A 72,089-nucleotide genomic window follows, 5' to 3' on the forward strand; every position below is an offset into this window, starting at 1 on the left:
ATATTTTCAAAATGTAAACTTTCTACCTAAGCTTTTCCAATCTATAATATTTATAAATCATCTTTGAAAATATACTACACAATTCGTATCATCGAAACGTATTAGAATCACAATTTTTGAATCACATTCGCAATGCGAAACTAAACAGCACAGCTTGAAGAACTATTCGTCTCACGATGCGAATAAGTTTAAACGACGTCAAGTTGAAAAATCTCGATTCTCGAATCGTAAACATCGATTTTCGAACGAACACGGTTGCAACAAAGAAACCAAGACTGCTCGTCTGTCACGTGTCGGAAGCAAGACTCACTCGTTCCGAGAGACAGCTCGAAGATCGAGGCGGTGCGAGGCCGTGGATTTTTGCGCTCGAGCCGAGGCCGTTTTAATCTTCCTCGAGGTCGGCTACACCCACGCCCGTGTCATCGATATATCACACGCGAGGCGTGCTTGCAGGCCCGCGACGAATCTCGCCCGCGGCCGAAGATTCCGCGTTGTTCTCGATTCGAGGAGAAAACGGACTGCCCTTTTTTGGCCCGTTATAAAAGTGACGCAAGAAGAATGAGGGAAGGGGGGAGAGGGAGGGGGAAGGGAGGGAGGAGGGAGAGTCGATCTCTCGACAAAAGCAGGGCGCCGTTGGATCATCCGACCGGGGCCATAAAAAAAATCTTCACTGTTGGCCCTTATTATTATTGGTCCTCCGATGAATCCGTTTCGGAACGCGAGCCTGTGTTGCGCGACAGGTCAACACGTGTGGGCGGAAAAGTCGTAAAACAATATTTCGTATATTGAATTGCGGAATGATCCTTTCGAAAGAGAGAAATTATTCATTGGATTGAATTCGTATGGATTGATATATGTACGTATCGATGAAAGTTATCGATCGAGATTCATTAATTCAAATTAATTTAATTATCTTATTAAAAGTATATTTGTTAATCGTGATTGATTAATTGTATTATTTTATTTGTAAATTAGTAGTTGTTAATTACCTTTAAACAATATTTGTGAAATATTCAAATTTGGTTGCATTCAGAGTCTTCTGGAGACAAATGTGCAATTAATTGTAACTGTAAGTATCGAAAAAACAAAAATTAGATTTTTAAATCTATAAAAAATATAATATATTAATTGTATAATTCAAAGCTGCAGAAATTAATCTTTCAACTTTTTCAGAAAACATCCAAGATCATTCAAGAATCTAAAGACAGTCCCATCGTTGTTTCATAATTTCAAAAAGAAAAAGAAAAGAACTGTCCAATTTCTACAACTTGAAATTCACTCTCATCTCTCTGTATCATAAATATAATTCGAGGGAATGGAAATTAATCAGGTATTCGATTCAAACCTAAACATACAAACATACAAATATTCAAGATAGATTTCATCTCTGATATATGATCGTCCCGACAGATGAATATCGGAGATAAAGCAAGGTAGAAAGTGGAAAATCGAGGAGAGCATCTACGAAGACCTACGCCTATTCCGGATGCGATTGGATCGGGACGCCATTAATAACGACGCACTTACCGATCCCATGGCAGGTGGTAGACCGCATGAAAGTCACGACCTGACATTTGCCTGGGTTGCCCGCGCCCGACTGCGTCCCGAGAACCGATCGCGATGCAATTTTTCTACACGCCGGAGAAGCAAGAGAGCAATTTCAAGTGTAACAGCCGTCGCCACCACCGACACGCGGCGTGCCATAGCTTTCTCTCACTCTACTTTTCTCTTTCCCTTTGCTCCTTCCTTCCTTCTTCATTCCGACACCATCATTTCACTTTCGATCACGTATACAACTCTCCGCGATCTTTTCTGAATATCCCAACCAAACAAATACATGTTCTTCGATTAGATTTAGATTTATTTTTATATAATTGTTTCTTAAACTCTCGAATAAATGGCAAGTGTTAATATGATTATAACACATAATGTATAAAGTCAAGATGCTAATATATAACCATATATATCACTTGATAATTGCCATTTATTAGAGAGCACAAAGTTAAAAATTATTATAATGTACAATATAAGTTCAATAATGTAAAAATATAATTAGATAAATTGTTAAATAAAAAATATGTAATTTTAATTGTAAATTATATTCAATAAATTTTATTTCTTGACAAATAAAAGAGTTTTTTATTTAAAAAAACATATATTCCTAATCCTAAATTCCTACCAGTCCCTTAGATTTAAGTAAAATGTTAAAAAATGAATATTGAAAATATTAGAGATTCGAAAGGTAAGTATATGGTAAGTACAAGGTAAGTATAATTCTCATTTTGAACTACAATACACTATCAAAAAATCGAAAAACTGAAGAAATATTGCATTAGCAGAATATATTCCAATGAGACTAACAAAACTCATGAATAGTTTAGAAAGTAATTAAATATATCTAATTATATATCCTTTAAACAAATGATTCTTTACTATATAGATATTTTTTTCTAGAAAATGCCTGGATATATGGACTGACGCATTAAAAATTACACGATTCCATTTAAAAAAATAAAATAGACAATGATTAATTTTTTATTTGCAAACATACGAAAACACTGAGGGCACCAAAAGATAGCCCATTCCAAACCATTCAAGATTTATTTGAAACATTTTTCAATACACAGAATAATAAACGAGATATATAAGAAAAAAGATTTCGAAATTTCGGTGACCGAAGAAAAATTTTTGTCCAAAAATTCCACTTTGTATTAGGAGAACATGATGTGACAGGAGGTCGACCTCCTAAAAATTTTTAATTTTTGCTGTATCTCCTAAACTAATGGTTTTTCGCTATAAGTAGGATAATACTTTTTTATAGGAAATTTTACGCTCTATCGACTGGCGCCTTAAAAAATACATGTTATCAGTAAAAAAAATAAAGTTATGCTTAAAAAGCTCCTTATTGGTCAACCTACTAAAAAACTGAGAGGGTCATAATATAGTCCCTTCGAAACCATTCAATTTTTATTTGAAACATTTTTTAATATTCTGAATAATAAGCGAGATATTAAAAAAAAGGTATAAACGTCGAAATTTCGGTGACCGAAGAAAAATTTTTGTCCAAAAATTCCACTTTGTATTAGGAGAACATGATGTGACAGGAGGTCGACCTCCTAAAAATTTTTAATTTTTGCTGTATCTCCTAAACTAATGGTCTTTCGCTATAAGTAGGTTAATACTTTTTTATAGGAAATTTTACGCTCTATCGACTGGCGCCTTAAAAAATACATGTTATCAGTAAAAAAAATAAAGTTGTGCTTAAAAAGCTCCTTACTGGTCAACCTGCGAAAAAATTGAGAGGGTCATAATATAGCCCTTTCGAAACCATTCAACTTTTATTTGAAACATTTTTTAATATTCTGAATAATAAGCGAGATATTAAAAAAAAGGCATAAACGTCGAAATTTCGGTGACCGAAGAAAAATTTTTGTCCAAAAATTCCACTTTGTATTAGGAGAACATGATGTGACAGGAGGTCGAACTCCTAAAAATTTTTAATTTTTGCTGTATCTCCTAAACTAATGGTCTTTCGCTATAAGTAGGTTAATACTTTTTTATAGGAAATTTTACGCTCTATCGACTGGCGCCTTAAAAAATACATGTTATGAGTAAAAAAAATAAAGTTGTGCTTAAAAAGCTCCTTATTGGTCAACCTACTAAAAAACTGAGAGGGTCATAATATAGTCCTTTCGAAACCATTCAATTTTTGTTTGAAACATTTTTTAATATTCTGAATAATAAGCGAGATATTAAATAAAAGGTATAAACGTCGAAATTTCGGTGACCGAAGAAAAATTTTTGTCCAAAAATTCCACTTTGTATTAGGAGAACATGATGTGACAGGAGGTCGACCTCCTAAAAATTTTTAATTTTTGCTGTATCTCCTAAACTAATGGTTTTTCGCTATAATAGGTTAATACTTTTTTATAGGAAATTTTACGCTCTATCGACTGGCGCCTTAAAAAATACATGTTATCAGTAAAAAAAATAAAGTTGTGCTTAAAAAGCTGCTTATTGGTCAACCTGCGAAAAAATTGAGAGGGTCATAATATAGCCCTTTCGAAACCATTCAACTTTTATTTGAAACATTTTTTAATATTCTGAATAATAAGCGAGATATTAAATAAAAGGTATAAACGTCGAAATTTCGGTGACCGAAGAAAAATTTTTGTCCAAAAATTCCACTTTGTATTAGGAGAACATGATGTGACAGGAGGTCGACCTCCTAAAAATTTTTAATTTTTGCTGTATCTCCTAAACTAATGGTTCTTCGCTATAAGTAGGTTAATACTTTTTTATAGGAAATTTTACGCTCTATCGAATGGCGCCTTAAAAAATACATGTTATCAGTAAAAAAAATAAGGTTGTGCTTAAAAAGCTCTTTACTGGTCAATCTATTAAAAATATGAGATCACCGGTATATAGTCCTTTTTAAACCATTCAACTTTTATTTGAAACATTTTTTAATATTCTGAATAATAAGCGAGATATTAAAAAAAAGGTATAAACGTCGAAATTTCGGTGACCGAAGAAAAATTTTTGTCCAAAAATTCCACTTTGTATTAGGAGAACATGATGTGACAGGAGGTCGACCTCCTAAAAATTTTTAATTTTTGCTGTATCTCCTAAACTAATGGCTTTTCGCTATAAGTAGGTTAATACTTTTTTATAGGAAATTTTATGCTCTATCGACTGGCGCCTTAAAAAATACATGTTATCAGTAAAAAAAATAATGTTGTGCTTAAAAAGCTCCTTATTGGTCAACCTACTAAAAAATTGAGAGGGTCATAATATAGCCCTTTCGAAACCATTCAACTTTTATTTGAAACATTTTTTAATATTCTGAATAATAAGCGAGATATTAAAAAGAAGGTATAAACGTCGAAATTTCGGTGACCGAAGAAAAATTTTTGTCCAAAAATTCCACTTTGTATTAGGAGAACATGATGTGACAGGAGGTCGACCTCCTAAAAATTTTTAATTCTTGCTGTATCTCCTAAACTAATGGTTTTTCGCTATAAGTAGGTTAATACTTTTTTATAGGAAATTTTAGGCTCTATCGACTGGCGCCTTAAAAATACATGTTATCAGTAAAAAAAATAAAGTTGTGCTTAAAAAGCTCCTTATTGGTCAACCTATAAAAAATGAGAGGGTCAAATATAGCCCTTTCGAAACCATTCAACTTTTATTTGAAACTTTTTTAATATTCTGAATAATAACGAGATATTAAAAAAAAGTATTCGAAATTCCTGACCGAAGAAAAATTTTTGTCCAAAAATTCCACTTTGTATTAGGAGAACATGATGTGACAGGAGGTCGACCTCCTAAAAATTTTTAATTTTTGCTGTATCTCCTAAACTAATGGTTTTTCGCTATAAGTAGGTTAATACTTTTTTATAGGAAATTTTACGCTCTATCGACTGGCGCCTTAAAAAATACATGTTATCTGTAAAAAAAATAAAGTTGTGCTTAAAAAGCTCTTTATTGGTCAATCTGTTAAAAAATAGAGGCAGAATATAGCCCTTTTAAACCATTCAACTTTTATTGAAACTTTTTTAATATTCTGAATAATAAACGAGATATTAAAAAAAAGTATTCGAAATTCCTGAGCGAAGAAAAATTTTTGTCCAAAAATTCCACTTTGTATTAGGAGAACATGATGTGACAGGAGGTCGACCTCCTACAAATTTTTAATTTTTGCTATATCTCCTAAACTAATGGTTTTTCGCTATAAGTAGGTTAATACTTTTTATAGGAAATTTTACGCTCTATCGACTGGCGCCTTAAAAAATACATGTTATCGTAAAAAAAATAAAGTTGTGCTTAAAAAGCTCTTATTGGTCAATCTGTTAAAAAAGTAAGAGCGCAGGAATATAGCCCTTTTTAAACCATTCAACTTTTATCTGAAACTTTTTTAATATTCTGAATAATAAACGAGATATTAAAAAAAAGTATGTCGAAATTCTAGACGAAGAAAAATTTTTGTCCAAAAATTCCACTTTGTATTAGGAGAACATGATGTGACAGGAGGTCGACCTCCTAAAATTTTTAATTTTTGCTATATCTCCTAAACTAATGGTTTTTCGCTATAAGTAGGTTAATACTTTTTTATAGGAAATTTTACGCTCTATCGACTGGCGCCTTAAAAAATACATGTTATCAGTAAAAAAAATAAAGTTGTGCTTAAAAAGCTCTTTATTGGTCAATCTATTAAAAAAGTAAGAGGCAGAATATAGCCCTTTTAAACCATTCAACTTTTATTTGAAACTTTTTTAATATTCTGAATAATAACGAGATATTAAAAAAAAGTATTCGAAATTCCTGACCGAAGAAAAATTTTTGTCCAAAAATTCCACTTTGTATTAGGAGAACATGATGTGACAGGAGGTCGACCTCCTAAAATTTTTAATTTTTGCTTATCTCCTAAACTAATGGTTTTCGCTATAAGTAGGTTAATACTTTTTTATAGGAAATTTTACGCTCTATCGACTGGCGCCTTAAAAAATACATGTTATCAGTAAAAAAAATAAAGTTGTGCTTAAAAAGCTCTTTATTGGTCAATCTATTAAAAAATGAGAGGGCAGAATATAGCCCTTTTAAACCATTCAACTTTTATTTGAAACATTTTTTAATATTCTGAATAATAACGAGATATTAAAAAAAAGTATCTCGAAATTCGTGACCGAAGAAAAATTTTTGTCCAAAAATTCCACTTTGTATTAGGAGAACATGATGTGACAGGAGGTCGACCTCCTAAAATTTTTAATTTTTGCTGTATCTCCTAAACTAATGGTTTTCGCTATAAGTAGGTTAATACTTTTTTATAGGAAATTTTACGCTCTATCGACTGGCGCCTTAAAAAATACATGTTATCAGTAAAAAAAATAAAGTTGTGCTTAAAAAGCTCTTATTGGTCAACCTACTAAAAAATGAGAGGGCATAATATAGCCCTTTCGAAACCATTCAACTTTTATTTGAAACATTTTTTAATATTCTGAATAATAAGCGAGATATTAAAAAAAGATACGTCGAAATTCGTGACGAAGAAAAATTTTTGTCCAAAAATTCCACTTTGTATTAGGAGAACATGATGTGACAGGAGGTCGACCTCCTAAAATTTTTAATTTTTGCTGTATCTCCTAAACTAATGGTTTTTCGCTATAAGTAGGTTAATACTTTTTTATAGGAAATTTTACGCTCTATCGACTGGCGCCTTAAAAAATACATGTTATCAGTAAAAAAAATAAAGTTGTGCTTAAAAAGCTCCTTATTGGTCAATCTACTAAAAAATGAGAGGGCATAATATAGCCCTTTCAAACCATTCAACTTTTATTTGAAACTTTTTTAATATTCTGAATAATAAGCGAGATATTAAAAAAAAGTATATCGAAATTCCTGACCGAAGAAAAATTTTTGTCCAAAAATTCCACTTTGTATTAGGAGAACATGATGTGACAGGAGGTCGACCTCCTAAAATTTTTAATTTTTGCTGTATCTCCTAAACTAATGGTTTTTCGCTATAAGTAGGTTAATACTTTTTTATAGGAAATTTTACGCTCTATCGACTGGCGCCTTAAAAAATACATGTTATCAGTAAAAAAAATAAAGTTGTGCTTAAAAAGCTCCTTATTGGTCAACCTACTAAAAAATGAGAGGTCATAATATAGCCCTTTGAAACCATTCAACTTTTATTTGAAACATTTTTTAATATTCTGAATAATAAGCGAGATATTAAAAAAAAGTATACGTCGAAATTCGTGACCGAAGAAAAATTTTTGTCCAAAAATTCCACTTTGTATTAGGAGAACATGATGTGACAGGAGGTCGACCTCCTAAAAATTTTTAATTTTTGCTGTATCTCCTAAACTAATGGTTTTCGCTATAAGTAGGTTAATACTTTTTTATAGGAAATTTTACGCTCTATCGACTGGCGCCTTAAAAAATACATGTTATCAGTAAAAAAAATAAAGTTGTGCTTAAAAAGCTCTTATTGGTCAACCTATAAAAAATTGAGAGGGTCATAATATAGCCCTTTTGAAACCATTCAACTTTTATTTGAAACATTTTTTAATATTCTGAATAATAAGCGAGATATTAAAAAAAGTATAAGTCGAAATTCGGTGACCGAAGAAAAATTTTTGTCCAAAAATTCCACTTTGTATTAGGAGAACATGATGTGACAGGAGGTCGACCTCCTAAAAATTTTTAATTTTTGCTGTATCTCCTAAACTAATGGTTTTTCGCTATAAGTAGGTTAATACTTTTTATAGGAAATTTTACGCTCTATCGACTGGCGCCTTAAAAAATACATGTTATCAGTAAAAAAAATAAAGTTGTGCTTAAAAAGCTCTTATTGGTCAACCTACTAAAAAATGAGAGGGCAAATATAGCCCTTTGAAACCATTCAACTTTTATTGAAACATTTTTTAATATTCTGAATAATAAGCGAGATATTAAAAAAAGGTATACTCGAAATTTCGTGACCGAAGAAAAATTTTTGTCCAAAAATTCCACTTTGTATTAGGAGAACATGATGTGACAGGAGGTCGACCTCCTAAAAATTTTTAATTTTTGCTGTATCTCCTAAACTAATGGTTTTTCGCTATAAGTAGGTTAATACTTTTTTATAGGAAATTTTACGCTCTATCGACTGGCGCCTTAAAAAATACATGTTATCAGTAAAAAAAATAAAGTTGTGCTTAAAAAGCTCCTTATTGGTCAACCTGCTAAAAAATTGAGAGGGTCATAATATAGCCCTTTCGAAACCATTCAACTTTTATTGAAACATTTTTTAATATTCTGAATAATAAGCGAGATATTAAAAAAAAGTATAAACGTCGAAATTTCGGTGACCGAAGAAAAATTTTTGTCCAAAAATTCCACTTTGTATTAGGAGAACATGATGTGACAGGAGGTCGACCTCCTAAAAATTTTTAATTTTTGCTGTATCTCCTAAACTAATGGCTTTTCGCTATAAGTAGGTTAATACTTTTTTATAGGAAATTTTACGCTCTATCGACTGGCGCCTTAAAAAATACATGTTATCATGTAAAAAAATAAAGTTGTGCTTAAAAAGCTCCTTATTGGTCAACCTACTAAAAAATTGAGAGGGTCATAATATAGCCCTTTCGAAACCATTCAACTTTTATTTGAAACATTTTTTAATATTCTGAATAATAAGCGAGATATTAAAAAAAAGGTATAAACGTCGAAATTTCGGTGACCGAAGAAAAATTTTTGTCCAAAAATTCCACTTTGTATTAGGAGAACATGATGTGACAGGAGGTCGACCTCCTAAAAATTTTTAATTTTTGCTGTATCTCCTAAACTAATGGTTTTCGCTATAAGTAGGTTAATACTTTTTTATAGGAAATTTTACGCTCTATCGACTGGCGCCTTAAAAAATACATGTTATCAGTAAAAAAAATAAAGTTGTGCTTAAAAAGCTCCTTATTGGTCAACCTACTAAAAAATTGAGAGGTCATAATATAGCCCTTTCGAAACCATTCAACTTTTATTTGAAACATTTTTTAATATTCTGAATAATAAGCGAGATATTAAAAAAAAGGTATAAACGTCGAAATTTCGGTGACCGAAGAAAAATTTTTGTCCAAAAATTCCACTTTGTATTAGGAGAACATGATGTGACAGGAGGTCGACCTCCTAAAAATTTTTAATTTTTGCTGTATCTCCTAAACTAATGGTTTTTCGCTATAAGTAGGTTAATACTTTTTTATAGGAAATTTTACGCTCTATCGACTGGCGCCTTAAAAAATACATGTTATCAGTAAAAAAAATAAGTTGTGCTTAAAAAGCTCTTTACTGGTCAATCTATTAAAAATATGAGATCACCGGTATATAGTCCTTTTTAAACCATTCAACTTTTATTTGAAACATTTTTTAATATTCTGAATAATAAGCGAGATATTAAAAAAAAGGTATAAACGTCGAAATTTCGGTGACCGAAGAAAAATTTTTGTCCAAAAATTCCACTTTGTATTAGGAGAACATGATGTGACAGGAGGTCGACCTCCTAAAATTTTTAATTTTTGCTGTATCTCCTAAACTAATGGTTTTTCGCTATAAGTAGGTTAATACTTTTTTATAGGAAATTTTACGCTCTATCGACTGGCGCCTTAAAAAATACATGTTATCAGTAAAAAAAATAAAGTTGTGCTTAAAAAGCTCTTTAGTGGTCAATCTATTAAAAATATGAGATCACCGGTATATAGTCCTTTTTAAACCATTCAACTTTTATTTGAAACATTTTTTCATATTCTGAATAATAAGCGAGATATATAAGAAAAAATATTTCGAAATTCCTTGAGCGATAGAAAAATTTTTGTCCAAAAATTCCACTTTGTATTAGGAGAACATGATACAATAGGAGGTCGATCGAAAAATTTTTCCAAGAAATGACGTCAAATTCTGGGAATTTCCAAATTTCTTGGAAGTCACGTCCAATTCTTAGAAATTTCCAAATTTTCGAACGAACGAAACTTTTGTCCAAAAATTCAACTTTGTATTAGGAGAACATGATACGACAGGAGGTCGATTGAAAAATTTTTCCGAGAAATGACGTCAAATTCTTGGAATCTGTAAAATTCTTGGAAGTGACGTCAAATTCTGAGAATTTTAGAAATTCCATGAATTAAGGTCGAATTCTTGGAAATGTTTTGATGTGTTGGAACAAACGAAACTTTTAGCCGGGAATTCGACTTTCTATTAGGAGAGCATAGTTTTGAAGGAGTTTTTTCACTGCTATCATTCATTTACCGTTCTCGTACTTACTTTTTTATCGTTTTTTTTAGTTTTTCCATTTTTTAAGAGTTTTAAGTCCTTTTTTTTTTACAATTTATATATATTTTGATACTTACTTTTTTCAAGCTTATTTTTTATCGTGAAGATTTTTCGTACGTTTTTTTAACATTTTTTTTATTTTTTATTTTTCAAGCATTGTAATTCTATTATTTAGATTATCTCGATTATTTTTAGTAATTTTTGATATATATTTTTTGATGTCCGAATTATATAGTCATCCAGTTTTTTGATTTTTATATTTGGAGTTTATTAGAGTATAATTTAAATTTGAGTTTTATAGATTTTTCTTATATTTACCTTTTCCATGCGTACTTTTTACTGCTACCATTTTTTTTCTTGATTGAAAATATTTAGAATCAATTAATTATAGTTTAGTAAACTATTACGTAATTTTTATCTGATGAGAATTTGAAAAAAGAAATTTAAAAAAATGTAAATTTCGGAATGTAGCAAGCGATTTCGTATCTTTTAATGATATGGAAAGTGATAAGGATATGGAAAGAAATATACTTCAAATATTTTGTTAAACATATAATTTATTGAACAATATATTACAAAGTTTCGTGTACATGATATTACAATCTCTATAAATATATTTATAAAAAAATACTATATACAATTGTGATTTCCCTATTTAAAATCTAAATATATGATATTGTCCACTTGAGCTGTGAGAAGATAGTAGAGGTATCTTGATCATCGATGTATCTTGATCCCGATAGTCTTCCTTGCGATGATTTTCGAAAGTCTTGGAATCATTGTACCATTTCACAGGGTCGTGAAGTGTCTTTTCTTTATCGAACTGGCATTCTTCTTACTCCCCCTCTTTCTCCTGAAGATCGGCCGACCGGTCTCGTTCACCTGAGAACACAGAAAAAGAAAAGGATGAATACCCAAGTCATTCATTTCTCCCGCGGCTGCAAAGAACAATTGTTTCGTTTCACAGGCCCGATCGACGTTGGGCGTAAACGGCGATGGCTCTCCAAGTGCTCGAATATCTATAACGTTACACCGTATCGAACGCAAGTATCGTTAGGTCACTCGTTCGATCCTCCTCCACCTGTAGGCGAAGTACCATTCCACAGCGTACCATGAGTTACGCAAGGGAACGAATATTACGTTGTCTTCCTCTTTTACTTAATAAAAAACCCCGACAGAATAAACTCTTATAAAACATTTTATCCAAAATCTTATTATCAATAAATTTAAAATATTCACTCGAATAGATAATATTATATTTAATATTATAAGATGTTTTAAAAATATTCTAAGAACTTCTTTTCGTATGTTAAACGAAGAAATTGAATCGTCACATAAATTAAATAACAATTAACCTAGTAAATTTATCTTTTCTCAATTTCCATCGATATTACAAAGGTAAAATTCGTGACTAACGTGTGTACCACTTTCCCATCCCCGAAAAGAAACATCAAAGATCGATCGAGGACCTGTTTCGACCAATAATTTACGATCGTAAAACCATAGATATATAGATCGATCTTTCTTCTTCCTTTAACAAACGTTCCATCGATATATATCTTGCGATCCATATATATATATTAATCGTTTTATCGTCCACAATGTAGGACCGCGTTGGCATCGTGGCATTAAAACCAACGATGAAACGAATCGAGACACCGTTGGCCGATTTTTCTTCCGGGAGTGGTAAGAGTGGATCGAACGTAGCGATAACGCCCGATCACGCGCTTAATAATGATAACGCGATCCGACGCGGCGTATCGAATTAATTACCACGTGCCCGAGCGCGAGCGATTTTCTGGTGCACGCCCATCGGGCGCGGGAACGGCGAAACCTGAAATTATTTTTCGGGGCGTGCACACGACGTTACAGTTAATTAACATGCGGTATAATGCGAACGGAAATAATTAACGCCGCGGGGAGATCGTGTACCCGAGATACATCGCGCGAACAGCGTGCACGTAAATCGAATCGAATCGATTTACGTGCGCGCCGCGTATCCCCGCGAGGAGATGATATCGACTCGTGTCGAACGCTAAATGTCACTCGATAGAATCTCTTTGGCCGGTCGAGAAGATGAGATGAGAAAAAAAAAGGGAGGAGAACGAAGATTACAATATTGGGTGGGGAAAGGAAAAGATGAATGAAAGAGTAATTATTTCGAATATTTTGAATATATTTACAAGTAAAAATTATTCGATAGAAGATTTAATCGTAATTGTGTGAAATCTCTCTCACAGTCTTTTATTAATTCTGTTCTCAAAAATGAAATTCGAAAGTGTATGGAATAGATACATGTAACTAGGTTACAACAGAGCTTAAGATCATTTCGATATTATACGTAATCGTAATTTAAACGCAAGCGATGGTCTCCTCGTATTGTTTGCACGTGATTGCTACAGACGATGGACGATAATTAACATATTCATAGCGAGGGGTAATGCGAACAGGATAAACAAACGAGAGAATAAAAGCAGAAAAGCCCATTATATAAGGCACGGTATCGCGGAGATCGGCAAATAAGTCCATTACTTATTAAGCGTTAACAGGTTTCCAGAGAGGGAATCAAGGTAAGAACACGACCGGCTATCAACGGGATCGTCGTTCACCTATGCGGCTCGCAATGATACGTATACGATTGCATAAGAGGCTACGAGAAAGGATCAACGAGGAGGGGGTGAGACAAAACATTCGATGATTCAACCTTGTCATAACGTAAACAGACAACTTTCCAAAATGAAATCGAACACGTATACTTCTTCAAACCCTTTCAATCACATAAAATAGATTTGATACAATTTTATAGACGATACAATTGATAATTGGTATATTATTATGTAAAATTTCTAACCTCCTCTAAAAAAAAAAAAAAAAAAAAAAGAAAATAGAAGAAATAAATTTATAATTGCAAACCATCTACTTTCTTACTCAAACATCGAAGCCAGCAAGCAACAAACACGTAAGACTGAATATTTAATCGATTAATTTCCCCTTTGCTTTCGTTCGAAAATAGTTTGTGAATCACGAGTGGCGTGGAGCGGAAATTCGGCGGGTTGGCGCGTGAAAATTGAACGGTTCGCCGCGCGCGTCGATCGGGCGAGCGATAATCGAGCCGAGTCGAGGAGAGCCTCGCCGATATGCGGGTCCATCCCTCTCTCCAGAGACGCGTAAAGGTCAGCCTCGGCGTAAAGGCCTCCGTAAGACGTTCCACATTACCGTGCCCGTTGCCATTTCTGGCAAATAGATCCGCGGTTCTTCTTCTTCGTCCGCTCCTCGGCCTCCCGCGAGTCGACCACCTCGGACGACGATCGAGAAACTCGACGGGCGAGCGGAGGCCACGGGGAGTGGAGGAGATTGGGTTTGCGTTCTCCTGATCGATTGATACGGTTTGATTGATTCCACGGAGGATTCGAGGGGAAATTTGTAGAGTGGATAATTTGTTTTGTGAAGTCGATGCAGTGTTGGCAATGTATACTATCGTAAGTATCGGTGTACTATTATACGAACGACGTATGGGGAGAAGTAGAAATTAAATACGGGAAACTCGTATTCGGTTGTATTACGAAAGTAATTGAAATGGTAAGATAAGAGATGTAAGAATCGATACAATGTTTCGATACTCTGCTAAGAGTATATAAAGACTTTCACATCATTTTTCGATATAATGTACAATAATAATTGTATCCTCTTCTAAATTGATCTTTAAACATACATATAAAAAGAGAACTCTTTCATCTTTCTCAAACCATCGATAAAAATAATTCCCAAAACACAAAATTATCACGAAATTCCTAAAGATTTCATTCCAGAAAAATAAAATTGGAATAATAATTTGATTAAATTTTGGAGATTTGAACTCACTTGGATAAATTCAAGGCCAAACGTGTGCAGGATGGTCTCGATTCACGTATAGGCATTCCACGGGATGACGCGGTTAATGACAGCCAGCCCAGTCCGAGTTACACGCCGTAATGTGTCTATTTCTCAAGTCCTCCATGATGAGGCTGCCGCGTACGGCCTTCCGGCACTCGAGAGCCTCGTGTCGTCCGCTCGCGCGACGATTCGCACGATCGAGAAACGTGTCGATAGATCGCGGGTACACACGATGCTGCGAGGCCTTAGCTGATTGACACGCTTCCGTTAGACACCGGCTGTCCCGCTTAATGGGCCATGCTCGTTGAAATCGTGCCCGAGATAGCATCGTTATGCTGCTCGAGCTGTCGGGGATTCGTCAGCTGGACTAATGCGATAAGTCGGTATCGAGGGACGAATATGTGTACAGGGGAATTTTATCTGAAAATAAATTTTAACGTTTAGCATTATTTTTAACGATGCTCTTCTATTCCAGAATATTTTAATTATAATAAATTTTATTTTCAATAACGAGTATGCTTCCATTGAAATATTCGTTAATGATAGAATTATTCTGATGATAATATTGTATTTGTTATGGAAGAAGATGTATAATGATCTCTTATTAATTTTCTGAAAACACGTAGCAATATAACAAATCAAAATGATCCAATTTCAATTATATTCTTTCTTACTTTTATAAAATATATTTTCAAAAAAGATATATACAGATATATATAATTAAAAATAGATAAACAAGACTTTTTTATTTAATAAAATTATTCTAAAGATGAATCAACATGTATATATAAATTGAAAGAATTATTGTTTAAAAAACACTTTCTAAAAATTAACATCTTTTACGATCTTTTATGATACATCTCTTGCGAAATTTGATATAGCGGCATTAACAAATAATTCGAAATCAGGGCCATCGCGATGCACCTCTTAGCCTCTTCCTACACCCCGAGTCGATGCACCTGCGTTCAGGTGCATCGGTAACGCGGTGAAAGGCCGAGGATGGCATTGCTTCCCGACAACCGTGTCCAGTACACTTATTCGCCACGAATACCGTGGACCAGCCAACTCCGTCTTCTTCTCTCCCGTCTTTGAAAATAAATCCACAAATAATCGCGACGAGTTTCACACACGGTGACGAGGTTTGACCGCAGCCAATGCATACTCATCGGCAATAAAGAGACGCGGTGCCATTGTTCGGGAAGCTTGAAAAAAAAAGAAGAAGAAGAAGAAGAAGAAAAAAGAACGCTTGGTAAATTGCTGTCGGTTTCACGCGTTCACGGCATTCCAACCCGGCGCGAGTTTTCATCGATGGACACATGGAGCCCCTAATGGAGACGTACAAATGATTATTGGTGTTATTTCTTCGAGTGAAAACTCGTGAAACGAGAAAGAATCCCGTGTGCGAGACGCGAGCTTGCGTAACTTGTAACGGTGTCTCCCCGGTGGAGAAGATCGAGAGATTTCTTGCATCGAAATTTATCATTGACTCTAGTTTATCGATCTTCTTGCAGATTCGTTGTAGAAGAGAACGTTTTTACGGAGTATTTGTTCAACCGAGAGAAAGCATGTTCCCTCGAATGAATAAATATAAAGGATAATGAAACGTAGAATATTGTAAAATGCCGTGAATACTGAGGAATATTGTGAATAAAAGTAATGTAAATTATATAAGATAATAAAGAGTTTTATAGAGGAGAGAAGGACTTGAATATCTATTGAAAGATAGTAATTTAAAGATATTCCAAAATTAAATGATCTATTACAATCCATGAATAGCATATTTAATAAGAAAGAAGAATTCTCATAAACGTAAAAAAAAAATAATTCTTTATATCAAATTAATAAAATCTACTAAGAATTTTTACAAAGAAGAGCAAAATAAAAAATGAAACAATACAAGTATAAAATAAAAGTATTCCAATATAATTCATTAAATACTATTAAATTAAGAAAAAAATTCCTTCTACTTATATTCAAAAAACTTTCAATATCAAATGAGAACTGAAAATTCACTCAAACTAAAAATTCCAAGTGAAAGCTATCAAAAAACGATCCGCCATATTGGCAATCATAATAATAACAAATTCCTTGCACGTAAAAAGTATTAAAAATTAATTTACTTCGTCATAATCGATCGATATCGAAGTCATCAAAAAGAAAGTTCCTTCCAATTACGTCTAAAAAAACTCTCAACGTGAAATGGAAATCCGATAAAAACCCATTCCTCTCGAATCAAAAATTCCAAGTGAGAATAATCGAAAAACGGTCCGCCATATTGGCAATTACAAATTCCTTGCAACAACTCGCACGTAAAAAGTATTAAAAATTAATTTACTTCGTCATAATCGATCGATATCAAAGTCATCAAAAAGAAAGTTCCTTCCAATTACGTCTAAAAAAACTCTCAACGTGAAATGGAAATTCGATAAAAACGCATTCCTCTCGAATCAAAAATTCCAAGTGAGAATAATCGAAAAACGATCCGCCATATTGGCGGGCACGGGATACCGAGTTTCCCGCGAAAACTCACGAGACTGTTGGACGTCGTTTGGCCCGACTCCCACGCGTGCACGTGCTCACGCACGATCGTGCGTGCAACGGATGAGTGCGTATGGTAATGACAGGCCAGGAAACGCCGGCCAGGCGCCAGCGTGCTGCCTCGGGCCACGACTACCTGCAATCTCCTCGAAATATCGGGGTGACTACCTTGAGAAACAGCCAAGGCCGTTGCAAACAGAATCAATTTCTTTCTAATTGCGATGCGGAGAACCGGTGATCTTGATGTACGCTATCGCGAGACGTTCCGCGTGTCTGTGTATTACGTGCTCGCGTTACGTGATAATTGGCGTTAGGTTCTGGTTCTCCCCGCTTGTGTTCGAAACCCGGTGCAAAACTCGTTCGTCGCCCGAGGTACAATGTTATAGATGAATTGTAGCGATCTGAAACGTTACGATGTTATCGTATGCCATGGGATTGAAAGATGTATGAGCCTGTTCAGCCTGTTTTTAAGATTGTGCAAAGATTACCTTGCGGAATTATTAGCTTTTAAGGCCATTTTTTTTCCCTTTCTGTTTAATAGATATGATAGATTGGTTTTATTCACCTTCAATCCCCGCTTATATTATACTTAATTTATTACGGTGATTTTGTCGCAATTATATTTATCGCTCAGCTATGAAATTGCGTGCGAAATATAGACTTTTTTTTCCTTTCATTGGATAATTTATACGTTTTTAATATAATTATCGAACGAGTCTAGCTATTAAACTCACAATCGGAGGAAATATATACATTAAACAAGTTGGTTAAGAAAAGTTGGATAATATTTATAAAAGATATTCTTTTTCAATTATTTTTTACACTTCTCGTATCGTTCCAATCATAAGTAATCCGACAAATTTATATTATTGCAACTTTTGTTTTTGCAACATCAAGTAAAAAAAAGTCCGATCGTTTGGAAAGAAAAATTTTTTTATCCCGAACATACCGTAAAAGAAGAAATTCTCTTCTAAAATTAATAGGTTTACGTCAGAAATCGAACGGGCCCCATCGATCAACGAATCCACGAAAGAGAGATCGGAAAATGGGGTGAATACCCAAGGGTGATCGACGTTAGGCAACTGTAACTGGAACTTGGAACTGTCGCGAGCGGTAATTTGAGCAATTACAAACAATGTTAGTCAACGGTGAAAGCGAAGCGGGTCGAGCGGACGTATCTTTCTCGCGGAAAACGGTTTCAGGGGAACGAAATAAATGTGCGAGCTTCGCGTGTTTTCGTGCAGAGAGAGAGAACCGCGGCAACCTTTAATCGTTTTCGCCCGAAACAGGCAGAGCACGCGTGGAACCCCAACAAATCTGCTTTTAATCGACCATTGGACTCGAGTGCAAGGCGTGCACTCCGTGTGTCGCAACCCGACAAGCGGCCACCGCGATTTGTCGCGATGTAATCTCGCGCTTCTACCTCGATTCTCGCAATTCTTTTAGAAAACGTTCGGTTGGCCAACGATCAAAACGGCTCTCGTGCATCGATCACTGGAACGGATGGGCGTTTCACGGAAATTTAACGGTGTCAAGTGGACGCTTTTGGATCGGTAAAAGTCGGATATACGATCGGAGAAAACGAGGGATTATTTTTTACCATTTATGTCGATGCTGAGTTTCAGATCCATTGGGAATTGAACGAGAAATTTTTGAAGAAGAAACGGTTTACGAGACAGTGATTAACACGTTCGCGCTTAAGAATTGCAAGGAAGAGAACGCGTGTGATTTCGAATAAAATATTTTCTCTCTTTCCTTTCTTTGTTTTTATCAATCTTCGATTCTTGATCCAATTAATCGAAAAAATTATTCGAAATTACACTAAGATTCCACTTTGTATCTTATATTTAACTAAATTGCAAAAGATTCGTCGCATAACTAATAGTTTTTTAAATTTCAATCGAATTATTCATATAAATTATCGAGAAGGATATACAAGCGACGGCAGGTATAGAAGACAAGGAGCGCGAACTCGACTCGAAAATCTTGCTACTTCTTACGTGTATAAACAGATAAATGGATTTCTACTTTTGTCGTCGAAATTCCAAACGTCCCAGGCCAAGCCCAATGCTCGATCCAACAAATCACCGTCCTAATAACCCACCTAATAATTCATCCAATTTCCTAAAAGCGACACGGCAACAAATCAATGTTCACAAGTAGACCACGACAAATACAAAGAAAAGGAGCGTGGACAGCAGCCGAGGCAGCAGCCAGAGGCGATCTACGATCACTCGCGCGGATCCAATGGAATCAATTATGTAGGAACAAGAACGAGAGGCGGCTTAACGAACACCGATAGACGAATAATCGAAGAATCAGACACCGAATTAGCGTTGTTTTTTCTTCTTTTTTCAATGTTCGCCGGACCCTGGTTTCACCAGTTTCAGCGCCGACTTCACCCACCGAGGAAGTGAACACCCACGCCCCACACGGCCCAGACGCGTTTCACGCTTCGCTAGTGGGATCGTTCTTTCGCCTCACAATGTAAGAGATCGATATCTGGCCGGCTATCGACAGTGTATCGCGTTTCACGGTTGCACGAGCCCGTTTTCTTTCTTTTTCTTACGCTCTGTCCACCTCGTCAGCGAGCACTTGCCTCCAGAAACGCGTTCACACCTACGGAAGAAGAAAAGTTGATTTTGGAATATCGGTTATTTTGCTGGATCTGGCGACGGTTTCTTAAAAAGTGACGTTCTTTCGTGGGAATATGAAATTAAAAGGAAAGGGATAATTTTGTAAAATTTTTGGAATTCAAACTTTCGAATATATAAGTCGTATTTTGAGGATTTTGAGATTATTACATTGAGAAATTATATTTGTTTTGATAAAGAAAAAAAGTAAAGGAAAGGTAGAGGATAAATATACAGGAAAGCAATAGCTTCAACTTCGCAAACTATATACGGTGCCTCAGGGCTTGCGATAATGCTAACTTCGCAAGTTTACCGTAAAATCGTGAATCATTAATGCTAATGGATCGCTATCGTAGGATAACATTAAACAGATTCCGCGACTGATGCCTATGGCATCGTATTATTGTTACTTATTGTTGCGTTTAATACAACTTTAAGACGGTATTAATAAACCTAACTACTGTAGATGCCTATGAGATATCAGTTGAGAATTAAAATCCAAACATTTCTAAAAAGGAATATCATTTTAAATTAACCCAATTGTCCAATTCATTGACTTACGAAACAAATAATTTCTCGAGCTGATGATAAAATAATTCCGTAAAAAAAAAAAAAAAATAAATAAAAACGAAAGGAACTGATCGTAAGAATACGATCAAGAAATCGAACGTGCTATTTTTAGTTTCCAATCCTGGTGGCAACTTCATCGATATCCAGATAGGAGGCGTTCAAGTATCTCGAGGAAATCTCGCGAAATTTAACGCGGATTGAGTGCACTATAAAGTGTCACGCTGGAAAATGTTTTACGATGATGCAAGTTTATCGTGTCGGTGGAAAATCGAGGTCGAGTTTGCATGGACGAGCGTGCCGTGTGCCTCGGTCGTTTATGCAGCCAGCATATTTACGCCTCTCTTTGCCCGTAACAGAATGCATTGTTAGGTCATCGTAAATGCTGGCGTGTGACGCGCGCCTCTTATTTGACCCTTTTCGGTGCATCCAGGTTTCACCTCGATGCTTTCCACGCGTGCTCGAGCATTCCTGGCGACAATAACAAAATATTCCAATCCAATCCTTGAAGTAGCTTTTTAAAATTACTCTTTTCAAATTTAATTGAGAATTCAACGAGGTCCAAATGTATTATAGATTTTTAAATTCGTTAATTATTATTTGACGAAGGAGAAGAATTCGTATTACATTGAGTAAACAGTAAAGCTACAACATCTTACGTTAAATCGTTGAATACATTTCAGAAGGTGTGTTTTCGAGGATACAAGATTTAAATATCGACCAGCGAGAACGGAGTTGTATCACGTCGGTATATATTGTAAATTGAACTGGCTATCAGTTGAAAAAGAAATTATGAAGCGTAGGTGGTGATCAATGAAACAGTTGTTGAATTACACAATGTTCGTTTACACTTTGAACAAGACCATTAAGTTCTCGTGCTCGCCAAAGAAACTTCCATTTACTCGTTTTACTGAAATGCCATGTACACTGTGGACACTCCCGTGTTACACGTAGGTATAATATTTTCTACGATAGAATGAAACAATCTTTATTAGTTGACAAATTTCTTTCTTGTTATATTACACGATTCTTTTATTTGCAACGCGTATCGATGAAAGGGCAGCCCTCTTTGTTAATTAAAAAACGTCGTGCGATGAGTCGAATTTCGTTACTCAATTCCCATAGCCCGTTACCGATATTGAGGGTTGCATTTACCGATGCCATGGTATATATGAGATAAGTGGAACGACAAAGAGAGCGCATTGTGCGAAGAGGGTCGCGTCGAGGCACGATAGAAAATGTCTTCCTAGAGAGAAAAGAGAGTAAGGGAAGGGCAAGGTGGGCAATAAAATCGAGTTATTATCCTATTATCGCCAGCGTTGGCGAAAGCACGGCGCGCTCGCGTGGGCCGCCGTGTAGACTCATTGTCGTGCCATGTGCACCGCGTAGCCCGGCATCGTTCCAGGATCGATAACCCGGCGTAAAATCAGAGGATCAGAGACGGCGTGTTCCTTCGTGCTCGCGTTAATTCTATCGTTCGTTAGAAAGTAAACAACGGTCGAGTCGTGGGATGAATCTTTGGTCGAGAGGGTTTTCCGTGCTAACAGTTTATGTACTGTTTATAAAGTAATTGGACGATCATCTCTTGCCCGTATGACCAACGATGGCTCTCTGATAGCTCGCAAGTTACGTGGAACGAGGTGTGCATGCGATTTTGTTTACGATAGTAGTGGTCGTGATTTCGACTTGTGGATATTTCGAACGTGGAATTTCGCGCTGGCGAGATTGTAGTAACGTGATCGAATAAGAAGTCTTTTGAATACTTTTACATTTCAAAAATTAAATGACTCGAACAACACACATCTATTCCGATTAAAAATAATTATCTTCGCAGCGATTTGTTTCGTAATTCGTGAACATGTCAATGAGTTGGAGAATTAAAATTTCAAACATTCTAGAAATCACCCACATACAGCCAGCATAGCCAATCGTGTATCAATTACACGCGTACCGACTAACCTCGAAAGAATCGAGAAAATCCACACCGCCTTTCACGAAACGTTCCGTTCTCGCCTTTCCCCGATAACAACAGATCTATCGATCAATCCTCCCGCCGATCCACATACCGATAATTCGGACATTCTATTGCGATTCATTACGCGCTTATCGTATAGAGAAGGGCGTATTCGCCACGAATACCGTGGACCAGCCAACTCTCCGTCTTCTTCTCTCCCGTCTTTGAAAATAAATCACAAATAATCGCGACGAGTTTCACACACGGTGACGAGGTTTGACCGCCCCGCCCCCCACCGGAAGAGAGATATTCGCCACGAATACCGTGGACCAGCCAACTCCGTCTTCTTCTCTCCCGTCTTTGAAAATAAATCCACAAATAATCGCGACGAGTTTCACACACGGTGACGAGGTTTGACCGCAGCCAATGCATACTCATCGGCAATAAAGAGACGCGGTGCCATTGTTCGGGAAGCTTGAAAAAAAAAGAAGAAGAAGAAGAAGAAGAAAAAAGAACGCTTGGTAAATTGCTGTCGGTTTCACGCGTTCACGGCATTCCAACCCGGCGCGAGTTTTCATCGATGGACACATGGAGCCCCTAATGGAGACGTACAAATGATTATTGGTGTTATTTCTTCGAGTGAAAACTCGTGAAACGAGAAAGAATCCCGTGTGCGAGACGCGAGCTTGCGTAACTTGTAACGGTGTCTCCCCGGTGGAGAAGATCGAGAGATTTCTTGCATCGAAATTTATCATTGACTCTAGTTTATCGATCTTCTTGCAGATTCGTTGTAGAAGAGAACGTTTTTACGGAGTATTTGTTCAACCGAGAGAAAGCATGTTCCCTCGAATGAATAAATATAAAGGATAATGAAACGTAGAATATTGTAAAATGCCGTGAATACTGAGGAATATTGTGAATAAAAGTAATGTAAATTATATAAGATAATAAAGAGTTTTATAGAGGAGAGAAGGACTTGAATATCTATTGAAAGATAGTAATTTAAAGATATTCCAAAATTAAATGATCTATTACAATCCATGAATAGCATATTTAATAAGAAAGAAGAATTCTCATAAACGTAAAAAAAAAATAATTCTTTATATCAAATTAATAAAATCTACTAAGAATTTTTACAAAGAAGAGCAAAATAAAAAATGAAACAATACAAGTATAAAATAAAAGTATTCCAATATAATTCATTAAATACTATTAAATTAAGAAAAAAATTCCTTCTACTTATATTCAAAAAACTTTCAATATCAAATGAGAACTGAAAATTCACTCAAACTAAAAATTCCAAGTGAAAGCTATCAAAAAACGATCCGCCATATTGGCAATCATAATAATAACAAATTCCTTGCACGTAAAAAGTATTAAAAATTAATTTACTTCGTCATAATCGATCGATATCGAAGTCATCAAAAAGAAAGTTCCTTCCAATTACGTCTAAAAAAACTCTCAACGTGAAATGGAAATCCGATAAAAACCCATTCCTCTCGAATCAAAAATTCCAAGTGAGAATAATCGAAAAACGGTCCGCCATATTGGCAATTACAAATTCCTTGCAACAACTCGCACGTAAAAAGTATTAAAAATTAATTTACTTCGTCATAATCGATCGATATCAAAGTCATCAAAAAGAAAGTTCCTTCCAATTACGTCTAAAAAAACTCTCAACGTGAAATGGAAATTCGATAAAAACGCATTCCTCTCGAATCAAAAATTCCAAGTGAGAATAATCGAAAAACGATCCGCCATATTGGCGGGCACGGGATACCGAGTTTCCCGCGAAAACTCACGAGACTGTTGGACGTCGTTTGGCCCGACTCCCACGCGTGCACGTGCTCACGCACGATCGTGCGTGCAACGGATGAGTGCGTATGGTAATGACAGGCCAGGAAACGCCGGCCAGGCGCCAGCGTGCTGCCTCGGGCCACGACTACCTGCAATCTCCTCGAAATATCGGGGTGACTACCTTGAGAAACAGCCAAGGCCGTTGCAAACAGAATCAATTTCTTTCTAATTGCGATGCGGAGAACCGGTGATCTTGATGTACGCTATCGCGAGACGTTCCGCGTGTCTGTGTATTACGTGCTCGCGTTACGTGATAATTGGCGTTAGGTTCTGGTTCTCCCCGCTTGTGTTCGAAACCCGGTGCAAAACTCGTTCGTCGCCCGAGGTACAATGTTATAGATGAATTGTAGCGATCTGAAACGTTACGATGTTATCGTATGCCATGGGATTGAAAGATGTATGAGCCTGTTCAGCCTGTTTTTAAGATTGTGCAAAGATTACCTTGCGGAATTATTAGCTTTTAAGGCCATTTTTTTTCCCTTTCTGTTTAATAGATATGATAGATTGGTTTTATTCACCTTCAATCCCCGCTTATATTATACTTAATTTATTACGGTGATTTTGTCGCAATTATATTTATCGCTCAGCTATGAAATTGCGTGCGAAATATAGACTTTTTTTTCCTTTTCATTGGATAATTTATACGTTTTTAATATAATTATCGAACGAGTCTAGCTATTAAACTCACAATCGGAGGAAATATATACATTAAACAAGTTGGTTAAGAAAAGTTGGATAATATTTATAAAAGATATTCTTTTTCAATTATTTTTTACACTTCTCGTATCGTTCCAATCATAAGTAATCCGACAAATTTATATTATTGCAACTTTTGTTTTTGCAACATCAAGTAAAAAAAAGTCCGATCGTTTGGAAAGAAAAATTTTTTTATCCCGAACATACCGTAAAAGAAGAAATTCTCTTCTAAAATTAATAGGTTTACGTCAGAAATCGAACGGGCCCCATCGATCAACGAATCCACGAAAGAGAGATCGGAAAATGGGGTGAATACCCAAGGGTGATCGACGTTAGGCAACTGTAACTGGAACTTGGAACTGTCGCGAGCGGTAATTTGAGCAATTACAAACAATGTTAGTCAACGGTGAAAGCGAAGCGGGTCGAGCGGACGTATCTTTCTCGCGGAAAACGGTTTCAGGGGAACGAAATAAATGTGCGAGCTTCGCGTGTTTTCGTGCAGAGAGAGAGAACCGCGGCAACCTTTAATCGTTTTCGCCCGAAACAGGCAGAGCACGCGTGGAACCCCAACAAATCTGCTTTTAATCGACCATTGGACTCGAGTGCAAGGCGTGCACTCCGTGTGTCGCAACCCGACAAGCGGCCACCGCGATTTGTCGCGATGTAATCTCGCGCTTCTACCTCGATTCTCGCAATTCTTTTAGAAAACGTTCGGTTGGCCAACGATCAAAACGGCTCTCGTGCATCGATCACTGGAACGGATGGGCGTTTCACGGAAATTTAACGGTGTCAAGTGGACGCTTTTGGATCGGTAAAAGTCGGATATACGATCGGAGAAAACGAGGGATTATTTTTTACCATTTATGTCGATGCTGAGTTTCAGATCCATTGGGAATTGAACGAGAAATTTTTGAAGAAGAAACGGTTTACGAGACAGTGATTAACACGTTCGCGCTTAAGAATTGCAAGGAAGAGAACGCGTGTGATTTCGAATAAAATATTTTCTCTCTTTCCTTTCTTTGTTTTTATCAATCTTCGATTCTTGATCCAATTAATCGAAAAAATTATTCGAAATTACACTAAGATTCCACTTTGTATCTTATATTTAACTAAATTGCAAAAGATTCGTCGCATAACTAATAGTTTTTTAAATTTCAATCGAATTATATCATATAAATTATCGAGAAGGATATACAAGCGACGGCAGGTATAGAAGACAAGGAGCGCGAACTCGACTCGAAAATCTTGCTACTTCTTACGTGTATAAACAGATAAATGGATTTCTACTTTTGTCGTCGAAATTCCAAACGTCCCAGGCCAAGCCCAATGCTCGATCCAACAAATCACCGTCCTAATAACCCACCTAATAATTCATCCAATTTCCTAAAAGCGACACGGCAACAAATCAATGTTCACAAGTAGACCACGACAAATACAAAGAAAAGGAGCGTGGACAGCAGCCGAGGCAGCAGCCAGAGGCGATCTACGATCACTCGCGCGGATCCAATGGAATCAATTATGTAGGAACAAGAACGAGAGGCGGCTTAACGAACACCGATAGACGAATAATCGAAGAATCAGACACCGAATTAGCGTTGTTTTTTCTTCTTTTTTCAATGTTCGCCGGACCCTGGTTTCACCAGTTTCAGCGCCGACTTCACCCACCGAGGAAGTGAACACCCACGCCCCACACGGCCCAGACGCGTTTCACGCTTCGCTAGTGGGATCGTTCTTTCGCCTCACAATGTAAGAGATCGATATCTGGCCGGCTATCGACAGTGTATCGCGTTTCACGGTTGCACGAGCCCGTTTTCTTTCTTTTTCTTACGCTCTGTCCACCTCGTCAGCGAGCACTTGCCTCCAGAAACGCGTTCACACCTACGGAAGAAGAAAAGTTGATTTTGGAATATCGGTTATTTTGCTGGATCTGGCGACGGTTTCTTAAAAAGTGACGTTCTTTCGTGGGAATATGAAATTAAAAGGAAAGGGATAATTTTGTAAAATTTTTGGAATTCAAACTTTCGAATATATAAGTCGTATTTTGAGGATTTTGAGATTATTACATTGAGAAATTATATTTGTTTTGATAAAGAAAAAAAGTAAAGGAAAGGTAGAGGATAAATATACAGGAAAGCAATAGCTTCAACTTCGCAAACTATATACGGTGCCTCAGGGCTTGCGATAATGCTAACTTCGCAAGTTTACCGTAAAATCGTGAATCATTAATGCTAATGGATCGCTATCGTAGGATAACATTAAACAGATTCCGCGACTGATGCCTATGGCATCGTATTATTGTTACTTATTGTTGCGTTTAATACAACTTTAAGACGGTATTAATAAACCTAACTACTGTAGATGCCTATGAGATATCAGTTGAGAATTAAAATCCAAACATTTCTAAAAAGGAATATCATTTTAAATTAACCCAATTGTCCAATTCATTGACTTACGAAACAAATAATTTCTCGAGCTGATGATAAAATAATTCCGTAAAAAAAAAAAAAAAATAAATAAAAACGAAAGGAACTTGATCGTAAGAATACGATCAAGAAATCGAACGTGCTATTTTTAGTTTCCAATCCTGGTGGCAACTTCATCGATATCCAGATAGGAGGCGTTCAAGTATCTCGAGGAAATCTCGCGAAATTTAACGCGGATTGAGTGCACTATAAAGTGTCACGCTGGAAAATGTTTTACGATGATGCAAGTTTATCGTGTCGGTGGAAAATCGAGGTCGAGTTTGCATGGACGAGCGTGCCGTGTGCCTCGGTCGTTTATGCAGCCAGCATATTTACGCCTCTCTTTGCCCGTAACAGAATGCATTGTTAGGTCATCGTAAATGCTGGCGTGTGACGCGCGCCTCTTATTTGACCCTTTTCGGTGCATCCAGGTTTCACCTCGATGCTTTCCACGCGTGCTCGAGCATTCCTGGCGACAATAACAAAATATTCCAATCCAATCCTTGAAGTAGCTTTTAAAATTACTCTTTTCAAATTTAATTGAGAATTCAACGAGGTCCAAATGTATTATAGATTTTTAAATTCGTTAATTATTATTTGACGAAGGAGAAGAATTCGTATTACATTGAGTAAACAGTAAGCTACAACATCTTACGTTAAATCGTTGAATACAATTTCAGAAGGTGTAGTTTTCGAGGATACAAGATTTAAATATCGACCAGCGAGAAACGGAGTTGTATCACGTCGGTATATATTGTAAATTGAACTGGCTATCAGTTGAAAAAGAAATTATGAAGCGTAGGTGGTGATCAATGAAACAGTTGTTGAATTTACACAATGTTCGTTTACAACTTTGAACAAGACCATTAAGTTTCTCGTGCTCGCCAAAGAAACTTCCATTTACTCGTTTTACTGAAATGCCATGTACACTGTGGACACTCCCGTTACACGTAGGTATAATATTTTCTACGATAAGATGAAACAATCTTTATTAGTTGACAAATTTCTTTCTTGTTATATTACACGATTCTTTTATTTGCAACGCGTATCGATGAAAAGGGCAGCCCTCTTTGTTAATTAAAAACGTCGTGCGATGAGTCGAATTTCGTTACTCCAATTCCCATAGCCCCGTTACCCGATATTGAGGGTTGCATTTACCGATGCCATGGTATATTATGAGATAAGTGGAACGACAAGAGAGCGCATTGTGCGAAGAGGGTCGCGTCGAGGCACGATAGAAAATGTCTTCCTAGAGAGAAAAGAGAGTAAGGGAAGGGCAAAGGTGGGCAATAAAATCGAGTTATTATCCTTATTATCGGCAGCGTTGCGAAAGCACGGTCGCGCTCGCGTGGGCCGCCGTGTAGACTCATTGTCGTGCCATGTGCACCCGCGTAGCCCGGCATCGTTCCAGGATCGATAACCCGGCGTAAAATCAGAGGATCAGAGACGGCGTGTTCCTTCGTGCTCGCGTTAATTCTATCGTTCGTTAGAAAGTAAACAACGAGTCGAGTCGTGAGATGAATCTTTGGTCGAGAGGTTTTCCGTGCTAACAGTTTATGTACTGTTTATAAAGTAATTGGACGATCATCTCTGCCCGTATGACGCAACGATGGCTCTCTGATAGCTCGCAAGTTACGTGGAACGAGGTGTGCATGCGATTTTGTTTACGATAGTAGTGGTCGTGATTTCGACTTGTGGATATTTCGAACGTGGAATTTCGCGCTGGCGAGATTGTAGTAACGTGATCGAATAAGAAGTCTTTGAATACTTTTACAATTTCAAAAAATTAAATGACTCGAACAACACACATCTATTCCGATTAAAAATAATTATCTTCGCAGCGATTTGTTTCGTAATTCGTGAACATGTCAATGAGTTGGAGAATTAAAATTTCAAACATTCTAGAAATCACCCACATACAGCCAGCATAGCCAATCGTGTATCAATTACACGCGTACCGACTAACCTCGAAAGAATCGAGGAAAATCCACACCGCCTATTCACGAAACGTTCCGTTCTCGCCTTTCCCCGATAACAACAGATCTATCGATCAATCCTCCCGCCGATCCACATACCGATAATTCGGACATTCTATTGCGATTCATTACGCGCTTATCGTATAGAGAAGGCGGAAAAGGAGAGCTTGGTGGAAAATGAGCCGTGGGCACAAGTCGACCGCCAGTCGAACGATCATTATCGGCCTAACCGCGTGCGGTAACACAAAGTGAATTCCAATAAACTGGCCGGCATTTTTCCGCATCCCACGTGGAGTAGTACGCCGAGTTCACGCATCGAAGTCGAGCCCCCCTACTACTCGTTTGGACGGCCGTAGTGCGTACCCCTCCGCGACTTGGAAATATCTCGGGGTATTCGTGCGTCGCCTCTCCTTGCACTCCTGATCCCGAACGTGCACGTGGCTGGAATTGCTCGAATTGCCGCGACTCCCGCTGCCCGATCTTATTTATTCCACCATCTGGAGTACGTTTGCAGAATTCGAGAGGATCGTCCCTCGAATACGGAAGGCGACTCTCGACCGACCCACGACAAACGGCATTTGTTTATGAGAATCGTGAAGTGGGGGAGGGGGTTCCCTCTCCCCGAGTGGTCAGTGTAGATTTTGAGCAGAGTTTATTTCGAGGAATGGTTCGTTAGGTACCTCGAGCAGGTACCACGGCGATGTTGGTTCTTGAATTATTGGATAGTGTGCTTGTTCTTTCTTGAATGTTAAGGGATATGGCCAGGTATCGGCCATCCCCCTCGGGTCTATTCGGTATTTTAGGATTAATGTGGGAATGATCTACGTGTCATTTCAGTTTTTCACGGGATTAACGGGAAACTACAAGTACAAATATAATAAATGGCGTAATATTAGGGCGAGGAAAGGAAATATTTTTATGTGATTAGAAATCTACTAGAAAAACAAATATTTGTAATCTGAATTCTGATCATGAATTCTATATATATAATGATTTCGACAGATTATTATTCAATAAATCCTTATATTTGTATCTAAAATTTTTCACTCTTGATCCATCAATGATTAATAATAATAAAATTCTAACCAAAAAACAAATGAATGTGAAATATGTAAAACGAGAGGTATAATATTAAAACTATCAGTATTTTTAAAAAAATACCTAGATATTATCATTTTCTTTTGTTTAGACATAGATAGTTTTGACGTTGTATCTCTCTCAGATAAAACTGCATCGAGAATCGACGAAGCGAATACTTACGCGAATCCTCGAAATCCGTCAAACTCGTTCAAAACCTCGAGCCGTTCCCTCGAAACGGAGCTACGTCCGTAGAATTTCAGCGGAACCGTCGAAGGCGGAAGACGAGCCGCTCGTCCCTGAGAATTCCAGGACAAGTGGCACAGCTTCGTGGACTCCGCACGACGTGCGCAAGGTGAAGCAAAGTGTGGTCGTTTCTCGTATCTGTCCCCTCCTCCCCCCTCCACCACCCTTTCGCTGCCACAGGTTGTTGTTCGAACCGGAGCTCGCCGGGCCGAGCTGAACCGTGTGGCCATTCAGCCGAAGCAGGTTAATATCTCGACATTGTGGACACAAGTAATGGGGGCCTTTGCGCTTCGGGACAAGCGGATGGAAGCGCGCCGAGATATTTCCCTATCACGACCTTTCCTCATTTTTTTCCACCTCCCGTTCTTTCTCTCTTCGCTATTTACCTCGTCCTCGCTGATTTACCACTTGTATTTGAAAGTTTATAGCCCGGTACGCATTAGTGGACGTACTTTAACAGAGCCGGATTTGGCTATCGGCGTTTGTGTTTGCCATATTTTTTGCTACTTATTGGTTTAACGATGGGAAACCCGCGTTAGGATCATCGTGACTGCAGGAATAACGGTGGATCACGGGGCTAGATGGGTGTATCTAACACCTTTCTTCGTTTATTACTACGCTCTTGTGTTGGAATCTAATGTTCGAATAAGAGGTAACAATCTCGGTGGTGCCATCTAGGTTTTGCTTTTCTGCTCCACGGGCAATCTCGGCCCATCTCTCGGCCGCGTAATTGACGTTCCGCTTTGATGCGTTTCGATAAAAGATGACGGTGAAATTTACTAATGCCGAATTTCGGTACGTCGATGCCAAAGGAGATGTCTAATCGATCGATTAATGTAGCACTTTTCTTCTGTTTCTTCGACGATAATTTTATTTTTTCTCATCTTTTTTTTTTAAATTTTTCATTATTTTACAAGCGAGAACAATGACTACATTCATCCTAATCAAAGCGGTTGAACGGGTCAGAGCAAATTCGTGCCGATATATTTATCGACGTCAGCTCTAAATCCATTAATTCGATTCCGCATTATGCAAATTCAGCGGCGCGAGCCTCAACGTCCTCAACAGGCGCACGTGGGCGAGACACACGGAGCCCGCTACTTGTAGCGTTCGTTCCAGCTGTTGCTTGGATTCGTTCAAACAAATTTGAGATTGCACTGTCCCGGAGGTTCCGCCAAGAAACCTCGCGTAGGCAGTGGAAGTTCTGACGACTCGACAAGGAACAAGGTATTTCGATTTTTTCGACAATGGAATTTCCTGAATTAGTTAATAGACAATTTCTCCTCGAGTCTTGGAATTTTAATCGAGACATTATTGATCCTTTTAACATTCATACGCGGTTCATTCATTCACTTTTTTCATTCATCTTTCAATTTTGAGGATGATTTAACGCATAAAAGTTGGAAAAAATCTTTACGAAGATTAGAAGTCCGTGGGTGTGATCCCCGGAACAGGGGTCTACATACCCTTTGCCAAGGCGCTGTCTTGATTCTTTCGTATCATCGCGTTCTTTTCGCGATTATATAACAGTGTAATCCATGTTATTTACACAATGTCGATAAACAAATTTCTATAAATATCGAAAGAGATTGTTTGACTATCTCTCGAAAGAAGACGTTGAGAAAAAATGGTTGAGAAACACTGTATACAATTCTGTCAAATTGTTTTATTCTCCTCCCGTTATTTACCTTGGAAACGACGATTTTGACCACTATCCACGTCGAATCAAATTAAAACGGCTGATCTCCCCGCGGCTGTAAACATCAAGAGCCGTGCACGTTACACGAATATAAACACCGTTCGTTTCGCACGTGTGGATGAAACGCGGGTCGCGTTCGCGCCATTAGAATTCGTTTTGTCCGCGAAATCGCGGCGAACGCATCGCGCGCTTTCTCCTCGAATAAACGCGAGGAGCCTCGAGGCAGGCAACCCGTTCGGCGAACGTGATTCACCTGCGCGCGGGTGTGACTAATTAGAGTCAGCGGCGAGCCAGACAATCGGCAACCAGCTCGGTCGTGCTTTCTCGGGCTTAATCGCTCGAAAATGGTCCGGGTCAAACGTGTGTGCGTTTACGTAACGCGTGCGCGCTTCGCCCGGCATGCGATGAACTTTCGTGTAATGAAAGTCAAATGAAAGTTCCCTGTAATAACGGCGATTCTTTCCAATCGATCCAATCCTCGGCCGCTCAAATTCTCATGCTCGCCTTGTCGAAACGTTTCACGACGCGTACACGCTCTTAATTTTAATTTCAAAATTTTCTGCTCTATATGAAAGATACCGAAACCTTGAATGTAATTTAATCCCATCCTTACAATCGAAAGTGAAATAATTTTCTTAAGCCTTGGACTAAGTAAGAGTAATTTTTAATATTCTTGATAACTCGTTAAACCTCCGTCTTCTAACAGCGCGTAAAAATACATATCGTACAATTTCGAAACCAAGCCTCGACTTTCTTACCGCAACCTACAAAATAACGTCAATAATCAACGACGAATCGACAACTTCCGACACGAGAAAATACCTTGCTTCTTACCGTAAGAAGCTTTCCATGTAACAAGCTCGTCGACCTCACGAAAATCCCCCGCTTTCCGAGTAAAAGCAGGACGCGTTAGAGTACGAGATGGACCCGCGTGTCCCGATCTTCGGGTCCTCTCGCGCGTGGGAACGAGGCGAGCGAAGCGCGGAAGCGTGATGCCGGCCACGGCAGGAGGGAGACTCGCGTTTTCGTACGTATGATAAATGATCTCATCACCGGCATTTAGAACGCGGCATCGAAAAAAAAAGGAAGAGAGAAAAAGAAACGTCTCGACCTGACCGGTGAAGAAGGGCAGGAAGGGAAGGAAGAAGGGCTCGTTTAGAGCCGAGGGCGAGAGGGCACGGATCGCGTGAAAATATTGCTCGGCAGGGCAGAGGCTGGAACAAATTTAACACGGCGACGCGGAAGTATCATTAACGCCCCGTGAATAGCTTTGATTTCTAATTATAGTGTATAATTATTGGCCAGGGAAATTGTGTGTAACGTATCGAAGGTGTAGTGGGTTATGAGTCAATCATCGGGTTTCAGGCCCGGTTCTTTTGAATTCGTCGTGGGGATCGATAAGCTGGGGAAGAAGTTAATGAAGCGGTTGATAAATGGGAGCCGGGTGAAATCTGTCGTAATCTGTTGCTTTCATTTTGGAGGAATTAATTAATATTGTACTCTTTGATTTGTCGGATCATGGATAATTGAAACAATTTTTGAATTTTTCTTTTTAATACCAGTATTTTATATCAGAACATCAAGTACGGCACGATTTTCAATTGAAGTTAAACAGGGTTTAGATTATTAATTGATAAATAATTTATTCATCCAAAATAAATAAAATAGACAATATTATTATTATTCCTCCTATGCAATAATCGAAACGAGATTTGATTAAAAGAAAAAGTTAATATGTTTAAAGATTACACCACGCAATACCATGAGGGCAAGATAAATTAACACAGATTACTACTTGTCGATGAACCGCTAATAACCCTCGCAGCAATCCCAGCATCCCCTTCGCGTACTCCGCGCTCTCCTCCGCCATCGTTCTGAAACAGAACAAATAAATGAATAGAGAGGGGAGTAGTAGTATACTGATTGGCCCCCAGAAGATTACATTCGACGTTATTACCACGAAATCGACGGAAGAGTTTCTCTCTCTCCCTCCTCCTCTTTCGCAACGAAGAGGAGAAGGAGGAGGAGAATAAAATCAAATGGAACAGAACGCGAAAACTAACCTAACCCAGCTCCATCCACGTCTACCCTCTCCCCATAATGGAGGAAGGATCGTCCCTTGGAAGTGAAAAAGACCGAATATAGATTATCGCGAGGATACTATGGATACGCGCACGCTCTATAACCGTAATAACCAGTTAAACGTTTTCGCGACGACGGGTCGGCCTAGAGAGTGGTCTGCAACGCAGTCCCTTCTTCTTGGAGGGGGCAGAAAAGAGGGTCCGAGACGTGGGACGTCGAAAACTAATATCGAAGCCGGGAGGGCCCCGCAATTGCGGTCGCGAGGAACGGCCCTGGCTACCGTGGGCCGCGTCTTCACCGGGGAACTTTGGTCCACACGCTTGTCCTTGAACGTCCACCGCCCGTTCGGGATCAGGTTTCAATAATTTCGCGGCGGCTAGGACTAATTTTGAATGCCATTAGTTAGCACACGCCGCCTGGGATGATCCAGCCGCCGGAACGGATTGTTATTTCATTCGTTCGTTTCAGTTCCTCCCCTCCCTTCCTTTCTCTCTCTCTCTTTGTTCGTGATCGTTGCGCCCGCACGTCGCTCCAATACACCGCTACCGTGTTATGGAAGCCGAACGCCAACGCATCCAGGCCCTTTCCTTTTTCCGTGCAAAAGCATCTCTCTCTTTCGCGCATCATCCCCTCGCCTTCCTCGCCTCGTGGCGCCACTTGTGATTGAATCGGCTACGCGGCGATATGCGGCGCAGGGATTCGGCCTGCGTGGATCGTGTCGGCGTGCTCGTCTGCGAATTCCGCGGGATCGTTTCTGTCGAGCATTTCCCAGCGCGGATCGGTACGCGCGGTATTGGGTCACTGGGCGCGCGGATGGATCGAGATCCCCTTTGTTCCCGTCTCAGTCGAGCGTTATCGGCTCGGGTCGTCTCGCTTCGACGCCTGTGCGGCTCTTCCGTCTGTGGGCGACGTGTAACAGAGCCCCCTGATCTTTTCTTCGAGCCTTGACGCGCCTCCGTCCGAGAGAGATATATTCGCGATCCCTCGAGTATGTGTCGCTTTAAATTATGCGCGACCATCGATCGAGTTTATTGATCGTATCTCGAGACGAGTTGATTCTTCAGAAGAATTAAAATGTTAAAATTCTTCAACCGACAAATAGATATTCTTGTGTTATTCAAAATGGCCGACTTGAGTAACATATCAAGTTTTGTTATTAACATCTTTCCTTACTTCGTTGCAAAAGTAATAAATATCTTTCGACAATTTTTGTACGAGCAACCGGATTTCGTATATCCCAGGGATAATCGATCTTTGATTGATTATTCAGCGTATCAAGTTTACACGATGAGAATTGATAGAATTCCGGAAGGAGCATAGAGAAAAGGAAGTCACGGAAAAAAGCGGGGAAAGAATAGGATCGAAGGCGGATGGATCGGTCGTCGGCCATTAGATGGTATTCTCGTATCGGCAGCATAGTCTCTCCCTGCTATTGCCCGTACACGGCTACATAGTCGCTCACGTAGTTGGCTTTGATGTGCCGCTTGTGCATTGTAGATGCATTATAATGCATACCCCACTAAGAAATCCGGGGCCTATGTTGGTATTATGGCCGAGCGCCTCCTCTCCCGTGGCTGCAGCTTCGATAATCGAACGCGCCTTGCCCCGTCCCTCGGCCAGGATTATATGAATAGAAAGGCGGCGTGATACGTGATGGGCGTGTGCAATTGAAAATCATATTACGTAAAGGAGCGGGGCCCGGTGAAAATTTGCAGTTTCTTTTTCAACCAGCAGCGCCACGACCTCCCACCCTGCCTGTCGCATCCCTGCTCTCGAGAGTTCCAACACCGTTCCCTCTTTCACCTTTCGCCCGGTTGTCCCGAAGCCAGCGGTCGCGCGGACAATCGCGGCTTCACGTGTCGCGCGCGCGGAATTACGATGGACAGACTGTTGATCGGACGATAATCCTGAAATAAACGCGACTTACATTGGCCGCGCGATCGTTGACCGGAATAACGATCGAGGATGATCAACAGCGCTCGCAGAGCGGCAAGTTTTGTGTTATCGCGTGCCGCGGTATTGGTCCAGCTATTGCTTTATGAATAATTCCTTCCTTCCACGCGAAACTGTGGAATATTACTCTTATTAGCCAATATATTAAGTTAATTGTAAGATTGTTCGAGTCCAAAGTATTGAGAACCCCTTCGCCATCTTCGTTACAATAAGAGAATCAAATTATACTCGATAACACTTCGAGATATTCTTTATAAGAAGATACATCGGGAATCAGCAAAACTATTTACGTTTATCGTTTTCCATCTAAAATTTTACCAATTAAAAATTAACCGACTCGAAATCAACTCCAACTTATTTTCCATGATTATTTCACGACGTCCATCCGACTTCCGGCGGCACGTTCTCGCCATGTTTCGACCGGCTTCCTCGACAGAAGCTGCCTCTCTGGCTGGCCTATAATTTGCGCGGTCGTGCCCGGGGGATCTGCTCCGAGTCGTCCTCGCGGAATGATATTCCGTTCGCCCGGGGGATCACGGGGGAGGGAGAAAGGAGCCCCCTCGATGCCCGGTAGCAGCCACCGGGCGCGGCGCCACCGTCGCACGCAATTACAACGCTCCCGGCCGTTTTTAATCTTGAACGTCCCGGGCAAAAAACGTAATAACTTTTTTGCCACCACGATTACGAGGGGCCCTCTCTTGGACCGGATGAGCTGTTGGCGCAAAATTGGAGACTCCGCCCCCGCGTGGAGATCGTTCGGTCCCTGGATAACGACCAGCCTGTATGCAAATCGTCCTGGCGCAGTAACGATTTTCGCGGAACGTTATATTATATCAGCTTCGCCCCGTGGTATATTATCGTGTGTGTGTATAGACGCGCCACAGAGAAAAACATCAACGCATCAGTGACATCGCCGGAGGGGGGAGAATCGCAGATGCAGAAGAGCTTCTGACAACTTTTTAATGGAACCCCTTCCCGTCGTTTGCCCCTTTGATCGTGCGGTCGAAACGTATTTGCACTGTGTTATTTGGAGAGGGAGATTAGAAAAACTCCTCCTCGGGATTATTCTCTTCTCGCGAAATATCTCACCGCTCGTGATGGATATTTACCCTCCCCGCGGGAATATTTCATCGTCCTATCCTGGTCATATTCGAACGAGACACGCAATACACATCGCCTATTCTCCCCCGCAGTCCCACGGGGGATGGGGGGACGAGATGGAGACAAGGTGTGAGAGTACGGGTGTGAGTCGGCGAAGGTGGAGGCGTCATTGTCGCGGCTCGTTTCACCGTTGCGTCACAGGCGTACGCGACGCGGCCTAGGAGCATGGTAGAAAGCGTACGAATCGAATGGCCAAGCGATCATTTGTCAAGCGAGAACGTCCGCGTGCTGGGAGCCGCAGACGACTACCGCTATCGCGTCTAAACGCGGATTATCGAAGAAGAAGAAGAAGAAGAAGGGGGAGGAGGAGGAAAGGGAGAGGGAGAGGATGGAGGAGAAGAAGAAGAAGAAGAGGAGGAGGAGGAGAAGGAAGAAGGAGAAGAAAAAGACGAAACCTCGCACCTATCGTATCTCGCCTGGGAGAGTGATATTTCTATCGTGGATGTTGGAGGTAGGAACGTGTTAACAATCCGTGCCTCGCCAACCGGCGCGGCGGCGATTGATGACCGTAGAAAAGAGGATTTATTAATCCTGACTATTATCACTGTTTCCCGGCCCGGGGACAAACGACGACTCTATCGATGTTTCGATACTCATTATGTCGATTATACCGACCTATCTTTATTTATCGGACCATATTGACGGAAGCGTCAAGTCATTTGTTGGTACGATGCATGTATCCTCGAAAAGATTCCATTTTCCTCCAATCGAGAAAATTAAACGTGTAATGGAATAACGCGGAAAGAAAAGAAGAAGGTCAGAGAAGATGGAATAATTTCTTATATAGTCTCTTTTTATTTCGAACCTACTTTTCGCGAAAATTATTACATTTATGAATAATAAAAAAATTAGAATGAAATTATTCGGTCCGAATCAGTTGGAATATAAATCTAATGTAAAAGTAAGATAATATTAAAGTAATCAAGTCCAAGTAAGTGACATGGCCGTTTTGAATACCCTAATGCATTCCAGGTGCATAATGTTCCTAGTTCAATTAGGTCACCTGATGCTCCCCCGAGAAATTTTATTCATTTCTGATGGATTCCTTGCGATTTGATGGACCTGATTGCGTCTAATGTACACAACCATTGCCCCGGATGCACTACATATACCGAGTTGAATTAATGAGTTCATCATAAGAGTAAGTTAATCTGGTTTATACGCTATGAAAGCTACAGTAAATTACATTTCGAACCTTAATCTTATCATTGAATATAAAACTCCACATCTTGTGTAATTAATAAATCTTCAAACTTATCAATATTAATCATATAATATAAAAGAGAATGGTATCGATAGATCTGATTTCTCAAAAATTTTAAACATCCTTCGATTTCATTTTACAACAACATAAAACTTTAGAATCATAGATATTCATAACATAAACGATATCAAATATAAAAATCGAATATGTAACAAAGATATTTTAATTCATATATCTCCGAAACAAATTTATACTTGATAATATCGAATTCTTTTTACGTCTCTGAGACTTCACAACATCGTTCATTCAACAAAAGTAAGACAAATTACGAATTAAAGTAAAACCATCACAATATATATAAAAATCAAATAACAGCTGTCTAATAAATTTTAATCTCGTTACACGCAATCTTGGAACGTCTCATGACTGCAAGCCAGGGGTGTAGCTGCATTCTATCAGCACCCTCTCTCATCTTAATTGATCATCACGTCAGAAAGTTCGACATCGCGTTTATCAGCGAACATCGACTCGCCGTTCCCCGTTCAATATTATGTATCAGATACACACAACGATCTTCCATTCCTCCCTCCCTCTCCTTCAGAACACGCTACTTTTTCCTATGACGATCACGAAACTGTGGATCTGTGTTGCGCAATTATCGAGGCGAGGATCCCCCCAAGTTGCTTTCATCGATCCCCGTGGATCCACGTGGAGAGAAGAAGATGTCGATGCGTGGATTGCTTTATTAAATTTTGCGCAACGCAAACGATTTTCCAACAGCGACGGAGCATACGAGCTATAAATCAACCGGTACAATGACATCGGCACGGCGATCCTCTCCGACGATTCTCTCTTTTTCTATTTCTCGTGGACCGTGGCTCGCGGGCAAATCCGCGTGTCATTTACTTACGTAAATGCACTGTAACTTGGCCAGCAGGTGATTACAATCAGGCAGCTAGGTACAAAGCTTCCGATCGGCATTAATTCGCGCCTATTCTGCCGCTCGAGACAGATGTTTGTCACTCTTCGATTAAAAGGGGTGAGAATCGTATATCCAATCGATGGATATACGATTCTGATTGATATGATTATGATTCCATGATATCATTTTGGATTAGAAATTGTTTCAGTGTGCCAGTTTATTATATGAGACAATATTGGAACGAAAGAATATAAAAATATATACGATGAAATATTCTTCTCCTAAATGTTAACTTCTTAAAAAGTTAGTTTCCACGTGACTCGTATACTATCACGATTCTTATTTGTTAAAAGCAGATAGTTTTTAGATTTTGTACGTGATATATACGAAGAAGATAATAAAAATAAACAGGGATATATTTACGAAAGAAAACGGTGCTTAAAAAGTGATACGATTAATTAATGCGCGATACTCGCACGGAGGATAGTTAACGATAGTTAAATAATTAAATTGGACTTCATATAAATCCATGATACTAGCAATATTTTCTGAATGTATAAATTATCGTTTGAATGTACACCATCTATTCACTATCGATTCCAATATTCACCATATTCATTCGAGTTGATCAGTTACAGATTGGTCGGTATAAACTTCCTTTTCGGTCATGAATAAAGGTGGCTCAAAGTGTACAAGATTTATCCATCTTCCATGAAACTAGCGATATTCAATTTGCGTACGTAAGTAATCAACTCGTCTCTATTCCGCGGTTGTGACGTTAATCTTTCGTACAATGGTCGTTCGTTACACGTATTCTACTTCCTCCCCACTATTTTTCCTATTCGAGATTCAACGGGTTTGCGCACCGTTGGGTCTGGTGAAGATGCAACGATTGCTCAAGGATTACTCCTCCAACTGGTGGATTGGATCGACCGCTCACTATTTAGCTAATTTACATTTATAAAGTGAGATTTTTCCGTATACCTGGAAAGCCGCCATTAATCAAGCCAACGTGCGTACCACGTTACGCGTAATCCTGTTTTCAAGTTTTTCCAAGATACGTTGGAAAATATCATTCTGCTGGGAAACCGATCATAAATATCGATGCCGATTTCTCAATCGGAAAATAACGTCGATGAAAAAAAAAAAAATGCATCATCAAATAAATTGTAAAGGGAAAATATCCAATCGAACCAAGAATTCTCGCCAAATTTTAAACAAATTCACAATTCATTTTATCAAATTTAATCTCATCGAAATATATCTCGAACCAAAGCTTTACAACTTTTATATTTAATTGATAAATTAATGGAATAATAATGCTGAAGATCTTTATAAAATCTTCCTCTTTTCTATCTCTCTTTCGAGATGGAAATTAATCTTTGAAACTTCTTAGATTCGCCTCCATCAAAACCGAAAGAAGCCTCGTCGAAAATCACTTTCGAAAAGTCTCACGACCTCCTTTAAAAAAAAAAGAAAATGTACACGCCACGATAAATCACAGCAGAGATCGAGTTTCCGGGGCGCTCGATAAAATTCAGCTCGCCCATCATTATAAATCCCGACAGCCACTTTATCCCAATCGTTCGTACCCGTGGGGCACACTGGAAACGTCCATCAGGAAACGTCGAAAGCCAGCTCTTCTGCGGGGGTGGATACCCCGCGGCCCCTCCACCCTCTCCCTCCTCTCTCTCTCTCACACCCCAACCAGAGAGAGGTTCCACCTTTTTTTTTTTCTCCCTTTTCTCGAGCGCGAGTCGTGGATATCGCGGTAGAATGATTGATAATCGATCGTGCCGAACTTGCCGGCGTCTCGCTTATCCAACGAAGATGAATTCGTTCTGCGCCCAGTCCTAATTGTGCGCAGTCAGTGGTCCGCACAGTGGTGCCGCACGAGGTTCCAGAAAATCCATCCTACGCCTACGCCGCGAGAGAGAGAGGGAGAGAGGACAGGCTTTAAAGATAAGAAGAGGGCGAGGAAGAAAGGAGGAAATAGAAAGTGCGCTAACTAACCTCGAGCTGACCCTCTATCGATATCTTCTCGCCCGACCCCTCTCGTAATCGCGTCCCTCCTTCCTGTTTCGGCGTAATGGATCCGTTGAGCGCGGATCTCCTCTTGTTTGCAATGGCGTCGAACGATTTTTTTGCAGGCGAGGAGGAGGAACGATGCCGAGCGGCGGTATAAAACACATCGGGGTTAATGCACCGCTATAAATATATAATGGCGAAGCGGCTAGCGGCGCGAAATTAATTACGCAACGTATTTACGCCGATGCGATGCCGTTAGGCGTGATCGAGCATCCCGTGCCGCGAAAATGAGGCGGGGACCGGGGCGGTGATGAATTATTGGCCAAATAATCCTCGATAAAGAGACTCTTATCCCTGCACCCCCGTTAATTCGATTCACTTTGCACTTCGTCGACGGGATTTTATAGGTGAAAAATATGGTTTGAGTATTGGTAAGTATCACTTTCGAGTGATACTTTTCTTCGATAAAATGAATTAATAATTTGAAGAATTGAAATGTTAAGATAATCTCGTTCCGCTAATTTAATTCCTTGTTGAGCGTTTTATAAATGCAAGAAAGTTTCGAGGAATTTGTCGAGCAATGCAAAGGAATTAAATGATGGAGAAGGAAGAAAGCTTCTTGTAAATTGAAACTAAAATTGAAAATGAAAGTCGAATCGTTTGAATATTCATCAGTCATTGATCGGTACAAGTGTTTTCGATTCCTCTCCCTTCTGGATATTCCATTGTGAATAACTCTTATATTCGCCCGTATATTCCAACGTGTATGAATATAAATGAAATCAATAGTGTATCTAACACAATTTTCCTTTCGTTAAGAACGAATTTTTACCGATGGAAGACTATCTAGTCGAGACTGGTGCGTACATATCCGAGAGAAGTTTACGGGTCGTGAAGCAATCAGACATTTATTGTACACTTTCTAACGTATTCTACGTGTCGGTGCCTAATTAAGGAAGGAGAGGCACTCGTAAGAGTTCGATCGTAAATAATTCCACTAAAAATTTCTCCTTAACCCAAGTCGACCTCCGCTACGCACGTCGACTCGAGAACCGTCTTTGCTGAACTTGCCGGGTCGATGATAAATATAAAAATGGCGGGATGACAAGTAATTCGCCATTAACGGTACAAGCCACGACAATTCGTGAGCTCGAAGCTGCCGACACAAGTGCCTCTTTCCCTCGATATTGTAACGAGACGATCCGTTTCGTGCTCTGCGAGATGATCGATAGACGAGCCGGTGCTCGTAACATGATCGATAGACGCGACGATTGTCTCTAACGATCCGCCTCAACGATCGTGAACTCGTTGCAACTCGATGTTTACTCGAGAAGAACCTGAAAGAAACGATTTTTGCAATCGATTAGGGGGAAGGGCCAATTAAGAGGATCCTTTAAGAATCGTGTTAACCTCCGATCGATATATTTCTCTTGCGATTTTCATTTACGCTGATTTCGAAAAAATTAATAGATTAATTCGTGACCTCTATTCGAGTTAGATGTAATAATTTTATCGTTTCATTCGTGATTCGGATATCTTCGATTCTAGAAGCTGAAACAAATGTAAACATAAATTAATATAATGTAAAATTGTCGGTTTATTTATTAAATTGCAAACAAGCTTGGCCAACTTTTATTAACTTTGTTCCTGAATCGAAAAAAAATTCCACAAGAATATTAACACCCTATATAATATCGCGCCTATCCAATAATAAATTTTCCAAATTACATAACAACTTGAACCCTGTATCAACATGTCACTTACTAACAAGTTTTCTTTCTGGACTTCCATTCTGAACGTGTGCATCCTCTTCTCGAGGCACGGAGAATCACATTCGTCGAGTAGACGAGCAGCAGCTTCGAAATGAGGCGCCATAAAGGCGATCCTATAAATGCGTTTCCACCATGTAAACCCTGGAGTTTGGATGCTGTCGAGAGGACGGGCACCTGCGGACTTCTTCCTTTTAATGTCCCCACCGACAGCACAATGTGAAACCTACTCGCGACAACTTTATTAGAGAGAGTCGCGGCTACATCGTCGCGTTTCAGATTATAACGCGTATACCACTCGTAACTGTTACAGGGATACACACTATTCCCCTGTCTTTTCTCTTGTTAAAGGTCTTCCAAGGTGTATCGAGATCGAAGAACGAACCGCAAGGTTCGTTACAAATCGTCGGTGGAATGGAAAGGAATTGTGGAAAAGTAAGTCCAATAATAATATCTCGTTTTGCCAATTTTTTCCACGGATGAATTCAATACGAATAATATAAATAATAATAAAAGAAAAATTGAATACTTTTTATACGCAAACGTTTCGAACGATTCCATCAATTATATTTCAACAATCGTATCTCGATACAAATCTCTCTCCCAATTATTCTCATTACAAGAAAAACAACAACAACAACTGACAAGTACCACGAAACCAATTCCACACTTGTCTAGGAAAATGAATAAATCCTGTTGCTCATCCTTTGATATACCACTTTCATCGACGCACAGCTTTCAAGTCAATCAGAACGACCTGTACCCAACGCCATTTATTCGCAATCCGGAATCGATATGCCGATATAATTGAGTTGAACACCTATATATATATATATACACACATATACCGGAGACAGGAGCCGAGATCCTCATCGACAGATGATTTGTTTACGACGATAAGATTTCACGTATCGAGCATCCTAAGCCGCCTCGTGAAAGCGCCTCAGGAGCAACCTCGGCTTAACGATGTGTAACGAAGTAGTCGGGCCTCGCGTCAATCGTCGTAAATCGCGAATCGAATCGGAAACGAAGGATCTACTAACCCTTCGAGCATTGTCCATTGGCCGGATAACAAACGAATGCGAACCGATAAACACGAACACGATACGAACGTGTGATAAAAATGAAAATTTCACCGTGTCGTTACACATAAACGAATCCGAAAGTCGGCGGCGCCGTGAGCCGTTCCATTATCTCGATTGGCAGTTTTCTAAAAGGATTAATCTTTGCCGGATTGTCGGATCCGGATTGGCGAGAATAAGCAAGCGAGTAAGCGCGAGCCGTGTCGAACGATCGACGAGGATCGAATAGGCGCGTGAAATCCCGATTGTAACGAAGAAGTGCGAGCCTTCGTGTGTATACCGCCGTCTCTATTCTCGTTGCAACTTCGCGACCCGTGTCAATTTTAACGTTTCACCGTGATTGCTTCCTTGTACGGCCCGTAGTCGAGAGCTCGAGTGGCCACGAGGTGAAATCACGAATTAAAATCCTTGCCGAGGATTGTCAGCCGATAATGATAACGAGCATGGGAGGGGGGGCGTGGGGAAGTGCTAATAGCTCGACTAGATATCGTCATCGATTTCATCGGGCGTTGAAAAGTGTTGAAAAGGAGCGAAAGGGATTCGCGGATGGACACTCTTTTTGTTTTCGGTGAAGAGTATTGTCCGATATCTGTGAATAGTCGCGTCCTCTTTGTTGCAGGATGCGCTTTCTATGAATTATACTTGCTCGAGGATGACGTTGCGTTGAATGCGTTAATTTGAAGAATAGTTCTTTTAGGCGGATAGTCCAAGGAATCATTAGTTGTAATGCGGAGGGAAAAGTATCGATATTCGGAAAGATTATCAGTTTTTGATCACGTTCACAGTGTTTGAATATATTAATTCAAAGGGTTATTATATGCATCCACTTTTTCTTCTTTCTCTTCCGATAGATGATACGAGCAAAGAATTAAATAACTAAACCCACGTATCGATTTTAATAAAACGGGTATACGCGAAGATTGAAGATTTCGAAAACCAGTTGACAGCTGATATTTAGCACTTTGCTCAAGAAGTCAAATTACATCGTGGCTTGCGAAACGTTTAACAAGGTAGATGAGACTGACACATCGTGTCAATCGGGGTTTAACCGTCGATAAAGGAATTATCGAAAGATTTAAAAAAAGAAGAAGAAGAAAGCAAACATCCAATCGACCACCTGCTCGTTTCCAAAAATACCAACCGCGCGAAGAGCGGAATCAAAGTCCTTCTCTCCTCCTAGATCAATTCAAGCAATCTTAATCCTCAATTTAAGAAAAATACCAAGGATGACACGATATTATCATCTCGATTCCACTTCGAATCATCAAAGATGTTAGAGAGTAGTGAAAAATCGTTTGCTTACTATCAAAGGTGCAAAAGAACTTCCATTTTCTTATCTCTTCCGCGGCAAGGAATAGGAAAATGAAGAGAAATTTCACGTACTATCGCTTTTCGATCTCGTCTAGATGATTCATTGGCTCTCTAATTCTTTCCTCTCGCTTCGACTCGGGGAATAACTCGTCATTATCGCTGCAAATTCGCTCGTGATTAAAAAGAATAAAACAAGTCCGAAACGTTGATTCTCTTTGAAGAGAAGAAAGCGCGAGAATCCCGCGAGCGCGTTCCCCGAGCGGGTTCACGTAATCCGCCCGCGGCGCTCGTTCGTGCCAAAATAAATCAGGGGTCGGCCGGTTGAAAAATAGCCGCGTGGCATCCTAGTGTATATATTCGGGTCGCGAGGCCGAGCGATCCTAACAAATTGGTCCCGAAGCAAATGGGCGCCACGATGCCGATTTATTATTATCTATTTACGACGCGCCTTAAATCACGCGTACCAGGCAGAGTTTGCCCGGCGGCGGCACCAACCTCACGGGCGAAATCGCGAGGAAAGCAGGCGGAGGGAACGGAAAGTGGTATCATAGCCGCGTATTATTAACCGTTTAGCCAATTTGACAAGCGTTGTATACTTTCGAATCGCGCACAACACACGATATAATCGCGCGGATACACGCGCCCCGTGATTTATGCGTAAAAGCGGACCCCTTTTTCCCCGCCGTTTGATCAACAAGGGAACGCGCGTTACACGCGTTATTAGCGGTGTTTTGCGATCGTACCGTAGGCGATGATATTTCCCTCGAGATCGAGCGAAGCGATCTGTTAACACGTTCCCTCCAACCAACACAATATATAATTCTTTCGGCTCTAAATTAATTAGATAATAATTAAGAAACCAGAGATCGTACGTGCGATTAATTTCAAGTTGATCGGTATATATAAGCTGAATCTGTGCCTTCCTTTAAGGAACCTTTAAGGTTCAATGAATTAACCCTATCATGATCTATCTCAGAATTGGAAAAGCTTGCCAATCGTGCCAATGCTACCTACCTTTCTTTAAGGAACCTTTAAGGTTCAATGAATTAACCTTATCATAACCTATCTCAGAATTGGAAAAGCTTGCCAATCGTGCCAATGCTACCTCCCCACCTTTTTTTAAGGAACCTTTAAGGTTCAATGAATTAACCTCATCATAACCTATCTCAGAATTGGAGAAGCTTGCCAATCGTGCCAATGCTACCTCCCCACCTTCCTTTAAGGAACCTTTAAGGTTCAATGAATTAACCTTATCATAACCTGTCTCAGAATTGGAGAATGAAATGAAGATATGAAATTTTATACCTGTCCAATATCTCAACAATGTAATAATTGGTTATTTCTAACAATTTATACAACGTGAAATTACACGAGTTACAACAGCGAGAAATCCGATCGAAGATCGGGGTCGAGGAATTCCTCTCCGAATTTCACGCTCGGAAATTCGTGGCTCGAAAATCGGCCTTGACGGGGCATCCCAACGAGGCAGCGGTGTACCCGATCAGTGACGTATTGACAGACGTGAACAAATGACAGCGCGCAGCTGGAGGGAAGCGTGGGTCCGGCTAACAAAGCGGGGATGGGCCATGCGATACCGTCGGTTGAACCGGGCGAGCGCGGCGAGCATTATCATATTATGCTCGTTTGTAACTACAAATTGAGTTACCCCCGCGTGAACCCCACCAGATATATATCTCCTCGAGAGCACTGTCAGCCCGCGAACCGATAGCCCCCGCGATCGATACCCTTCCTCGAGGCTTCCACCCTCTCCGGGATCAACCTGCGTCAATCGTGGAGGAATCGACCGCGGGTGGGCCTCGGATCGCTCGTTTTCTCCTCGATCAAACGTGAAAAATGGTACGACCGTAACCAGACGATCGGATTCGATAAGATTCGTACGACGTCGACGAATCACACTCGTTTACGTGCTTAGTCGGTGAGAAATATTGTTGAGAATCATTCGTAAGAGAAATTACTTTGAAATATTTGTTGAAATTGGAATTTGGAGCGGGTTTAACGAGTTTCGAGGAATATCTGATGATTGTATGAAACAGGTGATACATTTCATCGAAAGAGAGATATATAAAAATGGATGCAACAAATATCTCTTATTGTTTCAAATCAATCGCGCGCATACTTTACTTAGGTAACTAATCCTGTACAGGATAACCTCCTTAAGATATTCTCACATCAGAAAGGTCTGAGGAATTGGAATCTGACGAGCATGGGAGTAAAATGAACCGTATACCGACGCCTACAATGTTGAAAATACCCGTCACTTATATATTTCTATGTGTATATAATTATTGCGTGTATCCCATCTCCGACAAATTATATTTGCAGAAAAGCGATGCGATGCAACGAAAGCTAATAATGTTGAAAAATTCGCGTATACACCTTTACGCCGATATTTCATCCTACTTGATCTTTCTGAAAAACTGAAATTAATAATCCCACACCGTTTCAAAGCTGAAACGTTTCGGTAACTAGGCAGGGGTTAACCCTGTCATCTTGGACACCCCACAATTTATCAATCGGATAGATTTTCACCTCGAGCCCGGAGAATCGAACAAACTCGCAACAAACTCTCGATTGAATTGCTCCAGTGTTCGCGATAATTTTGCAACAGACACACACGGCTCTCTCGTTTCCACGCCGGGATTCACAGGAAAGGGAATGGAAACCGGAAACCGCGGAGGTCCGGAGGAGGAGGAGGAGGCGAGCATATACACAACACACATTCATTGAATCTCGTTCCTGGCAGATGACTAATACTTGATTTGACGAGACAACCATGAAGAAATTGTTATACATTGTTCCTTGATCATGGTTGGAAACTGCGTGGGCGAATCTCGCCGTTATTCTCGATCCCCCCCGAGACGAGACCAGACAGAAGGTGTTCCACGAAAAAAAGAGGGCCAATTTCTTGCGAAATTCAAAATTATTCCTTCGACTCGAGCAATTGCACGTTTCACTCGTGTTACGCGAATATTTTACGACACGTTCGATCGAAAAATGGAGGGGGAAGGGGAAGGAATGAATCGTAATAAAAAAATCGAAGCCGTTTCGCTCGAACTCTTTTCGTTCTTCTCTTTTACTCTTTTGTTCCTTTTCTATTTTTTCTTTTCTGCTCGTTTTCGTGTTTCTTGAAAAACACAAGGACCGAGAGGATGCGAGGAATCGTCGTTAAACGTTGACGTAACCCGATGTTTTACGGCCAATATTTTTTTAACGATATAAATCGGTCTCTTTAATTGGATGCCGATTCGCGCGGCTTTCCTTTTTATTACCTCGTAACGCGTTCGGATGGACCATGAAACGTAGAAAATGACCTCCTTGGGCCACCTCTGAAATATCGATCGTCGGGCTCGATGGACATCATCGGAACACTTAATTAAAAATGTGGCAATATTGAAAGTTCCAACGAAATATCCCAAGTATTAATTCGCCTCGAGAGAGAGAGATCGATATTAAAAACCGAAATAGAATTATCTAAAAATTACAGAAAAAAAAAAAAGAATAAATAAAATATCGAATTGTTTCGAAAATGCATCTCCAAAAATCCTCTCATCGCGAAAACTACACCCACCCCATCTTCCGCCTCATCTAAGCGCTATGTCCAGATGGTATCAGCATAAATCATCCGTGGGAGGACAATAAAGCGCAAAAACCGACGCCCGTCGTAGAACACGCTCCACCCGGCTACTAGGAGGCCGCTGGATGGTCCATCTGAATCCGCATAATCTAACAATGGCGATTGGGCAACGGTTTGTGCGTATCCTCGCCCGCCGAAGCGAGCTCGTTTCCGCTCACCATTTAGGGTCAGCGGGGGATGACAGAGGTCATGTTCCAATTACTCAACTCGGAGAGGGCACCCACCTCCATCTTCATCTCCGTCCAAGGGGGGGGAGACACGGTTGTTTCGCCAGCGATCCCTCCCGAGGATGCAACCTCGCCTCGAGACGACAATCGAGAGGTGGGAGGACAAACGATCGTTTACCTACGTGCGTCGCCTCGCTCCTCGGCCAGCCATTATATCGTCGCGCGTGTGCATCAGCTATTTCGCCACCGCCATCAAAGCTGGCCTAAGGTCTCGATGAGCTGTCCCGCGTAATTTCATTTTCTACCGGCGACGACCCATTGTCTCCTCGGTGTCTATAAAGTAGGTGCCTCCTTCGACGAGGATGGCGACGTCCGGACGCTTCAACACCTTTCCCATTCCGAGGTATTTTCTACTTGCGATTTCACTGAGTTTTAATGAACCGGTCGGGAGAATAGGTGCGCGAAGCGCTTCGACGTATCCCCGCTTTCTTTGACGAATATTTCTTTCCCAATCTTTTTCCAAATCCCAAATCCTATCATTCGTTTGCGCCTATTTTTTAACACGGATTAATTGGATTAATCGTTTCTCTGCAAATTTCTATTTGTTTAAAAAAATACCGTTGTGAATTTGGTGTCGCGTATTTCACGAGAAGAATCGGCGAGAAGATATTCGACGCTCTTTTAAAATTTCGTTCTCGCAATAAGAAATAAAGGAAGAAAGGAAGGAAGAGAATTAAAAAATCAACGACACAATAACGATCTCAACATGAAATGACGCAACCACTCTTATCCGTCAATTAAGCGATCGTTTCTCGAGGCGAGCCGTGTTACACCTCGGTGACCACGGCTCGCCGAGTCGGTGGATCGCTTTGGGTTGAGCCGCGAAGCGGAAACATACGAGCTAGTTCTCGCCTTATCGGCATTTACTCGCCGCCCGCGCTCGCTCCTCGATACGATCGCGGTGTCGATACCGATCGTTCGTTCGTTCGTTCGTTCGTTCGTTTCCCCCCGCGCCCGAGATCCGCTGTGCCCCGGGCTTATTTACGTATCCACGCCGCGCACGTTACCCACACACGTTGGCACACACCAATTCGCGGCGAGATATACGAGTGACACCGGCGACTATCGAGTAATTACCCGCCGATTCGATTACGGCCTACCACCGCGTATTTGCCGGCTATCCGCCGGGCTGGAAGGTCTCCACCCACGCTTGGACGAGACTGTTGCGAGCCACCGTGGTGCAGCACCACGTCTCCGCACCGTGTACACCTTCGTACGCTTGCGCGCCGAGGGGACACACCTGTGTGTGTACGTGTGTGTCTCGTCTGATCTCGACATCGGCTGGGATAGGGTCGCGTGTAACCGAGAATAAAGGCTGGATTGCGCCACACGACCGATATATATACACAGGGTATATCGGCCTTAGCGACACGCCATAGACTTAGTCACCTTCTCGTCATGGGAGAGCGGGGCCGATCGATTCGATCGATCGGCGAATGATTCATTCGGACGTGCCACGACAGGGATGACTTCCGCCACCTTCTAACATTTTCACATCCTGCGGAATAGAGGAGGATGAGAGGGAAGGAGGGGGAAGGAGAGGATCGTTCCGATCACGTGTTCGAAGCGTGTGCAAGAAGCAAGAAGCTTTATTTCCTCGCGTGCTACACGCTTCTTGGAAGAGTCTGTTGTTGACGATGATGGAAATCGGAGGGAGGGACGGTTCGCGAAGAAAGGAAGGGACGCGAGTGAGAAGATTCGATAATTAGCGAGGGATCTTTTCAACCGCGGATGGAAATTACACATTCTAAGCTTTATCTTCGTCAACTGGAAAATCTAACATATATTTATCTCTTTGGGATTTAACATATATATCTCTCTTGAATTCGACTTCTCGAGATTCGAATCCGCCAATCAAATCCTCCGTCTGAAATCTCACGAATAAGTTCCTTTCCAGGAACGAGGAGAGAGAACGTCTCCAATGCGCGAGCAATCAGCTCGATAAAAAACGGCACTCGGGCAAACGACATCGCGGTCGATGGCTCGTTTGAGGGAAGAAGGAAGGGAACTCGGCGCTGTTGGCACGGGATGCAGCACGAGATATACATATGTATGCACGCATAGCGCTGCGGCGGGAGCGGTTACACTGATTGCCGTGTTCTCAAACTCGAGAGAACAACTCCTCCCGTGGTCCAGTGGGTCCGTGGGAATGCTCGCCGCGAGTCGAGCGAGCCGAGTGCGCGCAGCATCGCTTCGTGGACGAAAGCGAGAACGTATATAAGAAAGGAGAGAGGATGTAGGGAGGAGGGGGGGGGGGGCAAGGAGGAAGAGAAAGATACAGGGGACTGGGGGCTCATCACTCGCGAATTAACCCGCAGCATCTCGGGTAGCCACTTCTTCCACTCGGCAACCTGACTAGATTCGATCTCTGATGAGACTTTACGATCACCTAGCGCCTCTGGAACGGTAACGAATAGATCACACCGGACTTACTTAGGCAACCCCGGCTCTTCAAAGGGAATCCGAGAAAATCGGGATGTGGCGGGACGTGTATTTACCGTTATGGGAACATCCGAGGAATTCTCAATTCCCTCCGCCGCTCTTCCCTCCGTACGTGTCGCTCGTATCTCGCCGTTGCCCCCGTATCGAACAGATTCGAGCCGAGTTTAATGGCCCTGCTCGGACAAATGGAAGCGAGCCGGCCACCGATTTAAGGCTCCAGTCATGTGGATTTAAACGTCTGTTTGTTTACCGATCGTGTATAGAGAGAGAGAGAGACGGAGTGATTTACGATCAATTAGGGAACGAGGGGGAGGGAACAAAAGACCGAGCTATATCCGCTTATTAAGCTTTCATTTGTACAAACCCCTTTCAGCGAGGGTGATGATCGAAAGAAAGTGAGCCAGCCTCGGTTTAATGGACGATTTAATAGAGGAGAGATCGGGGAGGAATATAAACGGGATTCCGTCTCCCGAGGCGGAATCGTTCCCTCGATCGGGAATGATTCTGAACGAATATAGGGGAACGAATATAGCGTGCGCACGATGGGTCGGTCGCGCAAGGAATACACACAGGACAGGCCTGTGGAACTCGCAGAGATCGGAGATACCGGGCGAAACAACGTTGACGCATTTATGCATGAGCAGCGGATGCCGTCAAGAGGCCCCCGGGGGTATATATATATATATACCTTTCCGTAGATCGGCGCAGATACGTACGCCGCCCGTACGTATGCGCTAAGGCCCTACCGTGATGGCGTTACCCTTTTGAACGGTCCTCACCTTTTTATCTCGCCATCCTATTGTCTTGCATCTTCGCCAAAAAACCGCGTCGCGTACGCGTCGGCATAATTTTTCAATTTGCTCGGGGACCGCCCCGAGATTCTATCTAACGTGGCCTTGTGTTGCACGAAATTGTTGGGGTAGCTCTGGGTCCGTCGGTGGTGGTGTCGAGGGAAAACGGAAGAGAGAGAGAGAGAGAGATAGAGAGGAGGGATAGATTATCGGTGAGGTAAGGCTGTGGAAGAAGGGAAGAAGAAGAGGAGGAGGAGGAAGAAGGAGGAAAGAGAGAGAGAGAAAGAGAGAGGGGAGGTCAGTTCCTCCGCACGTGACCTTTCGCACGAGAGGACAGGGAGCCCTGTGCAGCCTCTCTCGTGCCATAACTTTTCGACCACGAACCCGTATCGATGCACACGTAGGAATCCTAAAATTCCCTTCCTCCGGCTGATCCTCTTCCTTTATCGCACGCTCGCACGCTTGACGATTCCGTGCGAGTTGCTCGAGCAAGATACGGTGTCTAACGGTGCCACCAGAGGTTCGAGACGCACAAAGAACCGGCTCGGTGAATGGGTGAATTATTGCTAATGACGAAAGTTCTGGGGGAAGAAGGTTCCACAACTGAAACGAATTCCTCGCGTGTTATATCCAGCATGAGGGATATCTTCCTCGAGAGTATCGGTTTCCACGTGATTTCCGCTCGCATCGACGTCACCGCGTCGTGCAAATTGTCCGTCGTGCGATTTTCGACGCGCGTGCATCTTCCAACTCCTCCACGATTTCAGAGCGCGTTCACAGGTTCTCAAAACCTTCTCGCATCCGTCCTTGATCGAATTCTTCTTCGATCACAAAATCTTCGCTCGTGATACGCTTCGTTAAATACAACTAATCGAAACTTTTCGTCATCTTATCTCGATGTATCTTCTCTCTCGAACTTTCCTTCGACACTTTCAATCTCTATTATTTATAACACGATGATATTTTTATCCTGTTTCGATCCAAGAAGAAGAATAACAACTGCGCACTGTTGAACCTGCGCTCGAGGGGTCCGGTCCAGCTGAGAGCCACTGCGGTGTGTCTGCGACCCATGACCCTTCACCCACACGAGGACGCCATGCGCTGCAACGCGATGCAGCGCGGGCCAGGGGCCAGTGGGAGGGCGTGCGGGCCCGTTGGGGTGCGGGGGGATCCGGGGGATCCTCCTCGGTCACCGGCCAGGCCGATCGCGCACACTGCCTCGCGCAACCTGCAAACTCGTACCAACGGCAAAAATACTCCCTCGCGCAAAACACTCCTGCGTTGGATACCCGACGACGGCTTCACCTACCCTGCAAGCCCGTCTTACGCGCATCCGGTCGGGCTGAAGTCGTTAACGATGCCAAAGGCGGGGCGTTGATAGGGACGAAATAAATACAAGAGTTTCGCTTCTGGTTTTCTTCTGTTTCTCGTTGAAATTGAATCACAGAGAGAGTTTGATTATACAAATGTACTTTTTGAATAAAAGGTGCGATGAGAAGAGAATTTGCCTATTTTATTTTTAAATAAAAGATAAGGTAAGAATGTTTGTAGGAAAGGATTTGATATTTTTTTTAACTGAAAACTAATATGATATAAAAAATTCTAAGAAAGGAACACGATTGTCTTAGCATTGACGTTTTTACTTTTGTCACCGGAGAGACACGAGATGACGAGGTGTACTTTAAGAAAGTGACGGTTTGATTTGCAGAAATTGTCAAGTGAGATAGAGATGATTGTATATTAAGAATAGAACTAGTTACACTCCAATCACTGTTATTACTCGAGTTTCACTATTCATTATTCCGACCAGTTTGTTCCTCTGCATTAAAACGTCCAATTGCTCGAGCGAAGAAAAAAAAAAATCGGGTCGTAAATCAAGGCTTTCTATCAGAAGCTTCGAGTTTCTTGGATTGACAGTTCCTAGAAGTAGGATAACGTCTTCGTTTGACTGTTCATCAGGACAACCGATCTGCCAGTACTGACGTCAATAAACCTATTGAAGCCACTTTCACGGAGTGAAACCAAAGAAAAAGTATTTCTCGAGAACCAAACACCTATTACATCTTTTGCCGGCATTCTCTGCAATAATTCGCACTGGAAAAATGAAAACGTGTCTAATGCTCGCGTTTAACGCATTTTACTAGGGAAAGTAGCTGTTTCAAGTTTTCCAAACGGTGCCTGAATCGAGTTACGTCACATATAACACACGTCGTATATTTCTATCAGTTAATATTTCTAAAAAGAAAAAAAAAAGAAAAAAAAAATACAAATAAATCTATCATTAACACAAGTCTAATTCCTAGCTCAATTGGAATTAAATTCGATATTTCCAACTTTGTATTTATTATCCCATAAAATCCATAGAGAACGAACATTTCTCCCACTCTATGAATCAACTATGAGTCAAAAAACAGTTCGATTTCTAGCAATGTAAGGAAAATATCGGTTGGAACGAGTCTGAAAGGGAATAAAATATACTCGAACTCGAGCACACGGCCCATACTTCTTCCAACCCATCCAACGTATTTCTCTCCTCCTCTTAAGGGAGGTGGTCCGCTCGGGGAACGAAATTGGCTTCGGGTGTGAAATTATTCGTTCCCGCTTTCTCCGCGTTCGTGCGTTGTACATCAACCGAGTCGTTACCAAAGATAATAATAAACGTTAAATATGAAACGGGCGGCGCAACAATGGCCAACCTTTCTACCTCAACCTTTTTCCTTTTGACCGCCGCTCGATAAGCCGCGCGACATCGTTGCAAAGCGGGCTTGCTTGTCCACCACGCACGCTTGGACGGTCATCGTTCAATACTTCTAAAAACTCATGCTCCATTCGCGGAGAGCGAGATAACACGGAGGGCGAGATGTGGTGGAAACGGGTTGTCGCAGGCTGGGAAAGAAAGAAAGAAAGAAAGACACAGCCTCGTCTCGAGAGATCATAAACTCGGCAACCTAAGAGCACCTCACGGACCCGGACACGATTCCAAGACATTATTTCCACGGCCAGAGACAGTTTCTTGTCGCTCTGTCTTTCCCCGTGCCACCGCTATTGTTGCCGCGGCACAGACACGACTCGCACTTTCTCTATCCCGGACCCGTTTCACCCCTCCGCGAAACAATCTCTGATTATTTCCGCGAAATTCGACGAACGATCGAAAATTCTTATACGATTGATTCATTGAAAACTTTCAACTATTTAAATTATGCTCTTTGAATGGAGCACGATGTAGAAAAGGAACTTTTTTCATTTCAAATATACAACAAAGTAACACTGTATTCTATAAAGTATGATCGAGGGGAGCGAGCGAGTTCCCCTGTTTCCGTTCACTCTTAATCTGCAATAAATCGTCGGTCTCGTTTCGATGTTGCGCATCCGTGCACCACGTATCCACTCCTATATAGCCACGTCGAGGGTTATGGGGTGTCGAGTTATGGAATATAGGGGGCCACCACTGGCACGGTACGAGAGACCGGTATGAGTTACGACCGACCCCATAAATCGCGGCCAGGTCACTGGGTAATTGGCGGGCACCCAATTCTCGCACCCAATCAACACGCTGCGCCTACGATGACGTTTCAAGCGATTTACGCGGGAAAATTAACCCTTATCGCGTCGATTCCATTTCGTCCATCGATTCGTCGAATTCAAATTGAAATACTTTAAGTATCTATTTTTATCAGAATAATAAATAAATTCTCCCTTCTAAAATTAAAATGGTAATATCGACATTTATTAACACATTTCGTGATATGAAAAAATTCCCAGTTTCTGTTCAATCGCGTAAAGAATTTCAATCAACATCGATTAACAAGATTTACACCGATTGATTAGAAGAGAGAGAGATCGACGAACAATTCCACGGTAACAATTCTAAGGCGGAAAGAAAGATAGAAAGACTCTAAGAGGTAATCACACGAGCGTGCAATCCGTCTGCTAATTAGCGGCGACGCGAGCGAGACCAGCTGTCCGTCCTTTGCCCGGTAGGTTAATAACGTTTCGTGGCGTGCACACTGTCCGAGTGGCAATGTCTCTCGGAAGTTTGCAAGAGTGGCATTATGAACCGCGAAACAACCTGCAACAATCATAGCGTGTCCAGGATCGTTTTGTCTCGCGCGGATGGTGAGAGCTCGTTACGAAGTTAATCGCGCCAAAGCTGTTCGCGGTTCGCTTTAATCGCCCTTGTCATTGGATAATGCTCGAATCGGGTGAAAAGAGACGAGATTCGCACCTGTTCACTTTTGAAACCTCAACGAGATTGTTTTCAATTTGTTTATTGAATGATCGTTGAAAAGATAATTTCCTTTCTGTATCTCGTATTACTGATAACGATCCTTTTATGTCGATGAAATTCTTCCATGAAGAGTGATAAATGATTGGAGGATAATTTTAAGGATGATTTCCAATGAATTTCAAACGATATTATTGAGAATAATGAGATATATATATATGATCTCGAATATCCTTGGACGATCATTGGAATTATCTTGCACCAGCTTTCAACGACCTTATGTGCCAATGACCTGCGCGAACTTTGAACGAAATTAAGTGGCAGCAACCCGACCCTGACGATCCTTGTAACATTTAAGCAACGCACGCACATTCCTGAAGCGGTTCCATTTTAGAAAGTCGTTTTCCTTTTTCCATTTCCTCTTCTCTGTATCTGTCGCTTGGCCGGCGTATCTACGGCCGAGAATCGGTGGACAACACGGTGAAATTGGCCGTGACACAACGATCGTTAAGCGATCGTTTAACGGTGTTTCATTAAGGCGGTTAAAACGGATAATCTCGATAAATTCAGGGGGGGACGCGATACCGAAAATGACCGGTTTCGGGTAATCCAAAGGCCGGTGGCCTCGCGGCGCAAGGAGAAGTTAGAAAGTCGTGGAAGATTCGTCGCGGTTGGAAAAGAAGGGGAGCGGTGGCGATTCGTAGAAACAAAAAGGTTTCACCGTCTCCGGACGCTAAGTAATGGACGGTTAATTACGATCCGGTTCGAAATACGCCGGGATTCTCGATGGGATAGGACGGCTGAGAAAACCGTAAAACAGCGCGAGCCATTGTAGAATTCGCCAAACGACTTCCTGGTTTCTATGCGTTCACCGTTAATCGGTACGGTTTCAACGCGGGAACATCCCGACAATTGCGTCGATAAAAATGGACGCGCAAACGATGCTTGTTAAGAGATAAGTAATCTTGCGCGATCGAGACGAAATGATTATCGAGATATCGATTAATCTTTAGAGACAAAAGATTCGTGTCTGAGTGGATTCGATTCATTTGCTATTTTTATTTCGATCTTATTACTCGCACAAAATAAAATAATGATGATTCTTCTAATCGAAAAACTGATTCAGACGTTTTTATCGAGCAACGAAACTCCGGTTGTAAATATGTTTACACAAAGATATTCGTCGATCTGATCCCAACGAGGATCTCGATCTCTCGAAAAAATCCATTCCATTTTCCTCTTTTACATAACAACGATTCAAACGAAAACGGAGAATCGAGTATTTCCGGACACTGTTCGAAATTATACGAATCTGAAACGCCGCGATACCACTGCCAAGATACGTAAGTATACCACGATGCAATTTGCAGTCTCAATTTGTAGTTTGTACGCTTCTAATTTAAACTGCGGGTTTCGGCAATCTCCGTGTTTCTCATGAACGACAATTCAACGAGCAAGCCTCCTCTCGACGATACCCACGTCCGGCAAATATCCTCGAAGCCTGCCAACCAGAACCGCAAAGCTGGCCTATTATTCCCCAATGACATCCTCATCTCTTTTCCCTCCTTCTTTTCGTCGTCCTCGTCATCGTCATCGTCGTCGTCGCCGTCGTCGTTGTCCTCGTCCTCTCCTTCCTGTTCTCTTTCACGGAACACGGTTGTTCCAGCTGCAGCCGCGCGTAATGGAGGCTGCGAATTGTCAGAAGGAAGCGACACGACCGCGTCTCGTTTATTGCAACCGAGTTCTAATCTTTCCCGCGGCTAGAAACGAGATTGTCCTGACCACGGTCGCGTACATAGGAGGGGAGAGGAATGAAAAAACTTTGCTCGTTCGAGAGAGAGAGAGACAAAGAAACGGTGGTTGCCGAGGAAAAATGTAATTATCATCCGCTCGATAACGTGATTCGACACTAATAAATCACTCCTTCCGTGGAAAAATTGAAAAATTTAACGGAGACTAAATAAAGTTGAGCTGAAGAACAAATAACCAAATTGTTCGTATAATAGGAATCCACCGTTTTCTCTCCCCATTTCTGACTTTTCGTTCCAATAACCGGAGTTCACGTAAGTGGATCCAATCTAGGTCGTTTCGTATACATCTCATTAATCTACTGTATTTTTTCTTTTCCAATAAATGGAATTCTACTGTTCCTGTGTTACAAAGAGATCCGAATTACGCAAGTCGCGCCATTAATCTCGTTACTTATCTCGCGCACAAGATCTTACGAATATCTCAAAACAGTCACTATTACAATCGAACAAATATCTTTCCACTTAAACAATGAATCTTTCGTTCCCAATCACCCAAAAACGTCCCGAAATTTATTTATCAATAATCTATATTAGCAACGAAAATTCATTCCCGTTGTCGATAAAACAAATTCTATCCAAATCATCCAAAGCTCGAATCCGAGTTAAATAATCGTCGCTTTCGTTGGCCCATCGTTGACCACGTAAACGTAATAACCCTTTAGCGCAAGTGCTCGCTAGGAATGCGCGTTTCGCCGGTGGCTCGCCCACGCCAGTCAGTCGGTAGGTCCGATTGTTCTCAGGATATATCCCGGGCTGGTTTTGCTCGGCTGGTTAGCCTAGCTGGTTAGTTCTCTTAGCCCAACCTTCAGCCTGGATACCCGGCATAGTTCGCCTACAGGTCCTCTCTCGACTCTCGCGTTACCAGCGACGAAAGAAAAGAACGCGGCAAAGGAGGAGGAGGAGGAGGTATCATCTCCTCCCCTCCTGTCTCTCCCTCCTCCCCCGCCGTCCATCCTCGAGTTCCCTCTTTTCTCGCGCGCGATTCGCGTGTGTGACGCATCGCAGCCACCCTGAGAAACGCGCCCACGCAACGCTCGAGTGCCCGTTCCGCGATTCCTCGCCTCCAGGCCGCTACACCTGCCGCGCGCTCGTCCCTCTACCTGTCCATCGGGTAATCCCGAAATCCGCCACGCTATGCGCGATCCCTATGAGCCATCTCGTCCCGCACCTGGCCGCATCTGCCTCCTCCGCTTTCACCCAGCGCCTCCATTCAACCGCCTGTCGTAGATCTCTGTCGCCCCGGACGATTCGGAGCAGCGCCTCGGCTTTTCTCCCCCTTCTGGGTGAAAGCGCAACAATCGCGCAACTGTAACAACCGCGTGTATAAATCTTCCAGAGAATTATCGCGATGACTGGGCCGTTTAAATGACCGGCGTAACCGATTTTCGATTCCTTCGCTCGCGAGCGAGAGAAGAGATTGTGTTCCTTGGAGGAGGAGGAGGAGAGAGATCTAGGCATATGCCCCGGATGGCAGATCCCCGCTTGCATACTCGCCGTTGGTATCGTTAGTTGGAAAGGTAGATCGACGACACCGATAAAGATCCCTCGTGGTGCTAGCACTCGGCGGAGGATCCTCTTGAGGAGGTCGAAGATGCGATGATCGTGTACGAGAGTTGGTTTCGTCGAACCGATGTACCGGATATAAAGTAAAGCGGACGTGGACGAGGGCAGAGAGAAGGAGGACGATCCGCAATACGCGTAATTACAGGTTGCCGATCCTCTCCGTGCACCGCGGGGCCTTTTTGCCGCGTGCGTGCATGCAGAGCAGAATTTCTTCGGAGGGGGAGGGAGGGAAGAACGACCTACTTGGACCGCGAGAGGGGCTGGATCCTGCTCTGGATTGATTTATCGAATATAGTACCCAGACTCCGGTCACTAATTATCGACGATTCTACGAAAAAATCCGTTTCGAGGCCTTGTAATGATCGTCCATATTTATATATACCAATAATATATATATATATATAGGATAATGGTGGATATCGACACAATGGTTGGAAGGGATATCTATCCCTCCGTAATCGTAAATCTGCTCGGCTGAGACATATTTTATTGCGGCTAACGTATAAGACGCTACTCGAGGCGCGCAACGGGTGAGTAAAGGCTCCTGCTACGGAAATATTAATGCAACTTCATCAATCACCCTGCATAAACAGTGGGGCAAGAAAACGATTTACTACTTACGATCTGGCCTGCCTGCCGACCAATGTATAGCAATGAACGCGCTCGCGGTTGTGGAGAAACTCGCGAAACCGAGCGGACGAACATTCGTCAAAATCTTTCATCGCCTTCTATTCCCACAGAAACCGACTTGAAACTGATCGAATTAAAAGTTTACGCGTTCAATCTCCCGTAGAAGGTGTTAGGCGAAGTATTGCGTGTGTATATACACGGAACTGTTGATACCTAGATTCGTGGAATATATAGACTTTCGAGAATCGATACGAAGGATTATCCATATATACAAACAAATTTAGATTAATTTATATTTCTTATGGAAGGTATAAGAAGTGTTTATATACGGAACGTTGATACGAAGATTCGTGGAATATAGAATTTCGAGAATCGATTCGTCGATACAAAGGATTATCCATATATACAAACAATTTAAGTTTTGATTAATTTATATCTATTATGGAAGGTATTCGGCGAATTTACGTGTATATACGGAATGTAGATTCGTGGAATATAGACTTTCGAGAATCGATACAAAGGATTATCCGTATATACAAACAATTTTTTGATTAATTTATATCTATTATGGAAGATATTCGGCGAATTTATGTTACGTAGATTCGTGGAATATAGACTTTCGAGAATTCATTTTCAAAACAAAGGCTTATCCATATATACAAACAATTCGAATTTAGATCAAACGATGAAGCTTTTTGTATGAAAGAAAATAATTCACAATAATAACGATGGTTTGTATTATCGTGGTAAAAAGAATTAAATTGCATTCGAATAGATAGTATTTCTTTTCTTTCCTAATTTATTGAAATCTCAATCGAATCAAAAAAATAGAAAAAAAAAAAGTCCCAGCATCTCTCGCTAGATAAAATTGAAAAGAATTCTCTCGGATATCGCTTTCCTTCTCGGAATGATGCATACTCTTGTCAAGCGAAATGGAAGCGGAGTGTTTTAACCGGGTCGTGCGTTTCACGTGGCCATCAGATCGAGGGGAGTTCGTCCGCCCGTTTCAGGAGGTGGACGTCCTGTTCGGGCAATTCGCGAGAGAAAAGGGAAACGTGGAAAGGCGGGGAGCCGAGGGAGACGGACGAGCCGAGACGCACCCATAAGCACCGACCGCTCTAGACTCACGTACTTCCTTAATGCCGAATACGCCATCCGTTTTCTTGCCATATAAGTTTCTATCAAAAGGACGGATCGTAATCCAGAAATCTCTTCGTGTGGGACCCCATGGGAATACGGATCTCGGTGAAACTCACGCACTACCCGCCCCGTTACCCGCCTGAGAAACCGACCGACATCGTCGTCGTCGTCGTTGAACTCTGTCGTTTTCGTGTCGCGAAATGAATTCTTATGATAGCGTAAAAATCCTTCTCGCGATCTTATCGCTTCGAAATTCTGAATAAACCGAATATCTTCATCGACGAGAGGAACATTTCTTTCTTTCGATTCCATGATCTCGTTCCATTCTCGATCGAACGATTCAAGGCAGAACAGTCTTCAGAATTTCGCGATTAATGAACCGCGGTAGCAACATCGTATCCACCATATATCACTCGAAGGAATAGGCAATCGTTTTAACTCGGTTAACCCTCCAATGAAATTGGCCGTTCGTTAGAGAACAAAGCACCGACCGATTCGTCGAAGGTTAGCATAAAACCGTGGCTTATCCCACTTCTCGCGTACGATATTCGAGTACGAGGTGTAAATCATCCCGGTGTAAGCATCCACGCAACCACCGAGGGAACAACGCTTCTTCTCTGCCTCGAAGCCTCTCCTCTTCGGCTTCCCTTTTGCGATCGTTCCGTTTCACCTCTTCTTCTTCTCCTCCTTCTTCTTCATCTGGTGTGTATTTGCGCGTCTGGGAGCGACTCTCGCGTGCTGGGCCATCGGTGGAACGCGCATCACAGCTGGCTGACAAGGCGTATAATTAATCCCTAATGACGCTGGCATAAATCCATCTCGGTAGACCGTTTCGTTTGCTCGCCGCTCGTGCGCCTTTACTAGCGAAATCAACGCTAGCTTTGTCGCTGTCGTCTATTTTCCGTGTTATTTATGCGCCCGTCATTCGATCGCGCCGCGATCTTTCAACCGGTCGGAATTCTCTTTCGAATCGTTCTGAATCCTGGATTCAGACGGTATTCGGTGGCAAAACGAGCCACGTGTCGCCCCCTCGGAAATATTTCAATCCTCGTTGCTCGAAATTTTGTTGAGATTCGAAAAGGTTGTGCATTCTTTGAGAAAAATTATTTGTAAACTCGTAAATAAGTGATGTTGATCGTCGAGAGAATAAACTCCGATTCTCGCGAGATTGAATTATTTAAGAAATAACACAATAATACGAATTGTAAATCATATTTCGAATCAGAAATTCTAATCTCTCCTTGAACGATTTCTAAATGAAATTTCCCACGTAAACCACGGTTACGAGAGTTATTAATAAGATTCCTCGTTACGACGGAACGAAAATGATCCACTGGGAAAATGAGAAACCTTCCCAGGAAGTCGTAAACGTCTTCTAACATTCGTTTTATTCGATCTCGGGTCGAGAGTGAATGGAGGATCGTTACGGTATGATTTAGGATAATCCGATGATTCTTGTTTTTTCTTTTTCCTTTTTTTCTTTTTTTTTTCCTCTCCGATGTTTTATGCGATGATGTGAATTTCAATCGGGGGACGAGAGGGGGATGGTGACCGCGAGAGGTGACCCCCGGTGTCCAACCGCTTGAATTACTTGACCGACAAAACGCGACGGGACAATGGAGCGATAAAGCCTTTGGTTAAAAAGCAAAGCAGGCTATAAATCGTAGCTGTGATCCAGTTTACAGCGTTCCTATTTCCCGGGTACACGTTCGGCCCATGACGTCACCTTATTGTAATCTCGACCCACGTCGGTCACGTTGTGTCCGTCGACGTACACGGAAAAATCGAAAGCAAAACCGAATGATCCTCGGCGCGCGTCCAACGATCGGTTAGAAAACGGCTGTTGTCGAGTCGGATCTGAAATCGTGCTTTCGAAGATAGATAGGGCAAGGAAAGCGGAGATTGTGACACGACAATGTTCTCCCATTTATGAATCGGCAACGGTTGAAAAATTAAATACGCAAAGATGATCTGTTAAAGTTTATCTTATAATAGTAATGTAATAGGAGTGTTAGTTTGTACATATGTATATATATGTAAAGTCGGATAGGCAGGATTATCCTACTTCTTAAAGCATTTACAATTACACGAATGATTAATAATTATAATTATTAGTTATTATTATTATTATTAAGTAGGTTTGGAGGATTTTTCACGGTTTAATGGCACTTTTATAACTCAGAAAGTTGATTTAATGATTATGAGGATGGGGAACGAGTTGTTGAAGATACGAGGAAATTATTGTAATTTATATGTTATTGCGGATCATTTCGTTTAAACAGAATGATTGGAAGGAATGGTTGAAATCAGCTGCGGTAACCTCTGGCAACTCTAGTAACCCTTTCACCAATTAAACCTTCCTATGACTAAACACGTTCTTGCTTAATAGCTCGCTGACATAACCTCTCTCCCTTTCTGTACCTTTCCTTTCCTCTAAAAACCTGCTCCTATATTTTTCTTTCGTCAAATCCTATCCTTTCTCCCATATTTTCTTCGCCATCCATAATTGATTGTTTCTCGAAAACTGCTAACTTTTGTATTCCAATAAATCTATATTCCACAATAATTTTCAATCCTTTCCTCCTCTGAAACACAAAGTATGTTCGAAGTGTGTCTGCCACAAGAACGATGAAAGCTTTTAAAACTGATGTAAAAATAAAAATGCAAATAACAAAATACTTTGAGATATATTAGGACTCACTGAAATTTTCAACTTTAAATTGCCAAGAAACGTATATATGTTCCTTTTCCAATTCCTAGAACGATAGTTGTTTCTCAAATAATTGAAATAAAAATCAAAGAAAAAAGAATTTCTTTTCCTATTTTATAAACCTATCTTCTACAATCTCACAAATAAAAATATATAACAATTTGGACAAAAGCGAAAAATAACAAATTATATAAATTACTTATCGAGCAAAAATTTCTTCTCTCCATTGTCCTCGAAGGTGGAAGCTTCACGAAGAAACGGAAGCTGACCCGGAGGAGCACACGTGGGATAAAGAAGGGTAACGAACGGGCGGTGAAAAGAGAGCGGGGAAAATGAAGCGTTTACCGATTCCAGCGGATAGCAGATCCTTCCTGGAAAGGATCGCCCTGCTTCTCCTCGTTGCCCGAACACGCCTGATCCTCGAACGCCTCGGCGGAAGGGGGCGAGGAGAAGAAGGGCGGAGGAGGAGGAGGAGGAGATCCTCGCGCGGCTGTGAACTCCGCAAAGAGGGAACTGGCGTACCGAATTGATGCACACGAAACGGCATGCCCGGAATGTTATAATCGCGAACCTTTGAACCCAAACAGCCCGGACTCCCACACCACCGCCCGTCGACAGACCCGTTTCCATCGTTGAAATTACTCGTGTTACTCTCCCGCGCCGCTTCTTCGTGCCGCCTCGTCGTTGATACGCTTCCACGAAACATTGCGAGCCGCCTGTATAATAATCCCGCCGCGTATCTCAAACATAGTGCGAGATCGAGGGCGAGACACATTGGATCCGCGGGGAAACTGGGAAACTGGGTGTATTTGAAACGTAAGAACGTAAAACGATAATTGAGAATAAATTCTTTGATGCAAGGAGACGATATTAATAAAACGAAGAAAGGAAATTACAAGAAAATGATCTTTTTAAGGATCTGAACATTCGAGGAGATTCGTGATGAATCGAGTTGGAGATATAATATGGACAACTTTCCAAGTAGCAATATATATATCTTAAGAGATCTAGTTCGTAAATGTAATATTACGTGTAATTTATGCGGGACTTGTATAATGAGATTAAAAGTTATGAAATCATTATATAGAAAGTTTCACCTTTTCCAATATTAAATAAATTGGAATTGGATATATTTCTCGATTAATTCATTCGAATAAAATTACATTACCAAATGGAAAATAAAATGAATAAAAATCGATCAAATATCGGGATAAAGTAAAATGATTTGAGGATAATCGACGAATAAAAAAAAAGGGAGATTAAACGTAACGAAAATTTCCTAGCGCTTTGCGATTTACCGACGTAGGTGAAGCTCTACTCCCACGAATGCCCTACGGGAGTCCCCGCCGCCTTCGTTCCATTGCACAGACGCGGTGGGCGTTACGGTAATTAATTTTTGCCCGATAATTAAGATATCCCGTGCAGACGCTGAGATATAGCCCGCGGTATCGTCATTTTTCAGCCCGGGATATCGCGTGTTTCCTCGCGCAACCTTGCAATTCCTGGTGTCCTGAACGAGCTGCTATTACGTCCTCGCGAGAACGATCCCGATGCTCGATTCTCAAAACGGCCCTTTCCTTTACAGCGGCAAATTCGCTCGCGTGCTTCGAAATAATATCAACAACCATGTAACGCGCGTGTTTGTATCGTAAAGTAAACGGATTAGATTGAATAAATTGCCCGGATAAGAATTATAAAGCACGCGGTTAAATTTTAAGCAAAATAAGACATTTTTTGTTTAGGGAAATAATTTTATAAATTTTTAGATATGTGTATTGAGAATAAATTTATGTAACGTTATATAATTAGAATCTAATTAGAATCTAGAAGATTTGTTTAACGTTGGCAAATGCATATCATGTGTTTTAAAGATTGCATACAGCTACAAAAGTATATTGGAATATTTAACAAAAAGTAGAAGTTATCCGTAACTTATCCTGGACATCCGACGTAAAAAAAAATTGCAAGATCCTCGATCCTGAACCATTCTTAACAATTCTACGTGTGGAATTCTACACGATACAGTAAAAGTCCAGATAGATCGCTTTTGAATCTTCGCTTCTTCGCGTTCTCCAATGTTTAAATTTACAAAAAAAAAAGTCTTATCAAAAGTCGTGGGCCAGTGATGGAAAGAAACCAGGACAAGAAGAGAAGGGAAGAGAAATAGGAGAAAGAAGAAAAAGAAGAAGAAGAAGAAGAAGAGGAAACATCTGGCCCACGGTGCTGGTGGTTTCGTGAGGATTATTAATTGTTTCATCTCGGAGCTTATCCGCGGCTGGCCGATCGCCACGACTAAGCAAATACGAGAGGCGTAACCCACACGGTGATGTACGAGCTTAAAAGCCCTCACGATTCGCCATAGTTTCTCTCTTTCCAACGTCCGTTTGTCCCGATAGAAGGGCGCGTGGGGAGAAACCGAGACGGAAAACGATACAGCCAAGGGGTTATCGTCTGATTTATAATTTGAGGGCCAGACGCTGCTTGCTCCACCAACGTGGAATACGGACCCGGCCGTTTTCCGGTTCAACAAACGTAATTGGTTGCCGGTACGATCGTAGATAGCCGCCAGTTCGAATCGCGAATCCTCTCGCTCTGTCTTCTCTTCCTCGCCTCTCACACGCGTCCCTATCTCGCGGAATACTTTTACCCCCCCTCCTCCTCCCTTCTTCTCCCTTTTCAACGTGACTTAAATCACGAATATCGGCCGCAAGGAATCGTATTCTGAATTCGAGTGTGCTTTAATTTCGAGTTCGCTTCCTTTAAAAATTTTCAACGTTCATTTACGAATCTTACGAATCCAATTCCAAAATTCGAGAAATCGAAGAATCGACAAAAGAAAAAAAGAGAAGGTAAAAGTGTTATCGAACGACTGCTAACAAGATTAAAACATCTCGCATGTCGTGTTCACGGGCGATTTGTCATAAACGCGGTCGCATTTGTACCTTTCTCGAAAAGAGGACGTTCCTCGACGAGGAAACGTCTTCATCCGGGCCATCCACTACGATCCGCCACGTCCGCCTCGATGATGATCGCGGTGGACCGGGAGGAGCGGTTAGCACGGAGGCAGGGCCACGAGCACACGCCCGGTGAATTATGGAGTGCAGCAACACCCACTTCCTGGTCCTCGAAACACCGACTCCCACGCATACTGATGGACCCGCGGCTCCGTGATGGATCAACGCCGTCCACAACGCCTCCCCCTCTCGAAATCGCCCCGACGAATATCCAGAGCCGCCTCCGAGCTGCACCTCGCTCTATCATTATACCCCGGCAGATTCGTTAATCAATCATCCGGCCTAATTGCGCGACTGGCCGCGCGTCACGCGGCCCGGACGTCTCCTTTCGCGCGGGTGAAACCTTGCTATTTTCTGCTGCCGAGGGACGATTTAATTCGGAGGGGAGCGAGGGGGGCGATCCCTTCTTCGCACGGGGGGATACAAAGAAAAGTGCAAGTGGCGTGCATGAGGCGTTTCGGTGCGCGTGAACGAGCAGAAAGAGAAATTGTACATCGCTGGCGCGTTAATTCGCGTTAAATGAGGATCTTAACTTTTCCCAATTTTAATATCAAATCGCGAAATTTTGTACAATATTGTGAAAAGTGGACGATGAAAGGATTTGTATTTTTCCTAGCAATTAAAATTATTTTGTGATTTTTGTATTATAAAATTATTTCACGCGACGAACCCCACCTCCTCAAAGAAATATTTCCATTCCGAGAATCGGCAGAACCGATTTACTTGCGTCGCGGGGACGTTACACCGGGAATCGTAAGAACATACGTGATATCGAAAGGAAATGCCTCGCCGGACGTCAACCAGGCGCCGGGAGTACGAAAAGGGAGGAGAGAAAGGAAGAGAGAAAGAGGCTCTCCCCCGACGCGGGGAATTCTGAGATGGGGCATAAATTGATATGCATCCAGCATTCGACATGTCGGTCGGATGAAAGAGGGAGACTCGAGACAATGCCTGTCGGCCAATGCAACACCCCATCGTGCATCCGGTGCGTTTTCAAGGAAGCTTTCGGAGCATCGTGACACATATCAATTGATTTTCACGGGCCGAACAGTTCGATATATATATAGTGCGATCCTCCTCGATGGTCGATTCGTCTCGTTTCTTTGAACAAAAGATGAAACAATTATTCCTTGAAACTTTGATTCCCGATTTTTGGAAAATCAATATCAATATTCCTTGCATCGAAATACAAATATTGTATTGCATGTGATAAATTAAAATTATTATCGATAATTCGAAATGAATTAATGGATCATAAGTTTGATAAAATAATTGAATGGTTAATTTTTGAAATTTTATCGAGGAATAAAAAATGTATCGTTTTGCAGCATCAGTGGACAAATACATACGGATTAATAGTAAAAAGGAAAACATGCATCGTATACAATGCGAATTGATCTAGTTTTCACCGTATCTATTTGGTCACCTTAATTTCCGGCTTGAATTCTTGTCTCGAACGAGGTGCATCGAGGCGTGCGTGCGCTACGCCAGCGCCACTCTTCGCGGCAGTTACTAATTTAATTACAATGAGACACCGATTGCACAATTAACATATCGTTAAAATACCGCGGCGCGTGGTAATTATACACTTTCTAGGTGCATAGGTCGCTGCCTATTTGCATATCGTTCGTACAGAGACAACCACGGCCACGACAACATTTGACAACGGTGGCTTGTTAGAGCGCCGAGTGACATTGTGCAACACAGAGCTTCTGGCTCTAACCGGTGTAACTTGTGATTTACAAACGATAAGCTTATAACCGATTTCCCTCGTCGAAAATCGAATTATTAATAATTTCCAAAATTCATTGATAAAATGTATAAAATTATCATTAAATTTGTATAAATTATTAAAATTAATACTTATTATAAATATACATTTATATATACTTGTGATAAGAATTCGAATGTAAATTGTACGCAATTATAAATTTACAAGAACAACAATAGAATGAAAGAATACACGATGATGTCTGTATTAAAACGATGACAGCTAATTATTCGTATATATATATATTTCAAAATAAATTGTTGGGAAAAAAATATACTCCTAAAAGCCACCTCTCGATAAAATTTAATAAAAATCTGAAAATCGATTCGTTCAACGAGCTAGCAATTTCGAGGCAATCATCCGCCCTCCACGAGTGACTAATTAGAAAAATTTCACAAATATCCGAATCCTTTCGAAGGGATTACTTTTCGAGAGAAGATCCCCGTGGCGTAGATGGGGATAGAGTTAACCGGCGAGTTAATGTCACGCCTGATTTATCTCCTTTTGTTTAATTTTCCCCCGTGGAGACGGGAGAAGACCCACCGCCACGAAACTTTTATCGCCAATGAATCATAGGAACAATGCGCGAGACAAGACGCGCGCGCCACGGAATACGATATTCCACCGTGGCCCAAACTCGATCATGTATGATTCACCTGACAATCAAACAGCGTCGATAAACATTTCCCCGAGGCGAATCAGAGCCGAATGGTTGGCCAGCGATTCTGACCATCGTCCTCGACGTGTGTCTTCTATAAATTCCAACCGGCGGTGATTGGAACGTCCCCTTCGAAAACTACTTTGTTTTACAACTCGACACCCACGTCTCGTCTCTATGCGTACGCACGCTAGCCAGCCAGCTAGTCAGCTAGCTAGCTAGCTGGCTGGCTGGCTCGTCGCACACACAGTGATCGGAATTGTGTATCGGCTCGTAACCGCGTCTACGTTCTACACAGAGCACGCGCTGCGTTCAATGTAAAGCGTTAAAACGCTACGTGATCGAATTGGACAAGCGACCGGACACTCGCCACTCCGAGCCACCATTTCGCGGATGCCGGTTGAATATCAAGCGGAGAGATCGTTAGAAACGTTTTAGAATTAAGCCTTTGCCTTTTGCCCCCCTCCCCCCCCCTCCCTCCGATTAGAATGGAACGCGATTACCCGCTCGGTGAAACTTGGTTAATGGAAATTAGCTCGAATGATTGTCCTTTGACCGCGATCCTGAATCGTCGAGCCACGACGAGAAATTTGATAAAGGTTCGATCTTCTGGTTGGTAAAAAGAGAAATTAAATTGTAAATGTTATATTTTGTTGTATTTGCTGAAATATGAGATGTGATAATTATGTGTCAAAAGTAAATGATAGATGAATTATAGAGAGATTTGATTGAATGAAAATAAAATTAATATCTAAAAAGAAAGCTACTTACCAGTTATTTCAAAAGTCTGAGGATCTTGAATGATCTGTAACAAAAAAGAAAAAGAAAACAATTTTCAAAAAGACGATAAAAATATTTCTTATCTGTAAGAAAGAACCAGTATGAAATTACTAATAATAGAAATTTTCGATTACTCGAGATTATCGTTCATCCATCTTTCGATTCGACCACAGATTTAATCTCCGATGATAATCTCGAGAATCGACTCGTGTTCCTTTTATTCCTATTCGAAACAATTGCGACTTATTAGCGACAGTGACGATCTCTCGTGAACGAGAGAACAAATCCTTTTCCTCGATTCCTCTCGCCTCGTCACCACTCGTCTTCCTCTCTCTCTCTCTCGTTGCCGCACGAAAGTCATCTTTCGAGAATTTACGGAGGTGTACGCTGTTACAAAATCACCATCCCCCCCACACATCCCCCTTGACACAACAATGATCACACCAAGGAGGTGAGGTGCTCTCGATCAAGCGGCCGGCTATTTTGAATAGTTTCCCACAGAGAGCCGGTGAAAAATCCTCCTCGAACGAGGAGGAGATCGAACGTCCACGCGTTCTCCTGCGCGCCGTCTATGATTCACCAAACGCGAAACGAGATGGAACGAGACGGAGAGGCTCATTATCGTGGAACGAGCATCGAGGGTTAACGTGACTTCGCGAAATAATCTCGGCCTAGAGCGCGTTAACGCGAAATCAGGCGTTCAGATCGTGAGACGGGCGAAACGGAGGCAGCCAACACGTCGCGATACCGTGCCATTTCGATGCAAAATCCCTCCCTCC

The 72,089-nt window shown here is 41.2% G+C and overlaps 1 protein-coding gene across 18 annotated transcripts; it reads right to left on the reverse strand.

Moving 5' to 3' along the window:
- Positions 1-11,533: 11,533 nt before the first annotated feature.
- LOC100577772 lies at positions 11,534-50,924 on the reverse strand. Of its 18 annotated transcripts, none has more exons than XR_003305455.1 (5): positions 50,853-50,924; positions 32,371-32,436; positions 30,620-32,252; positions 14,665-15,096; positions 11,534-11,685 (listed from the first exon to the last, which is right to left on the reverse strand). XR_003305455.1 is itself a non-coding variant. In XM_026443267.1 (3 exons), exons 1-3 carry the CDS (start codon positions 49,945-49,947, stop codon positions 11,593-11,595), a joined length of 222 nt encoding a protein of 73 aa, XP_026299052.1. In that variant the 5' UTR covers positions 49,948-50,923; the 3' UTR covers positions 11,534-11,592. The 18 variants fall into 18 exon arrangements, 2 of the variants coding, with proteins under 2 accessions (XP_026299052.1, XP_026299051.1); XR_003305444.1 differs by adding an exon at positions 49,773-50,265 and having other exon boundaries at positions 30,620-34,255; positions 50,614-50,923; XR_003305443.1 differs by adding an exon at positions 33,216-34,255 and having other exon boundaries at positions 30,620-33,145; positions 49,773-50,923.
- Positions 50,925-72,089: the final 21,165 nt, after the last annotated feature.

Source organism: Apis mellifera, linkage group LG10, assembly GCF_003254395.2.
Source record: "Apis mellifera strain DH4 linkage group LG10, Amel_HAv3.1, whole genome shotgun sequence".
Taxonomy (NCBI): Eukaryota; Metazoa; Arthropoda; class Insecta; order Hymenoptera; family Apidae; genus Apis; species Apis mellifera.

Excerpts from the sequence above, each read along its gene's own strand:
- LOC100577772 (XM_026443266.1), bottom strand. The coding sequence starts at position 49,947 with ATGCACACGCGCGACGATATAATGGCTGGCCGAGGAGCGAGGCGACGC. Across the intron at positions 34,256-49,897 it reads CGAGGAGCGAGGCGACGCAC|AACGATGGCGGAGGAGAGCG; the intron begins GTAGGTAAACGA and ends GTTCTGTTTCAG. Across the intron at positions 11,686-34,173 it reads TAGCGGTTCATCGACAAGTA|GTGAACGAGACCGGTCGGCC; the intron begins GTAATCTGTGTT and ends CTGTGTTCTCAG.